Here is a 72,089-nt window from a genome sequence, read left to right on the forward strand (position 1 = left end):
AGATTCATTCACTCTTAGATTTAGATTGCGTTATTGTAGAACATTTTGGAGACACAGAGGGGCAGTCTGAACACAAAGAAGTATTCATCATCTCAACACACAGAAATGAAACCTGCTGAAATTCCACTGGAAATCCTTCTGAAGCTCAGCTCATGCACACAAACACAGCTCCTAGAAACCACAGGGTTAGCATATGTTCCTCTCCCTTCTCCCCCTTCACCTCTTCCAATTCCTTCTCCTTTGTCTTCTATCTTTCCTACCCCCCCTCCCCACAAAAGGAAAACTTCTATTTTGATGACAACTAGCAAATTCTATCTGAAAACATCAGAAGCTCAAAATAATATAGGAATCTTTGCAAAATACACCACCATTAAGCTAATCTATGGTTTTAATGAGAAGCTAGTAGAATACTATAGAGTTTAGTAAGAAGTACTGTGGTTTTAATTTAAAAAAAATCATGGGCTGGAGAGATGGCTTAGCAGTTAAAAGCACTGGCTGCTCTTCCAGAGGTTCTGAATTCAATTTCCAGTGATCACATGGTGGCTCACAACCATCTGTAGTGGGGTCTGATGCCTCTTCTGGCTTAAAGTTGTACATGCAGATAGAGCACTCAAAAAATTAATATTTATTTGAGAAAGCAACTGAATTACAGGGGTTTAGTAATGGGCCATAGCCTAAAATCATCACTGAAAGGATAAGAAAAGAAAGGTGAAGTGGATACCTTTTGGCGGACCCTGCCAAGGTATGCCACTAAGAAAACACCCCACTGCAACAGAGTTAGTACAAGAGACAGACAGACAGACAGACAGGGAAGAAACAAGAGGAAGAAGAGAGGCAAGATAGAAGCAAGAGGGAAGACAGGAAAGAAGAGGTAAGAGAGCAAGCTGTGCCTGGAAGGCACTTTTAAGGGATGCAGATGTCATAGGTGATGGTGGAGAGGCACCTGGTGACAGGTGATGATGGGACTACTTTGGCAGCAGAACAGGCTGCTGCTGTGGCAGAAACTAAGGGTCACTGTATCCAGTATCTCTACTTGGTCAAGTCAACCTTCAGCTTCATCTTATGACATAGGCTACCTTTACTCTAGTCAATATTTGGTACTTGGGCTAAGTCTAGAGGGTCCAGTGAATTGAAAGCAGTGTACCCATTAGACATACAGAAACATCATCTCTATTAAAAAGCCAGTGTCATGATCAAGTAAACTTCATTCCATAAATACAGGAATGGTTCAACATATTTAAATCGAGAATTCTAATCCATCACAAAAGCAGTCTCAAAGGTAGTAATCACATAATAATCTCATTAGATGCAGGAAATTCCTTAGACGAAATCCAACATCTTTCATGATAAGAGTCATGGAGAACCTAGGATTCAGGGACCACATCTCCACATAATTATGGTAATACATAATAACCCTACAGCCAGCATAATGATAAATGGCAAAAACTAGAAGTTTATTTGATCACGATGAACAGTATTTCTGATGTATTTTTAAATTCAGTTTGCAAATAGTTAGTTGATAATTTTTGTTTCTATGTATATCAGAGATATTTTTTTCTGTTTTTTTGTAGTTGGATCTTTGTGTGGTTTAGGTATTAAAGTAATATTGGCTTCATAAGATGAATTGGAAGTGTTACTTTTTTAAACTATAAAGAATAATTTGATTAGAAAAAAAAGCCAGTGTTGGAGGAATTAACATTACATCTTGAAAGGTCAACCAAAAAGTGAAGGAAGCATCAGATACACAGCCGTGGGCAGAGTACACAGCCTGAGTCCTACTGATTGTGAAGAATGGGTTAGGGTGCTCCTTCCTCATGCTCAACTAGAACAAGACCCATGTCTGCCCAACAGTCTGGACAAATAAGGACAGTTGGGGAAAGATGCTGATGAAACTCCGAAGCAGGCCACTCTGCTGTCCTATGACATGACTGTGGGGAGCAGCTGAAGCTCTGAATGTATAAGGATCAGATGATGTCCTGAGTGGATGTGGATCCTAACATGAGCACAGCCCTGTCAAGGACCCCAATGCTTCAGAGCTATGGAAACGGCAAAGCCTTGCTCTGGCACAAGTGTGAGTATTTCCAAATGATTGACCAGTGTATGCAAAACCTGGTGGCCACAGCTTCTTCCTTCCAGATGTTTCTAGCCTAAGACTGCTCTCCTACAGAACACTCCTCCCCCACCCCACTGAGACTAGCTATCTCCTCCTCCTAGTGCTGTGCATAGTAAATGCACTGAGTTTCTGGGTTGCTTAGTAGGTGCTCTAATTCAGAACAAACACAACACACCCAATCCCAGCTTTTCTGTATGTGTGCCTATCTTGTCTGTCATTTCTTTGTTCCTGAGTTGCCCTACTTGGGTTTCTAGAACCAAGCCTTGTAGAACACAACACTTGACTCATTTTCCTCTGAGGACATGATGAAGCTTTGACAGCAGGGGGTGTTCTCCGGGTTTCTCATGTCATCTATTTCCCATATGCTTGTTATATGCTTCCACACAAGAGTGGCCCTGCTCCATATCCAGTGGGAAATCCTCCACCGTTTTCTTCAATGTGTATTGCTCACAAGGTTCAGATGTTAGTTTGAATTCCAATTGACTCTCACTTGCAAGCTGTGACTTTTCAGGTTCAGAGATACTGGTTCAGTTTGAGACTTTGCCATCTGACCTCAAGCTCTGAGCTCATTTAATTTTTCTCCAACATGTATAGAGTATTTTTGAAATGCTTTGTTTTTTCTTCTTAAAAACTTTAAAAAGTAATGAACGTTTTTCCAAAGCAGACTTAGGCTAGTGGGGAGGGGAGAGTGGGTCATTTTTATGTATCCCTTCACTCTCATTCTTCTGGTAGCATCTTGAGTTGTTGATTCAGGAGAATATTAGCTAGGGAAGACAAGATTGGTGCATCATTGCTAACCAAACCTCCCAGTCTGTACTGGGGTTTACTCTGTGTATTGCATCAACTTGTATGTTTTGCCAGGCACATTATGCCATGCATCTGCCCTTGTAGTACCATATAGAGTACCACCCTAAGAACCATCTGCCGTCTACCCGCCCATTAGCCCATCCAAAGTCCCCTGGAAACACCCATCTACTACATCTCCACAGCTTTGCCCTTTCCAGATGGCTTGTGCATGGACTCAGGTGGTTGGTAGCTTTTTCAGACAAGTTTCTTTCAACTATAAATGTTAGTTTAAGGTCCCCCACCCCCTATCATCCTCCTGCTGAATGTATGTAGCACGGTTTTACTCATTCATCCCTGAAGGCTACCTTGACTGTTTCCATGTTTTCTCCATTATGAACAAATCTCTTTACAAATCTGTGGTAGGTTTTTACATACATTTAGATGTCATTCATAGAAACACAAGAAGTTCAGCACAGCTCCTTGGTAATGTGGTTAAAACTGTTCTGAGCGTTGTAGAAACCTCCTAAGTACATTCAAAGGGCTTGTTCTTTGTTGCTGGGGTCTCTCTCCCCATGAGCATTGGGAGTTCCTGTAGGTCCTGGGCCTCACAGTGCCTTGTGTTGTTAGTAGGTCGCCATGGAGTGTCTGCCTGTTCTACTTTACAGTTGAGTGGATTTGTGTTATGTTCTTTTCTCATTGCTGTGTCGAAGTACTTGACAAAAACACCTGTAGGAAGTGGTGCGAGGGCCCTGTTTGGGGGAGATTATGGAACCTGTAGGAACGGAGCCTGGCTTGAGGACCCACTGGGGTTCACTTCCTGTTCTCTCTCCACTTCCTGTGTGTTGGTGAAATGTGATCACTCTGATTCCTGACTGCCAGGTAGGCTGCATGTTCCTGCTGCACTGCCTCCCTCATCTTGATGGACTCTGTCCCCTCTGGAATGATAAGACCCGATAAACCCTTTCTCCACAAAAGCAGAGTGCTTTTGGCCAGGGAATTCTTTCACGGCAACAGAAAAGTAACTAACACAGGAGGAGAGGGTTTAGGCTGGCTCACAGTTTGAGGGTGCAGACCATCAGCTTCGTGTAGCTGGTTGTGCTGCATCAACTGTCAAGAAGCAGAGAGAGACGGATACTCACATTCAACCTTTCTCCTTTTTAAAGTTCAGTCAGGGCCCATGAGACAATGTCGATCACGTTTAACATGGTCCTTCCCACTTCTCTTTAAGCCAGTCTAGAAAACCACTCACAGATACAGAGGTTTGTTTCCATGGCGATTCTAGATCCCATCAAATTGACAGTCAGGGTTAACCACTATATTTCTTGTATGTTCATTTCCGACCTGACTGACTTTGGGAAAGAGTCTGCTAAGTCTCTTGTCTTGTCACTGTGAGGAGATGTGGAGTGATGTGTTCTGGATGCCACACAAGTGTGCTGTATGAATACTTTCTCTAAGTCTGTCAACATGTTATTACTCACTGAACAGTGTCTTTTACAGAACAGATGTTTTAATTTAATAAAGTCGAGGGTCAATTTTCTTGCTGTGAATTACACTGTAGTTAACACTCACTATTAAGTAGAAGCCTACATTTTTTCCCATGTTATATTTTAGATGATTCTGCATTTTACATTTAGGTCTATAATAGATTTTGAGTCAGTTTGGAAAGCTGTAGGATCCATATCCAGACTCCTTCCCCTTTCTGGGGTGTGATTGCCCTATTGCCCCTGCTTTATTTGTTGAGGATGCTACACTTTTTCACAGATGTGCAGCTGCTCTGATGAAGGATCTTCAGACTATGTGTGTGGGAATATTTCTATGTTCTTTAGTCTGCCTTTTAGGGCCATGGTTTGTCTATGACTCTCAATAAATATGAGACCTCAGACTCTGTGCTGGGTTTGCTACCTGTTTTTCTCTGGGTATCCTTGGGTTATGCACAGGGTTGAGGTGTTAGTAGTATGACCTGCAGAAGGTTAGGCTACAGACCAATGCTCACTGATCCTGGCTCGTTGTGACATTGTCCACACACTAGGTTGCTTAAAATCAGAGATGAATTTCTTAGAGTTATGGAGGGTGAAAGTCCAAGATATAGCTATGGGTAGGTCTGTTTTCTCATCAGATCTCTGTCCCATTTTTGTCTTGTATAGTCTGTGTTCTTTATGGTCAGATTCATTTTTATTCTTCTTATTAAGGCACCAGGCTTATCAGCACCTGCTTGAGTAAGACTTTTCCTCAGGAGACACTATGAACACACACACACACACACACACACACACACACACACACACACACACACGTTCACCTCAAGTAAAGAACCCATAACAGACTAATGTAGCTATTATACCAAAGGCCAACCAATAGGCTTATTGGGATTGCTTACAGGAGTATGGGTGAGGGGTGATTGACAGAAGCAGGAATGAATATCAATAGCAGCTGAGCTATGAAAAAGCCAGCAGAGGTGACACAAGGGCCAGGAAGTGGAAAAAAACAAAACCCAATGTATGTGAGTTACGACACTGGAACAAGGTGAGAAGACACTCCCAAGAATATATGTCTAGCTTTTCCAGAGACCGATGACATTGTTTGTCAATCAATCAGTCTAGGAGTTGCCTGAGTGTCCAGGTGAGGTAGAATGTCTGTAACCCAGGGTAGAAGTGGCTTACCCAGTAGACCGTTCACATGCAGGACCTGCACCTGCTCTCCACTGCTCAGTTAGCAACCAATGTGTCAAGCAACTACTGAGCGTGATGGTAAGACAAGAACTGGGTTCAGGACACAGTGAAGAAGCCTTGCCTTCAAGGATCCAGGCTCTAGAGGAAGTGAGAAATCTAGGGTAGAGATCTCAGTGAACTCCAGATGGTATCAGGTCCAAATTTACTTGTTATTATTATGTATTTATTTACATTATATATTTGTTATTATCATTATCAAGTTTTGTTATGATATTAAAAAAATAAATGAAATAAATTCTTGCGCTCTCTAAGTTAAAATTGTAAGTTAGTATACAGAGTAATGGGGCTCATGGTGACATTTTCACACCTATGTGCCATCACACCCTGCTCTTTTTCACCTCCCTCTTCCCCTGTCCATCCCCCACCTCCTCCCTGTCTGTCTGCTTCCCTTCCTTCTTTCACATAGTGCTCCCTTCTGCATCCTTATGAAGATTCCATCACCGTCTCTTCCCCAAGATCTCTTTATTTTTACTCTTAATCTTTTCTACTGTCTTTGAATTTCTCTCCTCTGTACGTAACTTCCCACATCAATGGTGTTGCAGTCTATGTTTCTCTCTCCTCTGTGTTTTGTTTCTCTTAGAATTACTTTTCCAAAAACAAAAAATAGAACAACAACAACAACAAAAGAATGTCTTTTCCCTTTGCAGGGTAAGTCTCCTCACAGAGCTGTGCCTGCCATGCAAACTGGTGTAGCTACAGTATGGAAACTTCAAAAGTTTAAAAATTAAATTGCTATGTGCTCCAGCCACCCTGCTTTTGGATATATAGCCAACCATATCTGAAAGCTGGGTCTCAAAGAAATATTTGCACATCATGCTCAGAGTGGGGTTGTTCACATAAAACCAGTGTTTATAAATGAATGAATGTGGGAACAAACATTACTGACCATCCATTGGAAACACTGCTAATTAATCCTTAAAGGATACCCTGGCATGTTCTGCTGCTATGCTGCCCCTTCAGGGCATATTGCTAAGGGAAACATTCCAGTCTCAACAAGACAAACAATAAGTTTTGTCACTTGCATGACGTCTCTGGAGTGGTCAGATTCATAGACACAGAAATAGTGGTACCAAAGCACCAGGAGAGGGAAATGGGGAGACTTTGATGGAGGATTACAAAGGTTCCATTTTGCAAGACCCAAAATGGGAAGACATTGAATTTTGATGGACTGTATATGCTACCTTTATAAAACCACATTAAATACCCAAACAAAACCATGGGAGGTAGCCGCAGGAGAGGCCTCCCTGACAACCTCTGGCACACTGTGGGCTGGTGGGTGGAAGATAATATGCAAGCAGGAAGGCTGTCTCTTGCTATGACACCCTGTCATCCACCATCCCTCTTGTCTGGGTTCCATTACCAAACCAGGATGATAATCCCTGCCTGCAAGTCCCATAATGCCGTATAAAGATCAAAGAGGACTGTAATGACATAGATAAAAGTCCTAAGTCCTTCACAAATATAGCCATTGTAGCATGTGTTCTTTCCTTGGAACTAGTTTCCGGCCACAGCAATAGATCTTGCAAGCGTCTGGGCTTACTTCATGGCCGCTTTGAGGTCCTTATCTCAGAGAATTGGTTGTAATCTCATAATTTCTTTTTACAATTGAAGTAATGAACTCCTGACTCCTTTTGTGTCTTGTTTTCCCCGTGTGGTGCTTGCCGCAGATACCTATTCAATATTTTAATTACCGGGGCTTCGGCTTGTCTCACACAGGCGCCGCAAAGATTAATGTCTATTTGGCAATTTCAGTTTGTGATATGATTTGAGTCCCTCTGAGGAAAAGTTTTATATAAACATCTTATAATGATGAGAATGATAAGAAAGAGACCAAGAGGTAATAAAGAAATATTAAAATGAGACAAGGAAAGCTATTCTTTCTCGGAAACTCATGTAGAATAAACAAACGAGGCAGTCCTCAGTCAACGCGGAGTTTTCTGTCTGGTTCTTTAAAATGCTGTGAGGATCCCCAGGACTCCTCCAGGTGTAAGGGATGTCTGTTGAATCTTTGTTGAAGGATTAAAAGGACAGCTTCTAAAGGATGCAGGCAGTCTGTTCCTGCTTTGAATGTCATGTGGGACAAGGGTTTATTGTGACCTGATTGACAACTCAGAAAGATTAAAAAGTTTTGATTCCAAGCACTCTGGGCTCCACCGAGGCTGTTTGGTACCTAAACTTTAGCCACACTCAGGATCCTGTGTCTCTCACTGACCTCTGGAGGTTGACACCAGGTACTCCCTTGGGCACAATCAGGAAGTCCTACCCTCAGATTTAGCAAGGTACCAGGCCATTGATTCCTTTCTGGGTAGTTTTCATGGAGACCTGGCTTGCTCAGCCATTGCTACCCAAGAATGGACACCAGTCAGAGAAAAGATTCCATGTTTTTCAACACAAACTAGAGGCTCAGAAGGAGCATTAGCAACACAAACCAGGTGGTGAGGATGGTTGAGATTACACAAGACACAAAATGGTACCTGGTGCCACACAAAGTGAGTGAGAGTCAATGATAGCATTGCTGTCTTTTCATATCTGTGTCCAACACCTGACAGTCATGGTCTATCCTTTTTCTCTTCTTGTTCTATCAAGCAACCCAGCCACTGGGATGATGCTGACCACATTTAGGGTCTATTCTATGAGGTAATGCCATCTGGAAGCTCTCTCCCAGCCACACTAGAAAGTATACTGTAGTAGTTAATGTCCTGGGTTATTCTCCACCCAATCAAGTTGACAATTAATATTAAATATCACACCAGCATTGTAAAAATTAGACCAAGGAGAGGATACAGATAGGGACTTCTGCAACATTTGCACCAACTATCTACAGCTACATACGAAACTCCTTGGGTTGTAGGGAGTCCTGGGATCGTGAGGTTCTGGTCTGAGAAAAGTAGAAAAATCTACAGCCTGGTTGGGAGCACCCTAGATACAGAAACAGGTTCCAGGGTTCATAATGACTATTAGCTCCAAGTAGGACCCAAATTCTAACCTGTCTCAAGTGTCTACAATTCAGTCACAGATGACCAGATTTGGAAATAAGCTGTATCTAATTTGGTATTGTGGTGACCCAGTTCTTCTACATTTTTCAGTTTTTCATTTCATTGCAGGAAGTATTCACTTCTAAATGTGCTCATGTTCTCCTATGTTGCTGACATGCTGACCTAAATGTTACTGTAAATAATCTGACAGCATTTTTTATAAGTAATCAGATTTTAATGTATACATACATGCATACACACATATATGCACATATATACGCATATATGCATATACACAATACACATACACACATACATGAATACATATATACACATACATATATAATATATTCATTGGAGTTTCACAAGATCTTAGGACATATTTCTTTAAGGATTTAAAAAAGTTTGTATGGATGTGTGATTGCCTCTATGTAGGTTCACCACATGTGTGCCTGATGCCTGCAGAGGCCACCAGAGGGCATAAAATCCCCTGAAACTGGAGTTACAGGTGGTCATGAGAGGCCTGAGGTAGGCACTGGGAACCTAACACAGGACCTCTGTAAGAGTGGTGCTCTTAACCACACAGACATTTTCTAGTCCGAGATTTCTTAATGTCACAGTCCTTTATTAAACATGTAGCTACTGTAAGCATCTCTGATACTGTCACCTTGATACTGTCACCACCTGGACTAATGCCAGAAAGGTCCATGGTCCTGGTCATCAAAGAAGAAGCTCAGGATGGGGACACAGGGCAGGCACCTACACATTTACCAAGATTTAGGAATTCATTCAGTACTTGTGCTCTTTATATCATTTGATTGCATAGTTTATGTCCCCTCAATTTATTCACAGTAATGCACTGAAGTTATTGTTTCTAATATTATGGTAAATTCAAGAGATACCAGGAGAAGGCTATGCCTGAGATGAGGGAGTCAGGAAGGAGCAACTTGTTCATAGTAGTGGGTGATGCTGAGCTGGATGAACATTGATGGCTTAGTATTGAAACAGCAAGGTGCTGGGACGTTCTCCTGAGAGAAGAAGAGTCTTCTGGAAAAGTGGCATAAGTCTTCCATTGCAGAAATGGTCACACTTCAGGCTTATACCCTTCTTGGTAGGGCCAAAGGTGTCTTTAGCAGCTCTTCTGGAAGGGATCTCCTCAAACCTTTGGTGCAGAAGGAACTGGTATCTGTGAGGTCTTCTGGAGGGATGATGGACAATGACAATAACAGAAGTAGTCAGATACACGTGACAACTGGAAGCGCTTTGTGATCCCAACTCAACAGGAACAGCTTTTGTTACAGCAGCTGAGGTTGGAAGTTAACCTCTACCCCAACAGCTGGGTCACCACATCTTAAGATGACTTCATGGAAATGTTAATGCATTTGGCTCTGACCTATATGCAGCAAGGAGACTTCTTTCTGTAGACACCTGGCAGGGTTGGGGAGGACAACTCTAGTCACCCCTATGGGGGTGCTACTGGGATGCTACACCCACCCAGGCAGCAGGAGGAAGACGATGGATGCAGAAGAGAGTCATCCCTCACTCCTGATGCAACTCAGAGTCCCACCCCATAGTCACCAGTGAAAAAGAGCACAATGGGATTTGCCTGACATTTACTGAGCTGACTTTGATGTGGTGACCTTGAGACTAATTAGATGTACAAACAGTAAGCAAGGGGAGGCGGCCCTCACTGTCTCCTTGAGCTCTGGCTCTCTGCTCATGTGTGTGTGATATCATGGTACCCATACCTGCTTCATCTCAGTCTCTGCTTTGGAAAGCTGCTCATTAGAGATTGTCTTCTCATTTTTACCAAACATTGCTGAAATCACTGAGGCGTAAGAATCAATATTTAAACCCCAGAGATGAGATACAACAAGAATTATTTTTAGTACTTAGCAATTTCAAGTTTTTATGAAAAAAGTGATGTCTAGGGCTGTGCTAGGTGCAAGGAAGTAAACAGAGGCAATTGACTACAACAGCCTCTCCCTTCCCCTCCTCTCCCCTCCCCTCCATTCCTCTCTTCTCCTCTCTCTCCTGTCCTCTCCTTTCTGTCCCTCCCCTCTCCTCCCCTCCCTTCCTCACCTCTCCCCGCTCTCCTCTTCTTTCCCTCTTTTTTCTTCCCATCCTCTCTCTTCAGTCATCTCTCCTCTCTTTTGTATAACAATAATACAGCGGCATCTTCATGTAGCTTCTCAAGTCAGTATCTCAGATTTTTCTCTCCTTCCTCAAATAGAAGTTCAGCAGGGAACTTGTGGGCTGAGCTATTTTATATGTTGGTTGACCAACAAGCTCTGGGGAGTTACCTGTCTCCACCTCCAATGCTGGGATTGCAAACATGCATGCCACGCCTGACTTTTTATGTGAGTGTTGAGGATTCCAAGGCAAGCTGCAGAGTGAGCACAGTGACTCACAGGCAGTTTCCTCAGCCCCGCACTGAGATACCTGCTGTGCCTTCACACATATGAGGAGATTGTCCAAGTTAAGTTAAAATGAGCAGTCACAATAAATGACAGAAGTCACTAGAGCAATATTCAAATATCAGACATGAAGCCATCTTTAGAGTTCTCACTTTCACCCTAAGTTGGCAACCAGACCTTGTATAATGAGGCCTGGGCTCAGCTGTCATGGTCCTTCCTTGTCTCAATGGTGTGTCACTGTTTGGGCTGGGATATTTTTGGAACCATGACTCCATCAAAGGCAGGATACATGACCTATTTGTGAAGTGGATGAAGATAGGCCCAAGAAGCCAAATTAATTCTAGTTAAATTGTAACGATACAAAATTATTTTATTAAAGAAACGCCATACACTCTAGAGAGTAAGTGTACTCTAGTTTTAATCTTTATGTCCCACAGCATTCTATTTTGGCCCCCAGCTCTCCATGTGATAGCAGTTGGAAGTGAAGCCTTCGGGAAGGTGTGGATTCATGTGAGGTTAGAACCACGGAGCTCTGTTATTTCTAGGCCCTTCCTCCAAGTGAGAGGACACTGAGAAGATGCAGTAGTCCATGAACCAGGCAGCACTCTACACCTGGCCCTGGATTTGTCAGCACCAATACCTTGAACATCTAAGGCCCCAAACTATGAGCAGTCAGTGGCAGTGGTGTCTTAGTCCCTGCTTAGTCCTAACTTACAGCTTCTGGGGTGCACAGAGCCAGAAGGGGAGGGCTACACAGAAGATTGGGCAGGGAATACTTGGGAGTGGATGGTGTCTCCAGTAATGTTGTTGGCTGAGACTGAAGGACTGTGAGTTAACGTCCATGGTTGACCAAGAGTGCACCCAACTCCATAGTGGGGAATCACCTGGAGAGAACACAGACAGGGGAGCTACCTCTGAGTTACTTAGGTGCCTGGGTTGCTTTTGTCTTTTCTGTGACTAAAAGACCTGACCAGAAGAAACTTAAGGAAGGAAGGGTTTTTTCTGGCCAATAACCTCAAGGTACAGTCCATCCTGGGAGCAGGAAAAGTCAAGTCAGAAGAGCAATGCATGCTTATGCTCAGGTCACCTCATACACTGTAAGATTTTAGCCCCGAGAATAGTGCTGCCCACAGAAAGTGAACTTTCAAATCCTAGTTAACCTAATGAAGGCAATCTCTCACAGGTGTGCTCAGAGGATCATTTCCCCACCCACAGGTGAGTCTATATGTCATCAAGTTGACAGTTTAGGTGAACCGTCACAAGACACATTTCCTGAACAACAAAAGCAGCCAGCAGATATACACCTCAGAGCCACCGTAGGTACAGCCAAGGGGGAGTCCACAGCAAAAAGGAAGCATACAGTGGCAAACATACACAAAGGAGCCCCGTATGCTCTTGGAGAGAGTATAATTTTGTGTAGTCCTTGTGGAAAACAGCATGGAATTTCTAAATAAATTGAAAGTGGGATCACCATGTGACTTAGCATTTCTGAAGGAAATGAAATCACTAGCCTCTAAGGATATTTTAGTCTTATGTTTAATGTGCTACTATTTATAACAGGAAAGATGGGGAGCTGAGCAACTTAAACGACCATGAGTAAATGAATGAATGAATGAAGATGAACACGATACATAACTACAATGGAACATCAGTCAGCCTTCAAAACAAAATCTTCTATCGTTTATCACAAGATGGTCCAACCTAGAGAACATTTTGCTGCTTGAGACAAGACAGGAACAGGAAGTCACATCATAAACGACTATCTTGCCTCAGTGTAGAATTGGAAATAAGTAAAATAAAGTCAGATACACAGAGGTACAGAAAGAAGCAGTGATTTCCAGGGGCCTCTGGGAAGAGGAATTGAGGAAGTACAGCCCAGAAGGTGAGAAGTGGCATTTATGTAGGATGAATGAGATAGACAGGTAATGCACAACATGAGGGCTATAGTTAGTAAAATGCTGCCATAGTTGATATTGGTAATAAGTTGGTAGAGTTTAACTGTGCTTGCCACAAAATAAAAAAAAATACATAAAGTGAAATGAAGGATAGGTTAACTTGCTTCACTACATTAAGTATTTTTATTATTCTTGTGCATTGTGTATTATGCTATGTACCTTGAATATACATCATAAAATGTATTTTTAAGGGACCCACAAGGAATGCAGATCTATAAAAGTCCCAGTTTCAAGGCCTGGCCACAATCATAGGTACCGGGATTTGGAAAATGTTATGTGTTGGGGTGGCTGCTATTCAGTTGCTAAAATGTGTTATTTATTTTTTCTTGTATCTAATATGTCACTCAGTCATTGAAGGAATTATCAAGTTACATGGCTTGATCATGTTTTCACTCAACTGCTGTATCTCAATAATATATCTATTATTTGTGCCCCAATGATTTAAAGGTGACTTGAAGAGATTTACTTTTTTTTTTTTTTAAGAAGCACAATATTTCCGACAGCTAAGATCAGAGTCTGCAGGATCACATGGGGAAGGCGAAGACATAAGGCATTAAAATTCATGTCTCAAAACCCTTCCTGCTGCTCAAGTCTGAACTCAGAAGCAGAGACAAAAGCAGGAATCTCAACAAAATAAATACAAATGTGCTATTGTTATAAGAAATAAGCATTATTAATGGTGATGAAATCTGAAATATAACTGGTGCATGGATGCTCATATATATTTCTCAAAGAAAGAAATTGTTCACAAATGCGAAAGTGTTGGTTCAGGGACAGGTTCTTAAAACACAGGGGTGACTCCCTCCCAGTGAAATGATGTCCATGGGGACCCTAGACTTACCCTGTTCGATACTGTAGATATTTATGCCCCCACCATCTATGATGCCAATCCTACCAACTCCTGAAAGAATGGGAAATCTTAAGGCATAGATTGTTTTAAAGAATAAAAATAAAGGAAAAGAAAAAATATAAATCTTGCAAGAAAGCAGAAGAAACCCTTCCATGGTACTGGTGGATCTGCATGAACTTAGGAGAAAGTTACAAGCCAGTCTCAGCCTACACCATGTAAGTGTACAGGAAGAATCAGCTGATGGGGGTGTGAGCTCTGCTGGCCAGGCTGAGCATAAAGGTAGCACATGGAAGTGACTTACCTGTAGCTTTGCCTGGAATGGACTTCCTGTTTTGAAATTAGTTTTCAACCCACTGGGCTTCTCCTAAGATATTCTCTTCATTTATACTTTTAGATCCTAGGCTTTGTCCTGAAGGACAGCTGTCTTTAGAAAGGGCCTCTGTTGTCTGGGTGTCCATAGAAGTTATGAATGTTGCACGGCATTTATCAGACTGGGATGGATGGCATGCTCATCTCCATATTTATCTTTCCAGCTAGACCAGGTGATGTCTAAGGATGCATCTATGAATTATTATTTTTTCACTGTGCTCCTAGAGACTTGTACAAATATTGGTACAACGTGCCTAATACATAACTTTTTAATGAGTGTGTTGCTGCTATATATGACTCAACCTACTTGCTGTGTTTTATATTTCTAGGCCAAATGCATGCTATGCATGGTTCTGAATCACTTCTTCAACTTGATCTTACTTTTCAAATACATTTGGTTTTAGCATGGGTGACATCATTGATAGCATTGGTGGGCAGATATATCTATGACCATAGGCATGACTATACATTTTTGTTATTGTTTTTGTGTTTTATCTGATAGTACTAGAGATAGAACCCAGGATGTTGAGTGTGCTAGACAAGTGCTCTACCATAGAGCTATGTCCATTTTTTCTTTAAAAATATTCTTTTAAAAATAGTCTCATTTAGTTGCCTAGAATGACTTTACATCCTCTCTGTGTCTTCAACAGAACCTGGATTAAGATCTCCCTCCCCCAACCTTTCATAGCTGCGTTTACAGTCTGCACCCTGAAGCCCAGCTGACCACATACTCTAGAGTCAAGGGTACCCTGGCTTGAATATTTGCTGTCAGGGAATGCTTTGATTTGTGTGACTCTGATGGTATCAGGACTCCTTAGGGTGCACTTGGGTCATCAGAGCTGAGGCTCAGTATTTCCATTAAGAAGTTTCAAACTGGGCTTGGAAAGATGACTTAGCGACTAGGTGCATGAGCTTCTCCACAGGACCCAGGTTCAATTCCCAGCACCCACATGGCAGCTTACAACTGTCTATAATCCAGCTCCATGTGATTTGATACCCTTGTACAGACATAAATGTAGACAAAATACCAATGTCCATAAAATAAAAATTAATAAATCATTAAAAAAGAAGTTACAAACCTGCCTTGGGACGAAATAGTCTGCATCCACTGAGAAATAATACGCCCTGCCTGGGGAGAAATAGCCTATATCTAAATTTAAAAATTTACTCTTTTTGTTCATAAATCCAAATCCTTTTCATATTTGTTCTAAATGAGGTTATCTCTTCTAACATCTGCTTTATGTAACCATCTGCTTTAATATGCTTTATTTTTGCAAATTAAATATTTTATATTATTTTATTGCCAACCTTTCTCTTGGAAGAAACATCCAGATATTGTTTTTTTTTTCAGCTAGATGAAAATTTCAGTCTATTTATACATGCACAGTGTTAAAACCAGGTAAAACTAGTATAGGTAGCAGTGAGACTGTCATCTACCAGAGTGATTTACTTTATTTAAGTTCACTCATGTTCATTATGTACTGTTATCTCGCCTTTTTAAAATCCGACATGTGTGGGGATTTTTATTTTCTCTGTGAACTTAGTGTGTAGAGTAGGCACACTGTACCTTGCTTGGTATTTGTTTGTAACACTGATGGAATTACACAGGCTGTTCCAGTCCTCCAGGCTTTTAGTGTTGATCTTGTTTTCTGTCCCTTTTTCATATCTGTGTCTCTTGTTATTTTTATTGTTTGTGTGGCATTATTAGTGTAAATTTGTTTAAGATGAAGGTGTTCTCATCCTTTAAGTGTCCTTGAGTTTGTCCTCCTTCTGATTGGCTTTGGCAGAACTTTCCATCTGCTTTCTAACCAGTCCAGCTTCAAAAAGTGAGATATACCAGTGGTGAACATCATTACCTGTAAATGTGAATTCTTTCCCTGTCCACATGATTTCCAGAAGGGCAGTGACGCTGTATCTAATCTCAGGAGAGTAGAGCTTACCTCTGTTTTGGCCTGGATCACAGAATCCCTGGACCCCGATGCATTGGTGTCAGCCTTTGCATTTCCTATTTGGGAACTAGTTCAGAGTCCAGTGAAAAGCAGGTACAATGCTGATCTCACAATGTCTTGCTCCAACCTTCCCAAGGCTCTTCATCTACCTCAAGGCTCTCCATCATCCCCAAGGCTCTCCATTCTTCCCAAGGCTCTCCATCCTCCTCAAGGCTCTCTATCCTTCCCAAGGCTCTCCATCCTCCCCAAGGCTCTCCATCCTCCTCAATGCTCCCATCTACTTCAGCAATCTTTATAGTCCCCAAGGCTCTCCATCCTCCCCAAGGCTCCCTACCCTCCACACTATTCACCTTCTCTAAGGTTTTCCACCTCCCACCCCAAGCCTCTCCATCCTCCCAAAGATTCTGAGTTTCTACCCCTTCCTTGGGCTGTCAGTTCTGATAAGTTTTATGTTTGCAAGAACAGCTTAGATAGTTCTTCTCATTTTTCTCTTCAGGGCAAAGGTGTGAACAAACACTCTCACAATTAGTAGACCTGAAAATCCTCAACCTTGCAAAAGAGCCATAATTTCCTCTCATGAGTCCATCATAAGAGTCCATCTTGCATGTCTTTGCATCCAGAGTAGAGTTTTGCACAAGAAAACTTCACTGTATATTTATTAAGGTGAATAAAATCTTTCAAAATATAAAAGAACTGAAGAGAAATATGTAAATCAGTGAATTACAGCTTTCACCTTAATCTCACTTCATGACTTTTAAATTAAACCATGTTAAATCCAGATAGTCATAAAATAGGCCAAAGACATAAAAACTGATTTTTGAAACATCCATAAAATATTCTCTGGTGAACAATAACAATAATAAGATAAAATACTTTATTATGTTCTGAAAAAGCTTAATGTCAAATTGTAAATAAGAAAATTAATATGATAGAAAAAACCCAAGGATTAAAACCCAACCTTACTTTGTGATCTAGCTCAAGTGGCTCGCTTAATGGCTCTATATACTGTTTCTTCTAGTATTGGAGACATTTTCTGCAGTCGGATAAGGCTTCCTTTACATTTATTGCCTTGCATGTGTATTCACCAACAACCTTGGTGGGTGAGAGGGACTACTGTGACACAGTAGCATTGTTTAACAGAAAGCAAAGATTCAGACAGCCAAATTGAAGCTGCAAATGTGTTAGCATATATGTAATAACATTGGCACCACATGTCAGTCGAGCATTTATGGATCAAACATTTGCTGTTGACAAAGAATGCAAGGCAAAATTTCACAGATGCTGCCTCTCTCTGGCTCCTGTACAACTTCATGGCTGCTTCCTTCACTTTGGAACATGGAAGGATATTATGACATCTTGGACTGAGGGTACATGTCATATCCCTAAAATTGGTCCCCAAGCACTCTTACACTTTGACCATTGGAAGGTGAAATGCTCAGTGGCAAACCAGATTGGCAGGAGGAAATTCTCAAAAGACCATCAGATGAATGGAAAAAACATTAAAAAATATATACTGCTTCTCCCTAGTGTCTTCATTCTCCCTCAAGCTGTGAGATTGGTGGGATAATGGCAAAGCAATCCTGTCAGATTCTTTCTGGGACAGTGTGCACTAATATTATGTTCCTATTAAGCAGGTAGTATCTGTAAAGTCATAACAAGGGGTTTTTGGCCCCTTCTGGGTGGCCTGTATATATTTGTAACATAAATGAATGCAATACTCTCACTTGACCTTACCCAAAGGGCCAAAATTTGATTAAGTAAAGTTCTCAAATGTTTACAATTTGAATGATACTGGCATAGATATTTAAACATGAAACTGTGGTTCGGACTCCAATAGATCTAAATAAATGGTCAAGGACACTGTATTAGTTACTTTTCTGTTACTGTAAGAAAACACCATGACTAAGGCAACTTATTAAAGAAAGAGTTTATTTAGACTTACAGTTCCATCATGGTGGGAAGCGCAGCAGTCATTGGCAGGCATGGCGACAGGCGCAGAAAGCTGAGGGCTTACATCTTTGACAGAAAGCACAAAGCAAGCGAGAGTGAGCAAGAAGTGAGGTGAAACTATGAACACTCAACACCCACACTAGCGATATACTTTCTCGAGCTAGTCCACACCTCTTGAACCTCTCCAAACAGCACCACTAATGGAGAATCAAGTGTTCAAGTATGTGAGCCTAGGGGGGGACATTTCATTCAAACTACAAAAAAAATAGATTATTATTGCATAGGGATAACATGAACTCGTATATATATGCATGTATATATATGCACACACACACACATATACATTTGAAGTGGAGGAGATATATATCAGTAGTGAAAATACAGTTTCACCTCAAAATGAACTGAAGTTGTGAGTAGCTTCAGAAAAGGTGAAACCAAAGTCAAGACCAGGAATGACTGCTCCTGGCCTCCTCAGGTCTCCAGTTCTCACCAAAGTGCACAAGGTGGCACATTTGGATGCCATGGCAAAGAGGGATGCAATCTTAATTGTGCTAAGGTTCATGGTTTGATGGAATCATGTTTTCAGGACTTTGACTCAAACCCTGCATCCTATCACATAGCACTGAAGAAGGTGAGCCACCATGGTTCTACCAAGTGCCTGCTCCACAGTTGGAACAGCAATGCCCCTCCTTCTTAGAGTTCTTTATAGATTTGAGAAAAGAAAAATCTTTGAATTATGGTGGGAGGGGATGATAAATATAACTCTTTTAAGAATCTCACCAGCCTATATATGTTTTGACACACCAATAATTTATCATACTGCATAAAATGTATCATCCATGACTCATGGAGAACTATATCTCAATGACCAATGGATGGTCTAGAAAAAGTCCTTGGGTTGTGGGACAGGAGGAGTCCAGAAGAGGAAGCAGTATTGGGGCAGAGGGAAGAACAGTCAGTATGTTCTAAATTGTGTGAACAATGGAGAATTCTAAGCAATGTTCTCTTTTATTTCCACTGGGAGATAAAATAGTTTGAAATATGGGTCCTGATATCCACAGAAACTAACATAAAACTTTAAATGCATGAATTATTCAGACCATGGGGTGAGAAGGATATTTCAAATCATCTGTTGATTTTACATATTGTTGTAAATATGGAATATTGTGGAACAAATCCCACTTTACGCCTCTAGATTTATTACTTTTGTGTTTCTGTATTTGGTTTCCCAGGAAGTCTATAGAGGGGGCCTACTTGACATTCACAGCAAAATAGATTTATTATTATTGAAATCCTACCTACAGATTATTGAATTGCTCCCAACTCATTTTCTCTGCCATTGCATAATGACCTTCACTCAGTGAATTCGGCAACAAAATTCCATGGAGCTGATCCATGCAGAATCACGGTGTTCTCCCTCAACTCTCTCACTCTCCCACTAATGTAGACTCCTCCTCACTTCCCTGTGCCCTGTGCTTTAGTCGTCAAAAAAGTGAACAGTCAATAGTACATGGTGACTTGCCTACCTTGAGTGAAAGTGAGTTTTCCTTCACGTTGAAGTGTATAAACTAAGCATCGAAAAGCATGGCCTGAAGTTTGCTTTCAACCATTTAGTATATGGTGTGGGACAGTGACAGGGACCAGGAGGAACATTAAGGTATTGTGGGAAAGAAATCTTTGTTTAAAAACTTTTAACAAACAGCAGCATGTGAAAACATGATTTTGGTTGAACACAAAGCCTGGCAGTATGACTTGGCCGGCAAAGCCTCACAAGCATAAGGACCTGTGTTTGCTTCATGACTCCCACATAAAAAAGCTGAGTGTGGTGTTTTGTGTTTGTAATCCCAGTGCTCAGGAGGTGGACAGGCAAGAGCCCTAAGATTTGTAGACCAGCTAATCTAGACTACTCAGCTAACTCTGGGCCAGTGAGAGGCCCTGCTAACATCATGGGAAGTAGAGCATGCCTGAGGGAGGATGCCTGATGTTAACATATGGCCTCTTCATGCAGACATACACATGTGCAACTGCACATACACCTTGGCCCCCACACGTGAACACACACAAAGAAGAACTGAAATGTTCAATGGGGTAGATGAAAATTTAGTTTTTAATTAATTTGTATCTCATAATATGTAATACAGACACAATAGGAGAGGTCATGAAGGCAGAATGATCAGACTGTATTTTGCAATAAATTATGACTTGAGGTTACATTTGCATTCTTTAAGGAGCATTTTCATAACCTATGTTCTTTACATAGATAATCTCTGTGCTGTTTAGATAGTAGCATGCTCAGAGTTTCTATGCCTCAGGTCCTGGTTGGTCTGGTCAGCACTCCATCATAAGGATGCCTGTTTTTATAATAACATCAGGTGACATCTGTCTTGTGCACAGCATTGACTGCAGTGACACAGGGTCAAGCTGCTACCTTAGACACCAAGGTGACAGGGCTGAACCTCATTGGCTCCCCATGTTCTTCACACCACAGATTCATCCTCCAAACAAATACAGCAAACTGTGCATGCAACTTTAAAACACCTCATCTGAGGCCTCCTTTTAACGTTCTGCGGGGAGATGAGAAACACTCAGAGGGTTTCACAACTGATTTGTAGCAAGATGTAGTGCCATCATGGAGAAAAGCTCTGTGAGAACACAGGGATTAACAAACCAGGCCAGTGACTTGGCTGTGGAAAATGAGTTTCACTCACAAGGATGAAAGAGAGATTTCTGTTGTTCAGATAGAATGTTGGAGTGTTTTCTCAATGGAGTGTTTCAATGGAGAGAGTTTCTGCTCTTAATCAGAAGGAATTCATCTTTTTGTTTAAATGACTTGAGGAGACTTACAGAGATTCATAGTTTATGGAAAGGATTCATAGTTTATGAGCTGTGTGCCATGAGGCTTGCACACTGTATTTAACAAGCCATTCCATTTAGGCAAATTAGTTCAAACCTATGGACAGAAACAAATGGTCTCAGCTCGTTGGTATCAGCTCTCCACACCTGTTCATTTGTCTGCTTTGATCATGGGTTACTACATTTACATATTCATGTCAGCTAATGAAACGATTAGCCAGTTGAAAGAGTATATTCCTAGATAGGAAATAGGAAAACATATTTAACGGAAGTCTTTCAAAATGCAATTCTAAATGTGGGCTGGATGAGAAGGGCAGTGGTGGGTAAGAGTGTACAATGCCAGGCTCCTTTGCCCTGCCCAGAAGTAAAAATCTGTATGTCCCACACGCTGAGTCCCTTCTTTATCCACGTGTTCTTACAAAACCAAACTCAGAGAGTGGCTCCTTGTGGTGGGGTTTTTCAGAATTTCTATGACCAAGGAAAAACATTTTTTCTTACAGAAATGATAATATTTAAGAGTTAAAATGTAGAAATAATTACTCTTTCATATACAGATGCACATTTATGTTGAATAAAAGTGATAGCATCTCCCATAAAATGTAGGTCAGATATAAAACTTACATGTTACATAAACACACACTCTGTACACAGTCTTCAGGCCCCTCCTCTGTCCTCAAACCTGCTCTCAAAGTGTCATCCATGCTGTCTTATTAATTAAACAAATAAAAATCCAATTGATATCTCCATTAGTGTTTAAAATAATAGCTTAGAATAGAGGTCTGTTAAATTCCATTTACTCATTTTTTTATGAAATGAAAATGGACCATTGAAGTTATCATTAATCTGTCTTCATCATTTAAGAAGGAGTCTTGATTTTTCTCACTGTTATGAAATAAGACTTGATTTTAAGATGAAAGGAATCCAGAAGAGAATTCTGCCTGTTATACCATCTGATAATTGCATCAGTCCAAGACACAGCTCTGCTCTGTGATTAGGGAGACGAATAAATCTATTCTCGTCAAGCAATAAACAGTAAAGGGGGGTTGAGATGCCATCTGAAGTAATTTTTAAGAATGTCACTTGGTGAACATTTGAAAATGAAGCCATAATTACTGTGACATTGTCAAGGAGAAGCCTCAGAGCTTTGGGGGTAAGGCAGGGGGAGTTGCTTTTTGGCTGATAACACCTTGGCCATGCTATGTCCCAGCATTACCTCACATGTTCCATAGTAAGATGAGGTATGTCACAGATTGAGGGCAGGAGTGGATACATGGCCCTAGCATGGGCCTGGGGGCAGTATCTTCTCCAAGGGGAGTCTATGAGCTTCATTGGTGACATTTCACATTAACTGTATTTGGTGTCATTAGTCAGTAATTTCTATACCGCTGAACTATGAGAGCTGTCGTCAAGGGGCCTGGGAGCTCTAAGTGAACCCAGGGAAGTAAATACAAACAATATGATTTTTTAAAACTTTTAATTAAAGTATAACATCACATCCCCGTTCCCTGTCCTTTCTCCAGTCACTCCCATGTTCCTTCCCTCTAAACTCTCCCATACTCTCTCCATTCCTTCTCAAATTGATGGCCTCTTTTTCTTTGGTTATCATTGTTACATATATAAGTATAAATATATAAATGCTGGTCTACAAAGCGAGTTCCAGGAAAGGTGCAAAGCTACACAGAGAAACCCTGTCTCGAAAAACTAACATATATATATATATATATGCAATCTATTAAGTCTGCTTCGTGTTGGGTGTGTGTCTATGATTTCAGAGCTGATCATTTTATATTGGATAACCAATTAGAGGGCTCATTCCTGGGAGAAAAGTAATTCTCCCTCTCTCAGCAGTCATTACTTGCCTACCATTGTCTGTCTAGAGAAGGGTCCCTCATGAGAGTTCCTTTTTCTGTATTAGTATATCTCTTGGTGTTGTCCTTGCTCAGGTCTTGTTTAGGCAGTCATATTGTTGAGGTATCATAATGTAGCATCCCTGTTGTTTCTAGGAGACACAATATCACAGGACTTCCTAGTCCTCTGGCTTTCACAGTCTTTCTGTGCCCTCTCGTGGGTGTTCTGAGCTTTAGGTACAGGGATTATCGTGTGGATACCCTACGACCAGTGGATCTCTGCATTACAACTAGTTGTGATTTTCTGTAATGGTCTCTGCTGCAAAAATAAGCTTCTTTGATGTGGGATGAGAGCTAAGCATATCTTGTGGGTACAAGGATACATTTTAGAATGCAGCTAAGAATTAGGGTGAAATAGTAAGGTGACAGTAGTAGGTTCTTTTCTAAGATCAGGACTTCCCTAGCCCCTGGTAATTGGCTAGGTTTCCAGACATGCACTCTCTCCTGTTGAGTGTTAAATCCAACTAGACAGCTGTTGGTTACCACCAAGATATGAGTAAGTGCCACTATTATACCTTTAGAGATAGCTCGACATACTTGCCATTGTTGTGTTTTGTAGGGATCATCGCTTGGGAGGACTGTCAATTGCTTTCCTCCCTTGGCAGCTTGCATAGACCTTCCTGGTACTGCAGGAAAGGCTTCCCGGTTAGATGGAACAGGAATCTTCTGAGTCCCCTGTCTGAAATATGTGATGTCTTCAGCAATGGGGGCTTGCTTTCAACCTCTAAGAAGGAACTAAGGAATAACAAGACCTATATTATTCTGGGAGTCACTTGGACTACCTTGACCACTGACTGGAAAGGAGATTTCTCATGTTGATACTGGGGGCTTTGTTAGCCATTCTGTGCTCCTGTGGGAAGCATTGCCAGCCCAAGGGGCATAACTATATTTAATCTGTATATGTATGTACATACATATATAATTATATGCATTATATATAACTTAGGTAACTCTAAGATATTATGATGCTTTGAGGCTTTATCGAGTATCCCTACTGTTATTTGCTTCCTCTCTACCTCTCCTCTGTACTGACCACCCTCTTCCCTGTCCAATTAAAGCCTCCACCCAGTTTTTCATTCCCCCCTTCATATCACCTGTGTCTTGCTATCTCATTCTTCAGCCACCCCACATGGTCCCTTTTTACTTTCCTGGTTTCTGCAGCTACTCCAGGTCATATGCTCATCCCTGAAGATGTGGAGTTAGAAGCCTCAGATGAGAGAGAGCACAGTGTTTATCTTTCCGGGTCTGAGTTACATTACTCAGGATTCTGGATCCACACATATTTTCAGGCCACGCTTCTCCCTAAAATATGGTGACAAATTCCATCTTTGGTTTTTTTCCTTGAAGCTTACTCTGTGTGGTCATTAGGCTAGGTGTAGGCACATATGAATTCCCATCTTTATGAATGCCCTCACTCACAGAGATGCAATGGTCAAGACCCAAGCTGATATCAGTGAAGAAGACCCTATAATCAGGTACTCATTGCGTTCAGAGTGGAGAAGATGGAGCAAGGGCTTCATGAAGGGGGAGAGTGTGAGTGCTGGTGAGCTGCTTGTGGCTGCATGCTGTAATTAGACCATAGATGTAGCTGGAGTTTTCCTGCCTGGCCCACAGTCAGGGCAAATCTCTTTCACCTGCCAGTCCCACAGCCTCTCAGACCCGACCAAGTAAACACAGAGACTTATGTTGCTTTCAAACTGTATGGCCATGGCAGGCTTCTTGCTAACTGTTCTTATAGCTTAAATTAATCCATTTCCATTAATCTATACCTTGCCACATGGCTCGTGGCTTACCGGTATCTTCCCATGCTGTTTGTCATCGTGGCGGCTGGCAGTGTCTCTCTGACTCAGCCTTCCACTTCCCAGCTTTATTCTCCTCCTTGCTCCGCCTATACTTCCTGCCTAGCCAACGGCCAATCAGTGTTTTATTGATTAATTAGCAACACATTTGCCATACATCCCATAGCACATAGAGCTTTCAACTGCCGAAACAACTGAGGATTAAACAATCATCTCTAATAACTGAATGTGGCAATTTAACTCACTTTTGATTGGTCAAGATGATTATTTTCATGAAATAGCTTTTGAAATCTACTACTTAGTATGTTGGCCCATGCCTGTAATCAACTTGAGACTGAAACAGGAGGATTTACAGGAGATCAAGGCCAGACTGGGCTTCATAGTAAGTTTTAGGTCAGCTTGGGCTACAGAGTGAGACCCTGTCTCAAGCCTGCCAGCTGGCTGTCTATCCACTCATCTATCTAATCTATCATATAATTTTATATGTAAATTGTGTATATAGCACACAGTGAATGAAAGATGGAGTAACTTAGCATGGTATTCACATTCTTCTGTGAATTCTTCTAAGAAACAATCATTCTAAGTAGGATTTGTTTTCAGTTTTGGATGCAGGGCATATGAATTTTGACTATGACATGGACTGTGCACATGTTCTTATAGCTTGGTTTCTTAGGGATGAATTGCAATTACCTTCATGGTTACTGTTTCTACCATAAAGTGTAAATGGACCATTAGTTCTCTGATTGACTTAATCAATCAGACACTTAAGTGTGTGGGTTTTTTATTTGTGCCTTCAAACATTATTCAACACTGTTTCTCGTTTCCAACTGGTGTTGATGTGCTGGTTCAATGGGGAATAAGTTATTCTTGGTTCCACACTACATGGCCGTTGTAGAGCGGCTCATATTATTCTGTGTGGCTGATCTGACTGGAGTGCTCTAGACCAGGGGAAAGATGCCTGGGCTCTGGGAACAAAGGCCTGTATACAGGGGCATTACAGTTGACAAACGTTTTTCTCCAGTTCCACAAAGACAGACCTCTTCTTTGCTGAACCTTTAACTCTAATGAACGTGGTGGTCAAGGACCAAAGCTTAGTATGTGCATCTCTTTTTAATCTGTCTTGGCAAGCTGTTGCCATAAAGATGTCAGTGCATTAGTAAACTGGTCATCAAAATGAAAAACATGCACATGGTTTAAAAATAGAGAAAGGAAAAAGATAATGTTTTTATTGGAGTAGAGAGGGGGAGGAAGATGGCTCCTGTGTGAATCTCAGGTTTCCTCATCTGATGTAGACAGGAGTCTATAAGTGGATGGAGGAAGACAGGTTAAGAGAGTGGGTCAAGATACATCAAGATTGACATAACTAAAATGTCATTATTCACTTCCTTTCCTATTGTCTTGCCAACTGGGTATTCTATCTTCTGTATCTATGTTGTCATGTCTTATCTTGGAATGTTACTATTCCTTTTTAAACATCCCATATACATGTACTGAAGGCAATCTTATTATGTCAGAGGCCTGTGTTAGCCTATGAAATCATTGTGTTTCTGCCTTCCAGCATCAGACTTCCTGTGACATCCACAAAGTCCTCTTTATCATGTTTATGACAAAGCTGTTACCTTGCAAAGAGCAATCAGCTGCCTGTAGAATGGTGGGGAAGAGACGGCACCAATACATAACTTCTGCTTTTTTTTTTTTTTCCTGAGAAGTAGGGTGGGTGCAGAATGGGAAGGCTGCTGGCTGTAACTGTAGTGCTGTTGGCATCCAGACGCAGCCCTGCTGGATGCCTTCTCTCAGACTGTCCCTTCATCAGCAAAGTGAGGTTAATGGTTCTTCAGAGACCGAGAGAGCCAAGGAGAGGATTAAATTAGATTGTGCTTGGATTTAGAAAGCAACCCTTATGTATTAACTTCTTTTCTCACTTCTCTGACCTAAATTATCTTCAAAGTCATGTAATAAGATACTTTTTTCTCTGATAAATTTTTTCATAATTCAAAGGAAAAATACCAAAGTGGATTTGAAATCCCTGATTTTTTTTTTCTTTTCCAGTTAATGTAGGCTAGATCTGATGAATACCCTATATATATTCCAACATGGGAACATTCCACACTGTCTTCTGAGACCCACGACTGTAATGCATATTTTAACTGAGAAGGATTAACTCTGTTATGGGAATAAAATCTTGACGTTTTAAAAAATGAATTATACATATAAAAATATGTAGGGATTTGTTTGAGAAGAAGCAAGACTGCACTTTAGTGAAATTAGAAAAAATACAAATAATTAAATAACCATGGATGAAGGAAACTTTTCCCTGAAACATTGAACAGGGTCATATGCCCTGGTGAAGTCAGCCCATCGGCAGTGTTCATGCCTACGTGTGTGCTCACAGTCAGGACCAGAACACCTGAGGCTGGTGAGATACCAATCTCAAGATGTATGAATCACTTCTGTTTATGATTTTGAGGGTCGTCACCCAGGCTCGTCTTCAGACTCACTTTGAAACTGATCCTCTGTGTTGGGATCACAAGTGTGCACCTCGATGCCTGGTTATGGTGTTGCTGCATGCCAGGCAAGTGCTCTATCGACTGAGCCACATACCATGACCTAGTAGCTTAACCTTTGTATCGTAATCTTGGTATATTTAAATACTAGGGCCAAGTCTGAACTTGAGCCCTGGGTCAAACAATGAAAGTCATACATGAGAGTGTCAGGAGGAAGGTGTATTCTGAACTTGATTAGAAACTTGACAGCCAAGAGTTTATAAATATTTTAGCATTCTTTCAGAGCAGGAGCAATCTGTGAAAGCTAAAAATGGGAGCTGAGTCCCAAGGAATCTACCATTATTCTGTAACGGTTCCTCTCTAGTGAGGTGGGTTCATGGAGTCTAGGGAACCCAAGCAAGACACTGTAGAGGAGAGATTCAGTGGTACTCTAGGGTCTGACCTCTAATCAGGCGTCTCTGGCAAGATAAGGCTGGTGATACAGATGTATACAGAGACAGGGGAAGACATGGAGATAGGATAGAGACACACATCTCAAGACAGATATCTAAACACACAGATGTGGATGCTTCTTTCCAAAACTGTCTCTCTAGCTTCCTCTGCTCACACTGAGGGAAGAGAAGATGAACAGGAGTCAGTCTCTGCCTTATTTTCTTAAATCACCTGTGGACATGTGAGAACGTGGCCAGATGCTCACTACAGGGATGGTTTGCGGTCTCTGTGCCTCTCTTAGCAAAGCAGGCTAAGCTGCTCATCACCTGGACAGATTCAGCATGGGAAGGGTCCTTTGGTGCAGGGCCAGAACCCCACACCATTGGGTCCTGGACACCAGAAGCCTGAAAGTAAAGCTGGTATCTTCAGCCTGAGAATGTGGCTGTGGGTCAGATCAGGAGACTGTGGAGTACCAGCTGCTGTCTCCAGAGGGGTCAGAGCCTTGGATTCCTCAGCTAAAGCTGGAGCTGTAAGCATGACCCTGTGACTTCCTCAGAACTTGTGGGTTCCCTACTCTTAGCTCCTGTTACATTTTCTGCCCTGGGATGATCAGGAGAATGTTTACTATAGAAGCAGACAGTGGGTGTTAACCATGTCACTCATGTGAGCTCAAGGAACAAGGGTGATGGACTGGCAAAGGCAAGGAGATAAAGAATCCAAAAGCTGAGGTAGGCTGGATACAAGCTCTGAGGACAGGGGATATATGCTCAAGAGGCAGACATGGAGGAAAGCTCTGCACTGCAATTCCAAGATGACCTAGGGCCATGCCACTTGGCAGGGCCTGGCAGGACAGCAGAGTAGAGGGAACTTTATAAACACTCAGAAAACTTTAAGAAGGATTCTAAAACAGGAGGAAAGGAATGGAGTGGAGTGGGGTTGCATTTTTGCTGTCAGGGAAGCTTTGCAGGCATTTCTGAAATCCATCCTGTCTTTTCTGCAATGGTAAATTTTGACATCACAATGGGGACACATCCATCTCTTACAAAGAGTCCCTGTATGGTCTACAGTCAACGAGTGGGTTGGAAATCATTCCCTTGTAGGGCAATCCTTGACTATCTCATTTTCTTGATCCACTCTTTAATGGAATCAGCCCCTAGTTGCCTACAATCCACCCACACAGTTAAAATTATTTCCCAAAAGCACAGTAAAAGGTAAAAAGCACACACATATTTTTTTTCAAACCCTTATCGAGGAATTTATAGTGCTTTTAGCTTTTCCAAAGTAATCAAATCAGTTCTTCAGGATTCCCTTTTTACTTTTTTTCTGCACATTTTTACGGAATAAATTGTTTTTTTTTTACATATTTCACAATCTTAAAAGCATATTGAAACTATACAAATGCAGCCGTGCCTACAATTAAAAGCATAAATACATGTGATAGTTGAGATAGTGACAATATTATAAAATATATCCTCACGTTAAAGCATGTCTTTGATTGCTCTGTCCTGCTGCAAGTTTTAAGATTTCAGTGTGATCTAGTGAAGAAGGGTTATTAACATATGTGTCTTAAAAGGAAAATACTCTGAGAAAATGATCACGTGGCCCAGTGCTGTCTGCCTTTGCTCTCACTATGTGATGAGTGTGTGCTGATGTAATCAGTATCACATGCACCAGGCCTGGGAGGGCTTCTTCCATCTCGGGTTGTGTGGGTTTGTGATGCTCTCTTCTCTCAGTTTGCCCTCATGGGGTGTCATTCTCCCTCAGGCTCCTTGTCTCTACCTGCTAGGGCTCATGATTAGTAGAAAGAGAGTTCAAGGAGATCAAATCATGGCTGATGTTTCCAAGGAGCAGCAGCTCCGAGGAGAGTAACTGACTTAGGAAAGTATCCTCTGGTCTCAGGAGAAGCTGACCGCAAGCCTGGCTTCCCAGAGCTTTTCTGGAAGGAGGCAAGAATGCAGCTCATCATAACCCAGAAAACAGATTTTCTGAAATGTATGTATAATGTTCTCTCTCTCTCTCTCTCTCTCTCTCTCTCTCTCTCTCTCTCTCTCTCTCTCTCTCTCTGTGGTGTACTGTTTAAGTAATGCTCAGTGGTTGAAAAGCACACACTGCTCCTTTAGAGGACCCAAGTTTGGTTCCAAGCACTCATATTAGCTGGCTTGTAACTTCCCATACCTACAGTTCCATGAGATCTTGCGCCATCTTCTGATTCTTTTAGGTTTTTTTTTTTTTTTTGAGACAGGGTTTCTCTATGTAGCTTTGCGCCTTTCCTGGAACTCACTTGGTAGCCCAGGCTGGCCTCGAACTCACAGAGATCCACCTGGCTCTGCCTCCCAAGTGCTGGGATTAAAGGCGTGCGCCACCACCGCCCGGCCTCTTTTAGGTATTTATACTCATGTACACATACCCACATAGACATACATAATTAATTTAAAAAATCTTTTCAAAAGATGAAACGAGAGTAGAGTTGCCCCAAAGGCAGAGAGCCACCCAGTATATACATTTTTATTTAATCATTTATTTATTTCGTTATTGTTTGTTTGATACAGGGTTTCTCTGTGTCTGTGTAGCCCTGGCTGTCCTGGAACTTGATCTGTAGACCAAATTAGCCTTGAACTCACAGAGATCTGCCTGTCTCTGCCTCCTGAGTGCTAGGATAAAAGGTGTGCATCATCACTGCCAGACAACATATTTTAAAGAATTTTTATGAATATTCGTGAAATAGATGGTATTTGCATGGAATTAGGTATCATGATAGCCCTGATCTCCCTTTTAGAGTATTTATTCTCAGTTTCTAGGAAAACTCACAAAAGAATGGGTGTGTCAAACAATGACAGGAACCTTATATTGATGTTAATTAAACAAACATTATTTTGTGAGGATGCAGACCCTTCCTTGCTGCGCATTCGTGGAAAAATGTCCTGGTGCCCTCAGTTTCTGGTGTATCAGTAACAACCCAACTGTATCTTTAAGGATGTTTAACCACAATGAGCCGTTTAATAATCAGAAAACACAGCTGCCAAGATGTCCCTGTGGCTTTCCTTGGTTCCTACATGTCTAATTCCTCAAACACCTAATATTAGAATTTGGTGTGGTAGTGTTGTGGTAATAACGGGTGAAAGAAGGTCAACTATTTAGAAATGATGGCTTGAGTATGTCAGGTAAGTTGAGGGGTTGGTGGATACAAGGGGCCTTGAAATATCCCAGAGACCCTGCACTTTAGGGTCATGTTTCTCTGTCCAGCTGAACCTCCAGCAAGTTTGAAGGCCAGCTAAATGTCCAAAATGGCATTACACTGGCCTCTTAGCATAATGAGAAAATTTGAGAAAATGGCCACATGATCCAGTGCAGTCTGCCTTTGCTGTTACTATGTGACAAGTGTGTGTTGATGTAATCAGTATCACAGGCACCAGGCTCAGACATTGAACAGAACATCTCATAGCTTACCTTCTAAGAAGAAGTTCTCCAAAACAGGGCACAGGTGGTGGTGAGGAACTGCTGTGACAATTGCCACCGTTAATGGCTGTCTTAGCACATGAATCAGTATGCAGTGAGCTACCTAGAGCACAGGATGAACTTATTAAAACTTATCCCCAATGTCTCGGCTGGAGTAGGATAGTCCCGCCATCCAGGCAGGAGTCCAGTAATGAGAAAAAGCAGCTGGTCATGCTGCCCTTCTGTTGTGGTGGAATAACAATACTAATTAGGAACTTTTAACTATTTTCTGACCACACGTTTGTGAAGACATACTAACTAATAAAAAGTAATTTATTTCTTACCCCCAATTAAGTCTGATGTGTCTTCATTTGTTTTAGCTGGTCCCAGGCTGGGGTGAGTTCATGTTCAGCATGCCACCAAACACATTGTACTATAGCAAGAGAATACTGTGGGCAGGTGTCTTAATAAGTTATCAGTACTGACAGTGATTAGCACCAATTCTCACAGCTGCTTGGATCTTGTTCTCCTCTGCTGCAAATCAGCACTTTACCTGCCCCATGCCTACACAGGAGTGAATGAGGTATACCCCATAATCAGCCATGAGGCTCAACATAGACTTGGTTGGTGATCTGTAGCTAGAGTTTTCCTGCCTGGCCCACAGTCAGGACAAATCTCTGTCACCCGCCAGTCCCACAGCCGCTCAGACCCAACCAAGTAAACACAGAGACTTATATTGCTTACAAACTGTATGGCCGAGGCAGGCTTCTTGCTAACTGTTCTTATAGCTTAAATTAATCCATTTCTATAAATCTATACCTTGCCACGTGGCTTGTGGCTTACTGGCATCTTCACATGCTGCTTGTCATGGCGGTGGCTGGCAGTGTCTCTCACACTCAGCCTTCCACTTCCCAGAATTCTCTTCTCTCCTTGTCCCACCTACCTGGCCACTGACCAATCAGTGTTTTATTTATTGACCAATCAGAACAATTTGACATGCAGACCATCCCACAGCAGTGATCATCACGCCTGGTAAATATTTAAGTAATTTATTTTATGTCCGATTCCTATAGTTGGATTTCAGCTCTAATGGGATAGGGTTTGGGTCATAGTATACAATTTATAATACAGATTGTATGTACATGTTGAGCAGCATTTGAGATATAGATAAATACCAGCTGAATCCCGGCTCCTCTGAGCACCTTGCTGAGGGTTTGGTGGTTCATGTTACTGTCCTGACCTTGCTTAATGGAGAATGAAGTCCTTATCATCGCTGGGCATGCCTGAGGAAGCTGCATTTCTTGTTTCCTATCTCCGTGACATGACCTTAGCAGACATCCTTCTCTGTGGGTGACCTGGGAAGTGTGTGGCCAGGTTTCTCTCTCCACAGTCTCTCTGGTCCTCCTGCCCACAGAAGCTGGTTTGATTCAGCCAAATCTGTGGGTTGTGTACATTCTCACTTTGTAGAGGAGGAGGGGGGCTACCTGTGTGTCCTGCTAGATCAGTGTGACAGGGCAAAGGCCCCTGGGCTGGGATCATTTTGTTAGAGTCAGTCACTCTGTTTTGCATTGCATAGCCTCTAATGTCCTCTGTCCATGTTTATGGTAAAAGGGAAGGAACAGTCTTAAGTTCTGGGTAGCACTGGTCACTTCAGGGGTCCCTCTACGCTTTCATGTCATTTGATAAGTATGTAATTGACTGTATGGTAAACCATTCCTGAATACAAAAGGTTTCTGTATGTTTAAGATAGCCCCACTGACTCTGGGACACTGTTTAGGGGACAGGGACCTGAGCAGGACACTGCTGGCCATTCCCATGGAGCGGCCTTCTGGCTGTGTGCATATGTAGAGTCTGAATTTAGATCAAGATCTCAATCTGACAGGGATGAAAGATTAAAGATGGTTGAACCAAAATCCCTCAGAAGCAAGAAATCCTCTTGAGAAATTTAAAAATTAAATCCTCTTTGCCTTGATTTGAAGTTAGTTCTTTTTAATGTGTACTATCTGAAGTATCTATTTTTGGTAACTTTTTCATAGATATTAACAATTTAATTATTTTGGTTGAATGGAAATTTTTGAACATTTTTTCCCTTTAGATTTGGGTAATTAATTATAGGATATATAGACTTAAATATACATATGTATTTATAAAACATAAGTATTATATTCTAATATACACATGTTTTATTAATATTTTATCAGGTTTTATGAAAACTACAATCACCTTTTCAAAAGTGAGTACATTTTAAATGTTTTTATTTATTCTTTGAGAATTTCATACAATATACTTTGATCGTGTCCTTTCCCTTCCAAATGCATAAGATACGACTTGTGCAGAATACACACTACTGTTTAAGCATTGTATCTAAGTTACTTTTCTATTGTGGGATACAACACCATCCAAATCAGCTTATAGAAGAAAGAGTTTATTTTGGCCTATGACCCCAGAGACATAAGAGTCCATCGTGTTGGGGGGGTGTGGCAGCAGGCTGCAGTAGCAGGATGCTGAGAGATCACGTCTTCAACAAAACCCACAAAGAACTGGAAGTAGGGCCCAGTCACGAAATCTCAAAACACACACCCCTCCTTGTGATGTACTTCTTCCAGCAAGGCTGTATTTTTCTTGATTTCTTCAAGACAAGTGTTCAAATATGTGAGCTTGTGGGGACATTTCTCATCCAAACCACACAAACATATTCTTTCATAGTTCAGCTACAGACACAGAGTTAGTACAGCGCTTTGCTTGAGTTGTATCATGAAGCTTCCAGAACACTAAGAAAAAAATATGCTAAAAAATACCCTTCTGTTTAGTATTTAATTGTTCTATACAACTTCTGGCTACTCATAATTGTGAAAAAATAAAAAATGACCAGGTCATGTGGGAAAAGTACATTGCAATTGAACCACTATGGATAGCCATAAAACTCAGGGTTTCCAGTTTTAAAGCAGTCATGCCGACATTAATCCCTGTTTGAGTCTAGAGTTATGGTGAAATGGAAATTTTAAAGACAACTTCTGAAACTGAAGAAAAAAAGGTATCATTCACTTTTAAAAATCTCCTCCAAGGCATGAAAAATATTTAAATAAAAATAATGTCTATTTCAATCACTAAGACGCTTTTTCATATTTATGGCTTTTCAGTATCTGGTGGGATTATTGAATAAGGGTTGGATGGGGACAGAGTTACAGGGTTTCCTAATTTAAAGTCATTTTAAAACCTGTTTTCTGGGAGATCAGTAGCCTCTTGGGCTCAGAAGACCTTGTAGGGTGGAAGTGCTCGTGCCCAGTACATGGGCTGTTCCAGGTATTGCTCGCTGGCACTGAAAACATGCTGACCTCACTTCCTGCCTTGGCATTCATCTGCTGCCATCAAAGGCAGCACCATCCGCAGGTGCCTTCCACGCCAAAGATGCAAAGCAAATCACTGTTTTTGACGAGATTTTGATGCACAATTTCTCAGAGCCCAAATAAAACCTAGTCTAACCCTGGGTGGCATTCATCTCTGAAGGCATTTTTTAAAGAGTATGATAATTTTTGCGAAGTAAGTGAAACATTTAGCACTCTGTCATTATGATAAAATATAAAATATGTGCATAAAATGAAGCAGGTTTAATCCCATGAACACTCAGGGAATTGGAAACTGAACTAGGGGATTAGCATCTAGGATGAGTGATTATAAACAGAGGTATATTTTGACAGCAAGGGTTATTAGCCCTCTCTTTCTCTTTCTCTCTTTTTCTTCCTCTTCCCCTCTCTTTTTCAAAGATGTGGTTTGCTTTTGTCTTTTTCTTTGTCTTGGATCTTTTGAATATTTATTCATTTGGGGCTCAGCATGTGGAATGAAAGTACTCATTATTTATTGAATTTACTGATGAATGTGTTAGAATAGCTAAGTCTTTTAAAAGTTGCTGAACTTTATTATATGTTAACATCTGAAAAACTGAAACTGAAAGAAAACATGAGCAATTACTAGTCTTTATTTCTGTGTCTGGCAGTGGAGATCGTGTGTGTGTGTGTGTGTGTGTGTGTGTGTGTGTGTGTGTGTGTGTACACTCATATATATTATCTATATAACCCATCATATCTCTCTCATATATATAAAATCTATCACCTATTATATTTATATAGATTGATGTATCTCTGTGTATTTCTATCTATTTTCATCTCTCATCTGTTTATTCTCAACCTATCATCATCTATCTTTGATCAATCTTTCTGTAGAGCTTATGTATTCTAATCCATGTGTTATATATTTACCATTTATTCATGATCTAACCTATCATATCTATCATTTATCTTTCAGTCATATAATTCCTTTAAGTTCATATGCATGTAATATACTAAGACACTTAGGCAGCTTTACAAGTGGCAATATATTTAGTGATTTTGTGAACTAACAGGCATAAGATTTATAGCTACAAAAATTGGTTAACCTACAGCCATAGACTCTTTAAGAAACCCATGTGAGATTTGTTACATAAAGATAACAGACTTCTCCCAAAGGGCCCATGCCTCATTGTATCTTTTTCAGCCATTTTATAACAGTTCAAAGCTATTCAGGCTTTGGCAAGAAGCTTCTCTTCCCTGTCTCTCTTTCTCCAGCTCCTTACTGTTAGTTTTCCTGAGAGCCCTCATAGAGGACCAAGGGAAGAAGGTCCCCAAGACCTCTGTAGTTCAGGTTTGGCTGCATTATGATATCAGAACTAACAGAGATGCCCTGGTGGACGGAGATGCCATTGCTGTTGTGAGTATCTGGCCAGGTTGACTGTCAGATATACCTAGCAGTGGTATACAATTGCTTTGTCCAGAGGACCTGAATTCAGTTACAAGCACCCATATCAAGCAGCTTATAACCATGTGCAATTCTAGCTCCAGAGGACCCACCACACATTCTTTTGGAAGCCATGGGTACCTATAGCCATGTACACACACACACACACACACACACACACACACACACACACACATAAATCTTTTTGATAAGTCCTGCACACACTAGTTAACCTGTGATACTAACACTCACATACCCCACCTCAAATCAGAGCAGTGTAAGAAACTTGCAGAAGACACCATGCCTGAGATCACAGAAGTCTGATCCTAGGCTTTAGGTGAAGGACCTGAGTATCATCCTGCTCAGTCAGAGTTGCAAATGACAGAGCCTAACACTACAACCCATCCTCTTATGAGGCTAGTTGATGTATTCTGCCCACGTCAAAAGGGTGCACTTGACTGAAAGATGTATAAATTGCCATGTTGTAGACTCACCAGATACCCTGAATTTGCTGAGATGGACAGTCACTCTGATCCCTCCCAGTAGCATCTCTTGGCCCTATTCTGCCGAGTACGGGCATGTCACAATTTTTACCAAGGCTACAATCTGAAGCAGAGAGTTACATTCTGAGTGGGATGTATGGATGTGCGATTTTTAACAATGAAATCAGTTGTGGTTGAGGTTAAAATGGCTGAACATTAAATATTTAAACCAGTCTCTCAGAAGGACTTTTGCATTGAAAGGAATATCTGAAGGGTATTTTAATTTTAGTATCAGCCTCTGGGAAGAATTTCCTACCATTTTATGATGAATTTCCAGGCTATCATTTCTACTAACATACTCATATTCATAAATATAAGCAAAGGCATGTGCTGCCAACATCTGCATGATTGAATGCATTCAACATCCTCACACTTGAATAATGATTTTATAATATGTATTTGAATGCTATCTATCTATCTATCTATCTATCTATCTATCTATCTATCTATCTATCTATCTATCTAAATCTATCTATCTATCTATCTATCTATCTATCTATCTATCTATCTATCTAAAATCTCTCTCTTTCTATCTCTCTATCTGTCATCTATCTATCTATCTATCCATCTATCTATCTATCTATCTATCTATCTATCTATCTATCTATCTATCCACCTATCATCACTCCTTTGAGAACAACTGAAGTATAAATCTCTAGGGTCAAGTAAATTTTATTGTCCCCTAGAAAACGTTATAGAAAATTTGGCTTCATTCTCAGAATTGCACAGCACCCCAAAAACTACTTAAAATGTATCAGAGCAGCACTGAAGGCCCATCAAGGTGAAGCTGTTTACTCCTAACACAAAGAATGGAATATACCTCTCTGTAGAGACATGCCATTGTCTTTAAGAGTTAATCCAGTTGGGCAGATCACCAGATACTCTAGCTAAGAGACTACCCTTTAGGGAAGCAGATCCACCTTAAACTATGCTAAAGAGAGGAGGAATAATTGTTCCTTTAGTGAGATAATGTGCTTTTCCTTCTCAGAATTCTCACCCCCCTTAGTGCACTTCTTCAAACTGCTGTGAGGTTCTGTTGGGTCTGCCTGCTTTACCGAGTCCTGACTCAGATAGGCATAAATTTTCCTTTATTTTGTCTTTGCTTTGTCTGCTTGCCTGAGCCGAAATACGCTTTTCCTGGAACTTTAGGACTCTGCTCTTTCTCTGAAGATCCCTTCCCTGCCATGCACCTTCTTGTTTGCCACACGGATGACCTGCATATCTAACTCAAATAGTATACGGCATGCTTCTGGATTTCTCCATCTTCCTCTCCCAGACCGCTACCAAGATTTACAGCCTGTCAGCCCTGGGGCTTTTCTTTTGACATTCTAGTAAAATTGTAGATTTTCCATTTGAGTCCAATCTCAAATGGTTTTATTAACGAGTCTGATAACCCCAAAATGGGTTCCAGATTCCCTTGGTGTCAAATGCAGGTCCTCACATGATTTTCAAATGGTTGCTCTGCAGTGTGAGAACCTTCTACCACAGACATATTTTGCCACTTTCCTCATTGTTCACTAAGAGCAATATTTATGAAGCATTTCTTTGTTCAGACTGCTTACTACACTCTCACCAAGTTTCCTTTGTCTTTCTTAAAATGTGCCATCCTTTAGTCATGGCTGAGATCCCTAGTAGGATCTGCAGCTCCTTCCTGGCTCCCTGTTATATAGGTGGCAGGGAGCACTGCCTGTAGATTTTGGCTTTGTGGTGATTTGCAATAGGTTTTCTGCCCCCCCCCCCATCCACCAATGCAGTAAGCCAGATCAAGCAGAATTGAAAAAGTATAACAACAGATTTATTTAAGCAAAGCAACTCCCAGGTGGGTTCTCTGGTCTGAGAGATTGAGGCCGGAGAAGCTGCACCCACAGATGAAAACAGGCAGACTTTAGGTTGTAGACAAGGGTGATGACGTGCCTGCCACTTGGATTTATGCCCAAGTAAGGTCAAAAGCTGAGTGCTTTAGGCGCAGTCTTGGGTGGCTGGTGACTTGAAGGGAGGAAGCTATAGCAGTCACCAAAAGTGTGGAGCTGGCTTTTTGGTGCCTTCCCTTTGTTTGGAGACTCTGGATTGGGCAAGGTTAGGAGAGAGAGAGGTAGAGATAGAGATAGAGATAGATAGATAGAGAGAGAGAGAGAGAGAGAGAGAGAGAGAGAGAGAGAGAGAGAGAGGGAGGGAGGGAGGAATGGGGCTTCCCTGATCATGTAAGGGTGAGCTGGAGGTTCCAATGGAACAGTTTGAATAAGAGTGGCCCTCATAGACTCATATATTTCAATGCTTAGTCATCAGGGAGTGGCACTCTTTGATAGGATTAGAAGGATTAGGAGGTGTGGCTTTGTTGGAGGAAATGTGTCACTGGGGGTGGGCTTTCAGGTTTCAAAAGCCCACACAAGGCTCCATCTTCCTCTTTCTGCCTGCCTGCAGATCAGGAAATAGTTCTCAGCTACTGCTTTAGTGCCATGCATGCAGCCATGCTCCCAACCCCCACCCCACCTGCTCCCATGATAACGGACTGAACCTCTGATACTGTAAGCAAGTCCCAATTGAATTCTTTTTTTTATGAGTTACCTTGGTCATGGTGTCTCTTCATAGCAATAGAACAGTTAGTATGTCAGGCATCTCTGTGTGCACTCACCTTGCTCTCCTGCCACTTTCTGTTAGCACTTTTATAATTTCAGGTCCTTGGGTTAGACATTAAGACTGGATGTCATACTGATGCTGAAACCTGTGTAGGCCCCCCAGAGATCCTGTAGTCCTGGGAACCATTTCTCTGTGTTAAGACCTGTGTAAATTTTCTACTTTCCTGCTCTTCCTAGATCTTTTGTATTTTAAATGAGTCAGTCTCTCTGGAAACCATGCTCTCTGCCTTCTGAAGGAGGTTCTATGCTGCCTGCAGGTCAGGCATGGGGACCACAGGGTAAGGGAGGGTGGCGGTATGATGACAAAGCCTTGGGGCTCCAGCTGCTCACTGGGCCTTATGTCCTGAGGATTCTAAGAACACAGTTACCATCTCTCCACATTGCCCCCTTGATGGTTGAGGGCGCATCTCCCAGAGATGTGCCAGTCATTAGTAGGAGAATTACCTGCTGACAATTATTTTGTTTTTCTGGCAGTGAAGTGCCTCGTAATTGAGGGTCCTTTGCATTGGTGACGTCCACTGGGCCCTGGGGAGCAGCCATCTGGACAGCAATAGCCTCTCTCCCCTGTACGCTCTTCAAGGCCAGTCAGCAACTTGGCTGTGTGAAGCGCTAACTGGATTTCTCTCCATCATGAAATGGGCCAAGAACTCATTTCCTGTCCCGAGGCAGCTGGTGACTAATCTGCATCCCCTTATTGCAAGGATGGTTCTTGCTCCTGGGGTGACCTAAATGTTTAGAGTCGATTCGCCTGCTAATTCTCCAAGTTAGCAGTGCTCCCCTGAGCAAGCAGCAGCTAATCCTTTTAAACTGGCCTCCCTCTTCCTCACCTTCTTATCCTGTGGGACTTTTAGCTCATAGTGCAGATTAAGGGAGAGTGAATGGCAAGGAAGTTACCAGCATGGTTAGAGTTGTCAGGATAACATCAAGAGAACATATTAAAATTTAAAATATGGCTAATAGGTCAGAGATTCAACTCAAATATAGTGTAATAGGAGTTTCTGTCTTCTCCATCCTATATGACTTTATGTTGTGACATTGACCCTATTGACTGGAACTGGTCTCTGTAGGCTGATGACTCCCTTAGCAAGAGGCTTGCAGAGGGTCCTAGGAGGAGAAGAAGGGGGAGACATTTCCTCTTAGCTGTGTTCACTAGAGGACTCTGTGGGCTACAGAACTCCTTATTATAGCCTTGCTCCAGCATCCTAGCTCTTCTTAACCAACTGTAAATGTGGCAGAAACAAAATTCTCACCTGCAGGAAGTAGGCGAGACCCCTGCAGAGTTCTAAATGGATTTGCAGCAGGATGGAGTGTGCTCACATGGGGAGCCCCTGCAGTACAGCACAGGCAGTACAACACACAGGCACTCCGATGGAAACACATGGCCCTATTGCTCTTTCCTCGGAAGCCAGAAGACCTCAGAACAGCATGGGGACAGCCAAGCTGGGAGCAGAAGGTAGGCTCGGGACACCTGTGGGACAACTCCTGTGGCCACTGTCCCCTGCATCCTCACTTTGCTTTCTCAGTGCTCTGTTATTTTAGGAGCCCATGCTCTGCTCTCTCTGGTCCTTTGTGTTATTCACTAAGTGGCACTGTTTACTGTTCGAGAAAAAAGCCACAAGGTACAACAAAACCCACTATAAGAATTTGTTAAGGGAAGGGAACAGAACGGATGTGCATAGGCCTATGGGGAATACTGAGCAGGAAGAAGAGGGAAGAAAAAGTGGAACCCACTTTTATAGGTTCCCCCCGGCCCCCCCCACCCCCCGCACATGCGCATATGGGCTTATGTAGCTATGCCTTGCATGAGTAGCTATGCCACGCACGAACATAGATTACATGTTCACGCTGTGCACAAATTACATGATCACGCAGCGCATGGATTAGGTAGTACGTAAGGCCCTGAGATGACTAAGCATCTTGCCAGCGCACACACAGTCATGTAGCTGGGCGAGTGGCTAGGAATTCTAACACTTTGCCCCTACAATTCTCAAGTTGATGACTGAGAAACATCCCCTGAAATAGCCATACACATCACCACAGTGTCAAAGGAAGATGGCTCCTTTGATTGACTCCTGCCTCGGTCGGAATTCCATGCTCTCTAGCTGTTTTAGACTAGTTTCTGAGAAATAACCAAATTGTTATTTGCTAAATCACCATGCTTCACCAGGATATAATTTCTGATGTCTGTGGAGCTTGATTCTAATAAAACAGGATCATCTCCCACTGGGCTCATGATCAGAGGGTCTCTGCTCTCCTTAGACAGGAGTGTTTGGCATATTTATGAGCCATAAGACACTAGGAGGAACAAAGTGTGGACACTTCTGTACTGATCTCACCTTAAAAACCCCTGAGGGGTGGGCTGGCAAGATGGCCTAGGGGTTAAAGGCACTTGCTGCTAATCCTGATAACTTGGGTTTGATCTTTAGGATCCACATATGGTAGAAGGAGAGAACCAATTCCAGTGTCCTCTAATCACCACACAACCCATGGCCCCCAAAAATAAATAAATGTATATAATAAAAAAATCCCTGCAGAAAGCTTCGGTTACTAAACTTGCTTCTATGGATAAAATTCACAGAGGATGGCAAGTAAACTTGACCTCTGTTACTTCACATACATATACAAACATGTATAAGTTCATACACATAAACATTTATAAACACATACATACATATATGCATATACATTCAGATAATATATAAATACATACCTCCATACATATCATATATACATACCCATACATGTTCATACATATACATATAGATATACATATGTCCATTTATACACACACATATACATACATTCATATAAATGCATATATGAGCCAACAATATACAAATGCATACAAATATAAATGCATACACATATTCATACACTTTTATGTACACATTCACATATATAAACACAAATATGTACATATATATTTCAATAATGTATGTGCACATTGAGACCTTAATTTTGTTCTGATTGCATTCATTCTTTGTACACATTTAGTCAAGTGCCACACTCTTTAATATTTAAGTGCTTGCTAATTCACATGCTACTGCTTGGGTTTGAATAAATTTTTAAGAATTTAAAAATTCACAAATTTAATTAATTGGCTTCCTTTACTGTTATTTTATTTCCATGGTAATGTTTTGCTAAGAGCAAATTTAGCTATGCAAATATATGCACACTTTGTGTCTGGAAATTCCATTTAATTTTAATAAGTCAGTTAGTAGACAAAAAGCAGATATTGTTGAATTAAAAAGATTATGAATAAAGGGTGAAACAGTCACTATCTCACCAGAGGAGTTTTTATTATTCAATTATTCAGTGATGAATTAAAATGAGAAGTGTAGTGAAAAAATTGAGTCAATCCATTCAAACCATAGAGGCTAGAGCCAGAGCCATACAATTTGGTCTCCTGAAAGACAAAAGAAAGCAATGTGAGAAGCCATGCTCTGAACTCAGGAGAAAATGGTCCAAATGAAGGAACACTAGACAATTGTGGCATAGAGTTAGTTGTTAATTCTAATTCTATAACATTTCCATAATACAGTTTTGAAAATTCAAGGTTCTTTCAAAAGACCTCTATTTGGTATCTTAAAAAGAAGAAAAGAGAGAAAGAGAGAAAAAGAAAAGAAATACTTAAGAGTCCATAAACCAACCATGTGCCCTAAAGCTTCTAAAACCATGTATTCTAATGCTTTGCACAACATTTGCTGAGTTTAAAAATAAAAAATAAAAAGCTGCCAAACAATTCAAGGCCACAGCAGGCCGATCCTGTAGCTGTGATTTCCTATAGCAGAATCACTGAAGCTGTCTGTCTGTAGGAGGCATTGTTGAGGCAAAGGGCACAGTTGCCTCTGGGTTTGGGCAAAGCCCCGCCATGCCTTGCCATGTCCTACCAGCAGGTTAACTGCTTCCATTTTGTTCAGTCTCCATGTACTCCAATTCCAGGCCAGCACTCCAAATTGCTAGCTGCCCACACATCTCATTCTCCTTTTTCTACATGTGGAAGAGATTCTGGACCCTAGATCCTACTGGAGTTCTATGAGCTTCAAAGATCTGACTGTGGAGTCAGAAGTTTTTCCTGTGTCCTGCCTAGTCAGCAACCACTCAGACCCAAGTAAACACACAGAGGCTTATATTAACTAAAACTGCTTGGCTATTAGCTCAGGCTAACTACTCACTAGCTCTTACACTTAAACTCAGCCCATTTCTGTTAATCTATATTTCACCACATATTCCATGGCTTTACCTGTGTGCTGTTACATGCTGCTCCCTGGACAGCAGCCTGGTGTTTCCTGACTCAGCCTTCCAACCTTTCCACAATTCTCCGTGCTTGCTTATCCCACCTATACTTCCTGCCTGGCTACTGGCCAATCAGCATTTTATTTATCAACCAATCAGAGCAACATATTCACAGCATACAGAGTGATATCCACAGCATGACTGGCATCTGAACTTGGTTTCTCTAAGTAAACACAAGCATGGTAAATTTTTATTTTCATATTAGTAGAAGTTATATTGTTTTTTGCTTTCTCTACTGTGGGCTTTCTTATGTGGTACAATATATGTGGTGTTTTAAAAAGTGCTTTCTTTTTTCAAGTGTGAAGACAGGGTTTCTTTATAGTTTTTCAGCAAGGTTCTTCCAAGCCAGCATTCAGGCTTGCCTTAGCACAATTCTAAGGCATGGCATGTCATTAGGCCATCACCCACAGCAATGATGGCTGCATTAGTCCCACATCTCAAGGAAGAGCTAAGAAACAGTGCTTCCTACACAGACTTTCTGTAACCATCTGCAGATTACTTTTCAATATGTGCGGTATGTGGTGATATCCAATCCACCTTTGTCACTTTTAAGTCCACCTCCCAGCACTTGGCTTGCTACAGTTTGTCCACACTGTCCAGAGGTATGAGCAAGCACAACATACTTCCCAGCAGTCCCAAGCCTCACTTAGCTCCAACAGCGTTTGCCTGGGAACTGCAGCTACAGCAAGGATTTCCTGTTCATCCCAGCTGTCCCTGAGGACAGAGTCACCCAAACCCTGAGGGCTCCATGAAACCCAGGTCTCCAGTGGGTGGTTGGTCCTAACCTTCCCTTTCTCCATGAAGTTTTCAATTCTCAACTCTTCTGAGCCCCTGCTGGCCTCTTCCAGCTGGCTCTTCGTAGGTTGCTTCTCCTTATTGCTCTCTCCCTATCCCTCACTGCCCCTTTGAAACAAGTCCCTTTTGTATCGGATTACCCAAGTATAATTCATTGGAGTCTGGACTGTCCCCTATCATTATAGCTACTAATGATGTCAGTCAGTCCTGACTACTACCTACTATCCTGTGTGAAGTGACAGGAGGAGCAGGATTGCCCCAAGTAGGTGCTGGTCACACTCACAGGTGACTCACAGGCAGAGAGGGGAAGGAGTGTCATGCAGGCTTCCAGGAAGCTCACTCTCAATTCAACCTCAAGCAGTACAAGCTACCCCAGAAGATGCAGGTGACACATACCCATTTTGTACCTCTTCAAGGGCACATCCTCATGGGAGTCATGGGAGCATTTCCCCCCTCCAGCATTAGTAGGAGGAGGGCTCTAGCTGCCCCCACCCCCACTCCAAGAGCTGCCCTGCCTGAAGCTGGAACCCATGATTTTCTCAGTTGGTGAGTCTTTGCTCTGCTATCTGTGGGATCTGTTCTTCCTCCACCTCTTATAGCTGGAGAGCTTCTCTCCAGGTCCTGCCAAGCCCCACCAGTCCCAGAGCCCAGTTATAAAATAAACACACTGACTCTTCTATTATTTAAACTGCTCAGCCATTAGCTCAGGTCTACCATTGTCTAGCTCCTTACTCTTATACTAAGCCCATTTTTGTTAATCTATATGTTGCCACGTGTTCCATGGCTTTACCTGTTGCCTCTACATGATGCTTCCTGGACGGCAGCCAGTGTCTCCCCTCACTGCCTTCCTGTCCTTTCCTTTTTCCTCTCTGCTAGTCCCGCCTATACTTCCTGCCTGGCTACTGGCCAATCAGTGTTTTATTTATCAAAAAATCATCCACAATAACCTCTTTCCTTCTCCATCTGTCTTCCACTCTTTTCATAGGACCAAGTTGAACCTCTTTCACAGAAACCCTCTGTAAGGACCCTTCAGGAAGTGTAAACAGTCCACTTCTAGTTCCTGAGGCCCTAATCATGAGATTATTGTGTCTTCTGTGAGCGTGTCCAATGACTCACTGTCTCTTGACATATTATGTTCACACTGGAGCCTAGTGTCAGTCCTGCGACTGTGCTCAGATGCCCCCCAAATGCCTCCTAAGTCCACGTTTCTGAAAGCAATCTGTTGCTGAGGTCACATGTGATTCGAATGATTAACTTTTATCCAACTATTACCAAAAACCCCATTATTAGCAACAATTAATATGCTACTTAATTATATACCATCCAAATATTAGCAAAAATTAACCATCTATAAAAATAACTTATCAGGTAATCACATATTATCCAACTATTACCAAATATCATCATTAAAATCAAGTGTTATAGGGATTTTAAGAGTAATAATGTTATATACAATGTGATACAACTTAGAATATAGGCTAGCATAAAGTATGACATTGTATATATAATATATTAAAGACATGTATACATTTACTACAGTACAGAAATGAATTATTATATAGTTAATTATTTACTATATGTAATACATAAAGGATAAGTGTTATAAAATAGTGATTGCATATACTATTATAAATACTTCATATATTTTATATTTTAATTGTGGAAATATTTTTATTTTATTACTTATACCATTTATTTACTGCTATAAAATATACAAATCACTTTCTGGTAAATACACTAAGTATTGAGTAAATAATATATGAATTTCCTTGTCTATTACAGTGTGCATCAGAGCTCCAGTTTGCACCTATAGTATAGACTTATATTACCTATGTGATAATGGTACACTCAACTTTTTACTGTGTAGACAGGACTTTTATTAACTATGAAAATATATGAAAATAAGAGCAACATTTCCAGCAAAAGCAACCAGAACTTGCAACCCAGAGTAAAGATGGATGCCAGGAGGACTCAGCATCCTCAGGACAGCACAGTTACAAGGCCACCATCCAGGGAAGGGGTGGCTGCTGACCTGTTCCTGTGGGCCACTGGCTCGTGTCTAAAATGATCACTATAGGAATTTTCAGGTACTCCTAAATGGAAATGCATTGGACAGCCTCTTGTCCTTTTGATATAACCTTGGTTGCAGTCTTCACCCCTCTCTTCCTGTGCCGCCATTCTTTCTTTCTCTTAGGTTTATCTCACAGACATATTATACATCAAAGCCTAGAGATACTACCAATACCTTGGCAATGCCTTTGAAAAACACAATTCCAGATAAGAACCTTCACAAGTTTCTACGTGCTTATCCTTCAATATTACTCACAGTTATACATTGAGTCAGTGTTAACTTTTTCTATTGAAAAATATCTTGTTATAATGGTTTCTTGGGGAAAAGATTCAGCCCATATCCATCCATTTTCAATTGCTAGAGTTCCTGAAGTCTTTTTTATAAGAGCACGTTTCTCTCTCTGTGGTCTTTTTATATTCTATTTATTTTATCGGAAGTAAAACAAAGCAGAGATTTACCCTCTATCGCCTTTACCTTGTTATCTGGCAGCTCAAATCACCTTTGCCTCATGTAAGGTCTTGCTCTTACTCCATTAGTTTTGTGTGAACCAGCTAAATGCTGAGGTCTGATGGAACTTAGGTCCTGTGTGTTTCAGGGGTGTCTGGGGTGTCAGCATGGACCTGGCTGAACATCTGGTCTGTTAGGCAACACAGCCCACGATTGTTCCAGACCTTCTACTTTCATCGACATATAGGAGCACTGTGTGTCTTTTCCAAAGACTAGTACATTAGTCACTCTTCTTCTTAATGGGGACAGCTAAGAAGGAAGCATTAATTTGAGGTCTTGGTTTCAGAGGAGACATTCATTCCTGATGTGGAAGGCAGGACTGCAGAAGCTGTTTAGTGTATGGGGTCAGAGCTCATTTCAAAGTGGCCAGAAATGTACTAGCCCAAGCTGCTGTATGGAAACATGGGTAAGACATGGGAGGGGCTTACATTTAGGGCAATTGATTAAAGTCAACTGGTCTACCAGGTCTCTTTTGTAAAAAGGACATGCACCCTGCTATGGTCTGCTGATGGTTGACCAGATAGTTTCCAGACAACCTCTCTTCCCATGATTAACTGGGAGCTGCATGACCTCTGCTTCACCACAGGCTTTGTTCCTGGTAGAAATGGCCACACTGGGAGTCAGACTACAGCAGCTCCTGGAGCCACAGGCTGCAGTCCTATACCCAGAGTTCTGGGTCCCACTCCTGTTCCTCCCTCCTTTCCATCATCTCATATACATTACTACCTATATACATATATTCATGTACTACATACTACATGTACACACACTCACATGCCACACACTAGACATGACACATATATGTATTATACACAGGTGTGTTTCACTATGATGTCCTGGCATCTACAGCCCATTCTGAGGACAGGGGAAGGGATATGGCCATTAGGAGACACTTGTGTGCCACCTCTTGTTTCAATCTCATAACATTTTTCAGTGAGCAACTATTATTTTAACAGATGATACAAGTGTGGATGGATCTAGATGGTGAGGGAGATAGCCCTCATGGAAACAAGGAGGTGTGAGGTGTGGAATGGATGCACTTCAACCAACATCCCAGTGTTCAATCAAGGAGGACCAAGGTGACAGTGTTTGCACTGGTTTAGGAAGCTGTAGCTCAGCAATTAGATTCAGTCTGTGTAATAGAGAATGAAGATACCGTCCCTGAATCTATAATGGTTCAAGAAAAAAACATTTCAAAATTTCAAAGATGCTAATTGCATCTTTGTCAAAAAACCCCAATGACATCTTTGAAAGTTTTTGACCAATGTCTTTAATTTCATGTTCTCTCCACACGTTATCTTATTAGTATTGATAGTCCCTGATTTTTCATGTAAAATTTCCTGTGGATAGATTTACTCCTGTGCTGGATTTAGAGTCTGTCTGCTGGTATGTGTGCTGCTTGTTGATTACAGCCAATCTTTACAGTCTTCCTCCCTAGGACATAATTGAAATCGGTAGTTCCCCCTCAATGTCATGTGTGAGTCTGCAGTCAAACCTCCAGTGTCTTTCCCCCTTTGGTTTTGCTTTCTTCTGTCTGTGGTGCCTCCTTCCCAGGTTCATCTTAACCATGAAAACATTCAAAATGAAGCAAACAGAAGGCTACCATGACATTCAATTACCCATTTTTGCCCCAGTCTCTGACCTGTGCCCTGCCAGACCTTGGGCTATGATTTGTTTTTCCAGTTGAGTAGAATTAAAGTTTAACCCAATGAAAGGACCTTAGGTGCTCACATTTCTGAAAACTGACTTAAAGTAACCCCATGGTCCAAAGGAGGGAAGCATTGCCTCCTGCAGACAGATCTCTGGTGTCCCTTCAATGCTGACCACACACTTGCTCGAGGCAACCTCTCTCCAACGTCACTTATTGCAGAGGACATTATAGGCATTGGACTTTCTCTCAACAGGATTCCCCGGTGTTCCTTATACTATAAGTTTGTTCTTCCCATTGCAGTCAGTTCCGATGAATGTCCCACAGTGTGCCTTTAATCTCCCAATAAAGCAGACTGCTTTCTGTCTGGGTTTTCTCAATAAAGCTGCAGTGAATTTTCCTGGGCAAGTATTTTCTGGATGTGCTTGGTCACTTTTTCTTATTTAATAAACAAAGGAACAATGTTGCTTATTCCAAAGGTATGTGCTCATTTTAGGTTGATACTACTTTCTTCCTTTCCCCTTCTACTATTGTCTTTATCAAATCTTGGAACTTGTTTTATGGGAAGGAGTTATTAAATTTGGGCCTGGAGTGATGGCTCAGCAGTCAAGGGCACTGGCTACTCTTGCAGAGGACTTGTGTTTGGTTCACAACCATCTTCAGCTTCAGGGAATCCAACGCCATCTTCTGGCCTTGGTTGGCGTTGTACACACATAGTGTACATACAAGAAAGCAAAACATTCATACACATAAATTTTAAATAAACATCTTAAAAAGATTTGTGTTAATTAGTGTTTGATTAGGCTACATCTCTGTGAATTTTATATTGCTTTTTGAAGGGCGTCGAAGTTTCCCACTGTAACATTTTTTTTTCTTTCTTTCTTTTTTTAAGCTTTTCTACTTTACTTTAAATATCTGTGGCTCCCTTGCATTGCTGTTTAAAATAGCTATGACTTCTGGGTAGATTTTTTTCTCTCTCACTATAATTAATTTTTTGTATCCTTTGCATATAGAGCCAAACTAATTCTGCAGCCTGATTGATGCTAATGCAGCCACTCCTGCTTTTTTGAGTTAATATTTACATACCTGATTCTTATTTGCAAATACCTATGTAATTGCATTTGAGCTTATTTTCTTACAGTGTACTGTTAAATAAGGTTTTCTAATCCAGTTTGCCAACACTTGCCGTTCTTTCTTTTTTTATAGTTGAGGTTTTTATTGTAGATATGAGAGAGCAGCCAAAAGCATTTGAAAGTGTCCAGAGCAGAGAGAGAAAGGAGTAGACTGAACACGGCCAACAGACTGGACATAGCCAGCGCTGTCTTCAAGAGAGCAAAGAATAGTGCGTAGTAAGAAAGCAAAAAGAGCAAGATGATAGAAAGAGATAGATAGGGATAGATGTTAGATAGATGAGAGATAGAATGATTGATAGAAGATAGATAGATAGGTAGATAGACAGATGATAGATGATTGGTAGATACAGGATAGTGAGAATAGCTGAATTATAAGAAAGATAAGTAGCTGGGGGAAGGGAAGGAGCTTGAAGGAGTTTAGGGTAGAGGAGGAGGTGAGAAGGGCTAGGATGCTAGCATGGGCTATGAAATGTATAACAGGTACTTATGATATACTGAGGGCTTCTGGGGGCCAGCGGGAGCATTGATATGCTAATAGATGCCACAGGTAGCCATCTATTGGGATGAATGCTGAAAGATCAGAGAGACAGAACAGGCCACAACTAACCTCACCTCACCAACTTCTCAGCCGATCCTGTTTCCTCAAACTGAAAGCCTCTGAGTCCTTATCCGGAAGGAATCTCAGCTGAACTGCTGCTAAACACCTAAAAGCTTAACCAGGCTCTAGTTCCTGGTCCTCATGCCTTATATACCTTTCTGCTTCCTGCCATCACTTCCTGGGATTAAAGGTGTGTGTCACCATCCCTGGCTGTTTCCAGTGTGGCTTTGAACTCACAGAGATCCAGATGGATCCCTGCCTCTGAATGCTAGGATTAAAGGTGTGTGTGCCACCATTTTCTGGCCTCTGTATCTGGTGGCTGGCTGCTCTGTTCTCTGACCCTAGATAAGTTTATTAGGGTGCACAATATATTGGGGAACACAATATCACCACATCTTGGAGTTTGTTTGACCTGTGACAGATCCAAGATGTGACTCCTTGAAACTTACGTGAATTTTTTTAAAGAAAGAGGTAAAAGTTTTAGATATAGTAGCACAATCATTATCTGTAATCTGTACTGAAACCCTCATTGTAGTAAAATCAGTGTCTGTAAGTAGCTGGAATAGGCTCATGTCTTTGAGCCATAGCAAACACTGAAAAGTTATCAGTGTACTAGAAGCATGTCTGGATATATATGGATTGGACAGAGGTGTTTTCAGCGTGATAATACTAACCAGTGCTTTACTAAGGTTAGATCAATGGTTTACCAGAACTCCACTGGTTAGTGTTAAACTTAGAACTTTGAAGTTTTAACATCCGATGTATCATTTTTAAGTCTCATTTTTTTTTAACATACCTTAAATCACTTTCTAAGACCTTCACAAGGTCTTCCTAATGTGTTCTGTATGACCAGAGTGGCCTTGATATCAAAACAAGATGGTGGCATCACAGAAAAGATAAACATAGACCAATGTGCTTTACCACATAGACAATATTGATTAGACTCCCATTAAGTACAGAGAGAATTATAATGTGGCCGAGGTAAGGTGTAATGAGAATGGAGGGTTGATTTTACACCTGAAAGACCATTGATATAGTGTATTAACATTATAGTAATAGAATGGGAATATAATCAAACGCTTATAGGATGAAGGACAGAATCAGGTGTTCTACCCAATGGATGTAAAGGAAATAGAGCATACGTCCACTACTCTTTGATAATAAAAATACTAAAAGAACTAATAACACAACATGTTTTCTTTTGCATGATAAAGACCATCCATGAAAATCCCACTGCTGACACCCCTCTCTTCCCCAAATGTGGAAAACTAGGAATTTCCATATAAGATCAGAAGAAAGACAAAGTCTTGCCACTCGTCATATTTATTTAGCATTGTGCTAAATATTCTAGCTGGGACAAATGGAGAGGAAGAAGACGTAAGAGATACCCAGACCATAAAGGAATAAGTAAGTGCTGACTCATGCAAGTTGTCCTCTGATGCACACACACACACATACACACACACACATGCACATGCACCCTGACATGCATATACACATACACATAGATAAATAAGTATAAGGAAGATAATTTTTTAAAGAAAAGGAGAAAAGTTATTTCTGCATGAGAACATAGTTGAGTTTGAAGGAAATCCTAAGAAGTCCACTAAAATGTATAAATAGGTGGGAGGCCTGGCAATGCACTCAAAAAAAATAGTCTCTTTATGCCAGAAACTGATAATGAATTCAAGGGCAGCTTTATTCATACTATCACAAAAAAAAAATGCTTGGTAATAAATTTAAAGAAGCAGAAAGTTTGCTCACTGAAAACTGCAGTACACTGTTGGAAGAAATTTAATGAGTTATGAATAAATTGAAATACAACTCATATACTAGGATGAGAACATGTAATGTTGTCAAGATAGTGAAACATCCCAAATTGAGCTAAAGACCCCATTTAATTTCAAGAGGTCATAAACAGACTCTTAGGCTCAAGTCAGTTCATTTTTTTAAATGGATACAAATTTAGTGTGGGTGGGGAAAGTCACAATGACTGTTGCTTGAGCAACTATGTGGAAGGTTGAATGTGAACTCACACCATGTGTAAAACTCACCCAACTGGACAACTGGCATAAGTCACAGTTGTAAAACTCTAGAATCTAGAGAAAATGTAGGCATACCTTTTTGACATTTTTATATCTGGAAACGTGCATAAAATAAGACAGAAATAACCAATACTAGAGAAAGCATGGAAGTCAGGGCAAGAGCATGTGCTCAGTAACCAGTCAGTATATGCTTAAAATGCTTAATGCAAAGTTACCATAAGGCCCCTCAGTCTCCTTCTAGGTATAGGACCTGGAGAAGGGCAGACACATACAGACTAAAGCTTATGTTCCAGTGTTTACTGTCATCCTTCACAGTTCAAAGAGGAAAACAACTTTAATTGTGATCAGGCATAACAAACGATAGATAGACACGGTAAGTTGATCAATGGTTGAAGCATGACTTGGCAACCAAAAAATAATGAGGTACCAATCCATGCCACACCACCAGTAAACATGGAAAGCAATGTGCTGGGTCAAAGGAACCATCACAGAGCAGAATATGTTAATTATCATATGTGGAGTCTAATTTAAAGATGGTGAGTATAATTAGTCTGAGGGCTGGCAAAAACAAGTGGATGAGAAAGAGGCAACATTGGCTAATGCAGAAAGTCCCCTTAAGACACTAAGTGGTGCTAAGATTGAGTTGTGATGAGGGTCACCTTGCTGGGAACATTAGACATTCACAGTGAGTAAATACACCAAACTGGGCTTTGTATAAAAATGCATAGCTTAAGGAACAGTGAGAAAACCATCTAAAAATAAGACACAAACTGAAAAGAGAATAAAACGAAAATAATCAGCCCAAGGAAAAGATGAGAGGTAACTGTCAATGACTTGGGGTCATTGGTGTCTCTGAAACAAAGGGGAAAAGAGAGAACAGAAAAGCAATGTGAAGGAACAGTGTGCAAATATTCTCATGTTTGATGAAACTTTATAGAGTCTATAAACCTCAGACAACTAAGGTGTTTAGACATATCACATTCAACCATGGTATGTGTAAAACTTTCTATACACATTTGAGTTGTATATAAACCACCTAGTAGATGAATAGACCCAATAGTCTGTGCAAACCTTGCACATCTAAGCTATACATAAACAACCTATATTGCATAAAGTAGCTAAACCTTATGTGGTTCAGGTGTGTATAAACCATCTTCATTCATCTATTATGTGACAGACTTCCCCTGGGGTGCAGCTCACATGTCTACTTGCTACAGAAAATGATCTCAGGGCAGACCAAAATATGGGTATCACCAAAGTCCAACTTGGTTAACCAATGCATTTTATTTGGGTTACTTACAGGAATATTACAGAAAAGTTACTTATAAAGGTGCAGAAATGACTCATAGACAGCTGCAGCACCAAAGCCCACCCAGCATGGTCCCATGAAAACTGGCAATCTGGAGCACACTGCACAGCCTGCAGACAGTTCAATGGGTTAGAAAGTATCTTTCCAGGTGGCTTGGTTGGCCAAAGCCCCTTCCATGCAGCTCAGGTGGTTTCTGCTTCTTCCAAGTGGCTAAAAACTTTTCATCTGAAAGTGACTCTCAGCAGTCATTACTGTTTACTTGGAAGGAGGAGCCTAGTGAATCTATTCAGTTTCAGGAACTTCCTGAAGCTATTTTGAGTTGTTTATTTTCTGTCTTAAGGTGCTACCTTGGGAGACGAAATGTTTCATTAGGAAGAAACTGTTATATAACACTATGTTTAAACCTCACATATCTAAGGTATATGTAAATAACCTGCATCCACATTATGTATAGACTACCTATACCCAAGGTGTATATGAACTATTTACATCCCAGTGATTAGCTCCTCACTCAGGAGTATATAAAAAGTACCCACTATCATGCTATGTACGCCTTATCCATGTCTGTGTATGTATCCACAGTGTAGATGAATAGACCCAAGCAAACACAGGAATACAAAAACAACACAGCCAGAAATGTCCCAAGCTGACATGAAAACCCAGGATAGAGAAGACGCTACCCACAGTCACAGGAAAAGATGATATGTGGAGTAATGACAAGATGAACAGTGACAGATTTCTTATCAGAAGAAAGTGTGAGGTGGTTGGGGACACTGCAAGACTCTCTGCTTTTGGGGTATCTCTTCCCCTGTGTTCCACCGTGACACCCAGGGTGACCACTGTGGAACAGTCAGTGACGGTGGTGCTGACCTAATGAGGAGCCTGAGCTTCCAGGAAACTAATAATAGAGTAGAAAATGGACTCCCTAACACATAAGCCATGCATAAAGCAAAAGCTGAACCATGCTTGCAAATATAGGTGCTGAATGTTTTAGGAAAGTTAGGTAGGATTAAAATGAGAGGTAGTCCTAAAATATTCCACTGTTAAGTTTCTGTACTTTTCAATTTTTAGTCACATGAATACTGAAAGACCTATGTAATCATTCTAATTAACTTTCATGTATATTCACATTTCACGTATAAGATGATTTTGATCAGTTCAAAACTCCACAGCTGAGGGAGAATAGCTCAGTGAAGCACTTGTCTAACATAAGCAAACTCTGGTTTCCATTCTCAGCATCCACAGTAACCAAAACAAACAACCTATGCCGTCAAATTGTGTATCATTGAATGCATGCCTGAAGTAATTCAAATAGATGACTAGGAACAGAAACTTGAAAATATGCAAACTGAAACAAGCAGATAATAAGTGATCAGGATTAATTATGACGTGGGAGTTGTTGGTGTTGGTGCTGATATAAGTCATGTGACCAACAGCTTCCAAACAACAGAGTGTTCTGGGAACAGGGAAAAGAAGCTGCCCTTTCGTGAGATATCATGTGCAAAAGGCCCAAACAACAGCTGCATATTATTGCAGTATAATTTAATTCTATAAAACATATGCTTCCAAAGAGAAACCTGTCATAAACTAGTGATGATAGAAAAACAGAAAAAAATGAAAGAAATTGAAGAAAGACTTCTCATCTACCATCTGTCTATACAATTCATCCTTCAGTCTGCCTCTCCCAACTTCTGGAATGATCTGGAAAAGCCCCCACATGATCCCATACGTTTCTCTTGGCTAATTCAAACTTAATTTCTAGGAACATTTGGTATTGATTGATTGATTTTGTATGTGTGTGTGTGTGTGTGTGTGTGTGTGTGTGTGTGTGTGTGTTTATGCATAAAAAACTGAAGGTAGATTCTCAAACTTGGAACAAAGAACCTCTGAGTTCCTGCCAGCTGCCTGAGAAATCCTCTTGCAGAATGTTTACTTCATCGGTCTGAGCACTGGTTTTTATTTTTTATTTAATGTTTTTATACTTACAGCACACCTGACATATCAGTAAAATTTTTCTTTTTGTTTATTTCCAACACATTCTGCAGAGGCCATCCTAAATTATCCAGTACAGCCATGAAATGCAGAAGCCCTGGAAACAGTCAACACCTTGATGAAGAGCTGCTTGGTATTCATAAACCTTCATGCCTGTCAGGGAATTTTGCTGACACGTCTCAAAAGTCTGAGGAGTGAAACTGTTGTTTTGTTTGCTTCTCGAATTCCGTGGTCAAATATGCACAGAAAGGGTTTAAATCCAACTGGAGCTTCCGACGATGTCTGCAGCGAGCTTCCCGTGCAGTCTGCTTTCTGCTCTAATTTGTTCACATTGGTTTTGATGATCTAATTTAAGATCTCATGAATTTTTACAGCACTGGGAAGCTGGAAGAGCAGGACACAAACTAAGTTAACATGCAACTTCACTAAGAGAGTGGGTGAAGGGTTCCGTGGAAACCGCTCTGACATGGAGTCCCCTCTGTCCATGCAGCTGTGTCACTGGCTCAGCCTAGAGGTTCCTAACAGGATCTGGGGATTCATGGAAAACACTTGCAGGGTTCTGGGGGAGGGTCGGGAAGCAGGGGAGACTTTTGGTCAGGCAGGGGTGACTGCTTTCAGAACCTCAGTAAGGATGCATGCAAGGGATGACCTCCCACATAGGCAGCTCAGATCTGTGTAGGAACCACCAGAAAATGGCATTCATGAGTTGGTTAGATACCCTTTCTTATTTAGCTTCCGATATATATATATTACCAGTGACACTTGTCCCTCACTTCCCTTTTTGGTCTCCATCATAGAAAGAAAATTCTGGAGGATCTAGCTGCGCTAATGGAAGTTTTGCAAGAACACAGCACTGTCCTCAACTTGTCAAATAAAAATGCCCAACATGTTCAACGTCAGGGCACTAAGGGAAGTGACATTAATGACCATGCTTGTGGAGGACCATTGTCTGTCACAGCAGGTCTTCTGTGTTCTTGTCCACAGACACTGACTTCCCTTGCCACCCTCAGGTGATTTCAGCAGCTCTTCTGATGCCCACCTGAGTAGAGTCTGCCTCTCTCTGGACAGTATACTTGCCATGAAGTCATGCCTCATGGACTTCCCAAGGAGTGTGGTTGCCGTCAATAACCGCATCCTGCACCCACTTGTGAACAGTACACAAACCTGTCCTGAATCCACTGCCTGAGCAGGGTTCCTTGAATGGGAACTTGGAATACTGTATTCCCCAGCTGTGAGTTGCTGTGCAGATGGAAACTACCAGCATTGAAAAAGATATCATTTCATTTCCTCCAGATATATTCCCAGGAGTGGATTGCTGGACTCTACAGCAGGTTTTTAAGGAACTCCTATACTGTTTTTTTTTTTTTTTTCATTTGCTGTACCAATTTACATTTCCACTGACAGTATACAAGGCTCTTGCATCTCCACACCTGCACCACCATTTAAAAAAAGGATTGGGTCTTTGGATCCCAACTGTTCCACACAGAATTCCCTTATCTCAGCAGGAGGCCAGGCAGTCCTCTGCCAGTACGTGGCAGGCACCATCAGAGACAACAGAACCTTTGGTCCCCGTAACGGCACCTTAAACATATTGGCTTAAATGGGATGATTTCTCATCTGCAGATACGAGGAGCACATGGAGTTACAAGTGGAAACATGGTGGTTGATTAAAAAAACGGTAGAAATTCAATAATAAAATTGATTAGAGAGTGTCAGTAATATAGCCTATTGACATGGGAGTTCATCACACTGAAATGAAAACTGATTCCATGTCATCTGTGAGTAGTTACTGGGAATTGGTACACATCCCACAGCGCCCCCCTCCTACCCCCAGTTATCATTTTAACTAGTGGCCTAACAGATGAGGAAGGCGAGATGGAGATGGGTGTGAGGAACAGAGCAAGGCAGTTAGGACTGATGACACCGTGTGCTAGGAGCTTGTGTTGAATCCCAAGCCTCTTTTCCAGTCCAAAGCCATTCTGAGAATGAGCAGGTGATAACCTCCTTTGTTAGCTTAATGCGAAGAAGTATGGATTGCTGCCGTAGCCACGGATTTGAAATGGAACTCTGGAGAGCAATTTCCCCACCAGCATCATTTCTGTTTCAATCCTGGTATTCCTTCGTTAATAGTTACTTCATAAATGAATAAATAGTCATTCCTCTCATATTTAATTCTAAATACTTGTGCTATATTTTAGGAACTGAAGAAAGTGGTATATTTGGCATGTGCATTTTAAACTTAAGTGATACAGTCGTTTAACTGGAAACCACATGTCCAAAAACAAAATTGGCAACAGATTGAAAGTTCAGTATTGATTCAATGATAATTTTTTTTTTAACATTTTCTGAGTGCCTTGAGTATCAAGAAAGATTTAGCTATGTGCAACTGCACTCAAGTGTACTGTGGAGTGGTCAGTATATGAATGATTGGCCATATTTACAGAAGCAAGACTGGACTGATTTTTCATTAAAATTGTCTCTAGACATGCAAGGAAACTTCAACTTCCTTTACTTATTTCTTCAAGTATTGTGAAATGTGGTGATATTGTGTTCCCCAAAATATTGTGCATCCTAATAAACTTATCTGGGGTCAGAGAACAGAACAGCCACTAGATATAGAAGCCAGAAAATGGTGGCACACACACCTTTAATCCTATCACTTGGGAGGCAGAGATCTATCCGGATCTCTGTGAGTTCAAAGCCACACTGGAAACAGCCAGGCATGGTGACTCACACCTTTAATCCCAGGAAGTGATGGCAGAAAGCAGAAAGGTATATAAGGCGTGAGGACCAGGAACTGAAGCTGGTTAAGCTTTTAGGCTTTTGAGCAGCAGTTCATCTGAGATCCATTTGGATGAGGACTCTGAAGCTTCCAGTCTGAGGAAACAGGATCAGCTGAGGAACTGGCGAGGTAAGGTGGCTGTGGCTTGTTCTGCTTCTCTGATCTTCCAGCATTCACCCCAATACCCAGCTTCAGGTTTGTTTTTATTAATAAGACCTTTTAAGATTCCTGCTACAGTGAAATATAATAATAATAATAATAATAATAATAATAATAGTAATAATAAAATACGATAACTTTTGTTGGTCCAGGAAAGAAAGTTGACACATCATTCCTGTCAGAAGATTCAGTTTATTAGGAGGAAGGACCTTGAAATTGTAATCAGGTCTTATGGTGGGAGGAGAATATTAGGCAGAAAATGGTATAATATGTGGGAGAGACTGAACATGATGGGGCTTGTCTTAGGTAGGATTTCTATTGCTAGAATAAAATATTATGACCAAAAGAAAAGCAACTTGGGAATGAAAGGGTTCATTTTAGCTTGTAATCCTTGGGTCACACTCTAACACCGGGAGAGCTCAGGGTAGATTCTTGGGGCAGGAACCTGGAGGCAGAAACTAAAGTAGAGACCGTGGAGGAGCACTGCTTACTGACTTGTTCCTCATGGCTTGCTCAGTTTTTTCTCATACACCCCAGGACCACCTGCCCAGGCATGGAAACTTCCACAATTGAATGGAACTGTCTGTATCAATCATTAACCAAAAAAAAAAAAAAAATTGCCCCACAGGCTTGGTGGAGGCATTTTAACTGGGATAGGGTCTTAAAGCAGTGGTCCTCAACCTTCCTAATGCTGTGACCCCTTAATACAGTTCCTTGTATTGTGGTGACCCCCAACCAAAAAACTATTTTCCTTGCTACGTCATAACTGTAATTTTGCTTCTGTCATGAATTATAATGTAAATTTTTTAGAGATAGAGGTTTGCTAAAGGGATTGTGACCCACAGGTTGAGGACCACTGTCTTAGGGGGAAGGAGGCGCTTCACTTTAAATCACAGAGAGGTGCATTATTAAGCATGAAAACAGGAGAGATGGAGAGAGGAAGAGGTGTCCTGAGAGGACTAATGGGGGTGGGGGGGACACCAGATGACTCCTGAGAGAATTCCTAGAGAATATAGGTTTGGGGGTCTAGTGAGACATTTCGCATCACATGATTTAATTCAATATAGCATCCCTGAAAGAAGGCATGGAGGAGCCACTTATCCTAAATTAAGGACTATCAAGTTACAGCATAGACTGCTTCTTAACTTTCTGACCCATGCATGGAGCTACCTGTAGGGATAGAGGTGGCCTGATCTCTCCAGGCTGTGGGTTCTAGCCTTTTAAGAGTGTCCACTGTTTTTAAAAGGGGCAGGGCCATATTCTGACAAACATCACATCACATTTCTTTAAGAAACGTATGCCTTCTCTAGCAATTTTAGTCTAACCACAACAAAACATAGAGTTAAATTATTTAAAGGAGTAGTTAATGTTTATGTAATCTGCTCAATAATTTTGAATTGATCCATGGGAAAGAAACTCCCTAGTCCTGAATTAGAGATCTGGGCTCATTCCCAAAAGCAATACTTTGGGTAATTGTTAGAGTTGTGGAAAGCTCTAAGAGTTGTTGGGGTCAAACAATTGAGGTACTTGCCTTTACTGGATTTAAATGTATATGTAAGTCAATGCTAGTGAAAAGCCCAAGGAGCTAGACTTCCTGCAGCCCTTATGATACATTAGTGTGTCTACTCCCCATTTTAAGTCAGGCCTCTACATAATGGAAATTTACAAATAGCAGCTGGTTCTGACTTGAGTGTGACCTTTCAGTAGGCTTGTACAGTGTGGGCCTGTGGGAAAACGCAGATTGAATCTGTGTATGAAGATCATGTTGTTCTTATCTTCCCAATTTCAGTTTCTACAAACAGCAACAGGAACAACAAACACATCTAGGGTTGGTGAGAATGTGAAGAGCCTAGGAATATGAAAAATTGTATGCCTATAGCCTGATAATGGCCTTAAAACAATCTGCCTGACCCTTTGCCCTACATTTTCCCAGATAGGGAAAGCTGAATAGACCTAGGCTATGTAAACATCTTGAACTAACACCCTGTAATCAGAGGTTGTAAATCACAACACCAAGCTGCACTCCATAAGAGTTGTAAACCCTAACCCTAAGAATGCTTTCCCAAGAGGCTGTAAATCCTGATATGTACTCTCTGCCTTGTGTATAACCTTTGGCTATAAAAAGATGTTTATAGCCCCTCATTGGGGTCACAGAGCCAAATATCTCTCCGTGGCCCCAGCTAGTTAGAAGTTTTTTCTGTTTCCTGTGGTGTTTTAAATAAAGTTGCTTCTGGTTTATAGACGTTGGTAGTCTGCTGCCTGTTATTTGTGCAATTCCAGGGCCCAACAAATGCAGAAGTGAACTGTAGCCAGAGATTTTATACACAGTATAAACTGTTTAGAGGTTTATTTCATCTGAATCTGTTTTATTGTGAATATATTGTTTTAAACTGTAGATGACTAGGATTGAAATGACAACTTTGGCTGTTGGCTCCCCTTACCTCACCTTTCCAACATGGCGGAACTATGTTTACCATTTACCGTCAGCTCTGGAGGAACAATGTTCTCCACTGACTCTGGGAGGCAGTGGGTCTATGCTTCTATCCAGTAGCATGTAGCCCCAAAACCTTTTTTTTTTTTTTTTTTTTTTTTTTTTTTACTAGCAAAAACTAAATCCACCACACAGTGTGCTGCATGGCTCACAGATGCCACTGTGTACAGTGGCAGGAACCTGTCATACTGTAGCTCAAGCCCGCATACCACAGCGTCTCTGTATCACAGCTTTCCTGAGAGACACAACTAGGAAGCTGCTTTTGGCTCCATTTAGAACCCTTTTTTAAAGCTTTCTCAGGTTTTGGTGGAAATTTTTGCCCCACGTTGGGCACCATTTGTAGCCAGAGTTTTCCTGTGTCCCACCTGGCTCGCAGTCAGGACAAATCTCTCTCACCCACAAGTCCCACAGCCGCTGGACCCAAGTAAACACACAGAGGTTTATATTATTTATGAACTGTATGGCCATTAGCTCAAGCTTTTTACTGACTAGTTCTTTCACTTAAACTCAGCCCATTTCTGTTAATCTATATGTTGCTACATTTTCCATGGCTTTACCTGTGTGTCATTACATGCTGCTCCCTGGATAGCAGGCTAGCATCTCCTGACTCAGCCTTCTCTTCCCAGAATTCTCCTTGCCTGCTTATCCTGCCTATACTTCCTGCCTGGCTACTGGCCAATCAACATTTTATTTATCAACCAATCAGAGCAACACATTCACAGCATACAGAACATCCCACAGCAGTGAACACACCTCCATCTTGTAGGTTAAATACTTCCAGTAATGATACAGGCAATAGGGAGTTCTGAGCCACTAAGGAAGGGCTGGACACCAGAGAATGACAAGCCAGGGTTTGTGACAACCTATACAACTGTGCAATAGTACTAGGGTATTGGAGTGGCCATGCACAGCTATGCAGCAGTCAGTCCTGAGGCATTTGAATGACTGACCACACACACCTGTGAATTCTCCGTCATCCTCCATTTAATCAACCTAGTTACTTCAAAATGGGCCTGAATTTGAGATCCATCACCCTCATGAAGTAAGCATAGCTGTTGATTATGGTTATGACTAAATTAATGGAATCTATAGCTGAAGACATCATTTATCGTAATAGTTAACTTTATAAAGCATAGGTAATGATACAAGGTTCTGATCAATTCTCTGAAGTATGGAAGAGAGAAAGCAAGAGAGAGCTAGCTGGAGGGGACAGAATAGCAATCCACACCTGCCCCCTTTTCCTCCAGGGCTCATTCTGTTGTTTTTTGCCTGCTTAGTGTGTGGCCTATGCCATGATCCTGGTTATAAACATGGGAGAAAACAGATGACAATTTACAATACTTGTTTGGAGAGTGTCTGGGCTTTATGTTCTCATGAGTGTTGTTCATGGGCAGACTGTTAATAGGAAGAATAGAGAAGTGTACATAGAAAGAAAACTATATCTAGCACGGTGTCTTGCCTTAGAGTTTCACAGAGTTTAGGTTTGTTGGCGGGGAGATGACAGTCTGGGGACAACTGCTATGGTATGCCCTTACTAAAGGAGGACAGAAGAACCCCTGTGTGCCTTTGGTGACTTTCAGACTTGATAGGAGTACATGAAATGTCGACTCCAATCTTCTTGGAAACAAATCTGGGTTGACCCAGGCTTTGGGGTGCTGGAACTGGCATGTTTCCTCATGCCACCCACTCCCCAGGAGCAGCAGGACTTGGCAGCCTCCTTGTCAAGGATATTGGGAGTAAAGAAGAATAAAGAACAGCCTTGGAATTCCATTCAGACAATATTCAGACAAATATTGACTGAATGTTTTTGTGGATCAGGCACTCTTCTGGAGTTCGGGACATGTGAGTAAACATGCCACTGAGAAATGTAAACATGAGTGATTAAGACAAACTGTCTCTGTGATAATATGTGTGTTATTCAGCAAATAATATGAATGAGCTAGAAAGCAAGAGATAGAATTAAAATCAAGTCAAGGGGTGTCGGGGTGCAGATGAAGCAGGGGCCTTTGTGAGGTACTGTGGTGGGATGAGGTGCTCCAAAGCTAAGCAAAGATGACAGCGACTGTTCCATCCCAGGCAACAGAACCAAAGTTCCTTGGAGAGACAGTCACCAAGGCACAGCATCTGAGTGCTGGCACCTCATAAAAAAAAGCCAGTGCCACTAAGCAAGGAGGAAGAGCAGCCTCCAGAACCAAGATTACCTCTGAGTGCCCAGGTAACTACTTGGGCAGTCCCTTCACTATGTTAAGCCCTCCAGACTGTGTGACTTGGGAGACTGTGGAGGGTTGGAGTGGAGAAGTTGCTGAGCAAGCTGCACTGCTGAGAATGGAAAGTGAGAGCATACAGGGTGAAGGTGGAGAATGGGTGCCAGGAGAGCCAGCCCAGGCAGAGAGGATGTGGAGGAAGTGGTCTGGGGACGTAAGGAAGGGGCTACATTCAGGCTAGAAAACTCTGATGTGGTCCTTACATGATGGTGAAGAACAGAGGTCCTGGTGAGGGTACCCCAGTCAGTGTTCAGATGAAAATGGTTGCTGATCATTAGATGCCTGGGGAGTGGTCTGGGGCCTGGACAGGCACTTTCCCTCTTCTACTGAGGTCAACCCTGTAGGAATCTAGGCCTGGGCAAGTCACACACAGACTTTTAAGAGCTGCTGTAGTAGTGTTGGGAATGGACTGCTCACGATAGCAGAGAGAGTAGCATTTATTAATTCTACACTGTCATTCAATCTGCAGGAAGGAAGGAACAGAGATGGAGGGAGGGAGGGAAAGAAGGGATGGAGGAGAGAAGAAAGGAAAAAGGAGAGGGGGAAGACAGGAAAGGGGAGAGGGAGGAAGAAAGGGAAGGAAAAGGAGTGAAAGGGAAGGAAGGAGGAAAAGAGGAAGAGAGGGAGAGGAGGAAAAAAGAATGGAGGGAGAAAGGTAGGAAAGGGAGAAGTAATGGACAGAGGAAGGAAAGATGGAAGAGGGGAGGGAAAGGAGGGTAGATAGGGAAAAGGGAAAGTGTTGAGGGATCTGGAACATTAGGACATGGCTGTGAGGCAACTGAGCAGAATCCCCCAGAATTTTGTATTTTCCTTTATTTACATTTTCATTCTTTCTTCCATAACTTGTAGTAAAACCCACTGATCAGAAAGATCATGAAGAACATGCAGAGTAATTCTATTCTCTTTTAGAGGTTTAGTTCTGGGACTATCACATGATCCTTACTTATTTGGTCAAAGGTTCTGATTTGTTTTCTTCTTAAAACAGGGCGACACACTCACCTTTGCAGCCACATTACTTACAATAGCCAAGTTACAGAAATGGCCTAACTGTCTATCAGCAGAAGATTGGAGAAGAAATGGAAGAATACAGATGCAGTAGAAAATGTTCATCCGTGAAAAGAGAGAGATCTCTGGCCCATGATACAACATGGGTGAACCTTGAAGGCATTTGTTGAACATTATGAAGGTAATAGTGGCTAACGTCGCACAGCAATGTGAACACGCTCAGCAACACCCAACTGCATATGTAGAAATGCTTCACCTGGTGGAGCTCAGGTGTTTTTAACCACAATTTAAAAATGAAAATAGTTCTTTTGCATCAATTTGATTAAGCAGAAAGGTGATTGATCTGAGTGGGGGCCCCCATCACAAATGGAGCAGACCTAAGACAGGAACATAAGTTTTAGATGCCTCAGATGCTTCACAACTTGAAGCAAAATCAGGGTAGAAAATATGTAACAGATTTCTTAAGCCAAATGAATGTGAAATACTTTCTTGACTACTGAAAGGAAGCAAAAATCTGTTAGTATTATTAATGCCGCTTATTGACTTTATCATCCATTTTATCGGGGACTACTGGGGTCCAGCCCCTTGATAGTCACCTCCCATGGTCTGGGAAGAATCTACAACCAGCTGATAATTAATCTTGGGTGAAAAGAATTTAATCTATGTACACGAAACTCCTTACTCCACACACTTTATTATTCTGTCAGTTCTCTCTCTACAAGCTTCTATTCTGTTCTCATGCCTAGCTCCTTTCTTGACTGATTTCTTTCTATATTTATCTGCCGTCCCCTCCAGGTTCTATCTTAATTCCTTCACCTTAGTTCTGCCCCTTCTAGGTTCTCATCCATCTAGTTCTTTCCCATGTCAGCTCCTCTCCCATCTCCTTCTCTCTCATCTTGTTCTTCCTCATCTTATTCTTCCCCATCTGGCTCTTCCTCATCTTCCATCTCATTCCTCTAGTACTCTCTTCCAGCCCTTCAGTCTAGTTCTTTCCTGTCTCAGTCTGTTCCTCTCAAGTTCTTACCCATCTAGTTCTTCCATTCTCTTTTCTCTGTCTCCTTATTCTCTCCTTTCTCCCTCAGTCTCTCTGGAATCCAGTTATAAACACAAGCAATAGCAATCCTCTGGCTGAGCAAGGTCACCAGGCTTAAATTCTATGGGGTCATAAAGGTAGGTAAGTATTTTCCTCAGGTAGTGACTGTCAGGCCTTCTTTTACAACCCAAAATGGGAGTGGTAAAGGAGGAGGTCAACTGAGTGCTAATGACCAGTTAGTATATGAAAAAGGGGATCTATGTGTTCAGTCTACATTCCTAGAAGTGGTTAGGTAAGAAGTTAGGGGTCTGTTAGTAAGGTTATATAGGAAAGGAGGGTCTCACCCTAAATTGCACAAGAAATAAAGCTATCCGCCTGACCTAGGAGACAGGTGTTGTTTCTTATGGCCTTGGATGCTTGATAGACATTTTAGATAAATACAGTGTTAGGAGTTCTTGGAAGGGTGCAAGAAAGTCATTTTAGGAACCAGCTAATATATATACAAAAGCTAAAATATCACCAAGACTTCTTAAGCCATGGCTTGACCTTTGGAGAAGTCCTTGACTTTTCCAAGTAGTAGCTTTTGTGATAGTAGCTGAATTGCATTACGTTTTCCTGTGACTTGCAGCACCATTTAACAACATAACCTGTGTGACCTGGAATTTCAACATTTGTTTATGGCTTTTGTCCCTCTTAAGAAAATACATCTGAGTTCTGAAGTGGTGCACAAATACATATCAGAACCCACTCAGACTTGGGATTGTGTGAATCATGATCCTCTTAGCTTCTTTTAAAATAGTTACGTGTTTACATAAATCCAAATTCGCAGCTGTTGAAAGTAGGCTCTTGAAATTTTGTGTGATATGAATAGTCATATACCTTATGAATAACTCTATCATCAAGTATTCTACTTTGGATTAGCCTAAATGTTATTGCTATTGGTGTATATTTAAATATATACAATATATAAATATATATAAATAATATATATTTAAATATATTTCACATATTAAGCACCTTTAATTTATATAGGGTAATTAATTTCACAGATATAGAGAATTGGTTTAATTTTTATAGGGGGAGAGACTAATGATAGTTTTATCTTGTGTCTTAGAGTTTTACTTCAGTGCTTCAACTTTTAGCTCATGTGTAAACCTGGATAGGCTTCTGCTTAGGGTCTCTACATTTTCTTGGTCATTCAATTGACATTCTTTCATTTTCCTGGGAGAGTTATACTCCATTTCTTCTGATGCTGAAATGACACTCTGGATTTTTGACTTGTGTTTATAGGCTACCCTTTCCTCTCCCAGTCTACTTGAACCTACATGAATATGCAGTTAAATTTTAGTTCATGTTTCTGTCTTCCAATCCCTCTTTGTAATAAATCAGTAAATTAGCTCTTTATCACTTAATGTAACTATGGTCATGATGATATCACTAGGATACAACCTGCCACTTGGCTGTTTCCAAGTTACTTAACACGTTATGCTTCTTTTTCTTCCTTCATCCTCTTATAATTTAGTGTGTTTTATTTATTCATATGTTCTGCTTACTTATTTATATACTCACCCCATTAATGTTTGATTAAGTGTGCATTCATATAAAATTATGTTTATACATTTTCATGACAAATATCCCAAGCTCCTTCAGTCCTCTCATAAAATACATTTCCTTTCACATTGAGAAACTAAAAACAGATATGCCAGGTCCAAGGAATTATGCTCAAAGTTTGGCCCTTAGTGGACAGAATCATAAAATTGTATCCTTTTGCACGGTAATATAATTTTATGAGCAAAAATTAACTTAAGCATTTTACTCTGCTTAAGAGTAGATTCTGTTGGGGGATATTCAAATCACACTGTGAACCCCGAGTTTGCATTTGTGTTAATTAAATAAAATTAGCCTTGGGTCAGCAGGTTATGTTAGCAACTAGTTGACAGAAAGTGATCATAGAGCACCAGAAGGCCTCCGGGAGAGATAGAGAGACACAGGGAGCAGTAGGGTAGGGTTTGGAGTAGCACAGCTTTTTGTGGTTTGGCCAAGTGGAAGTACAGGTCTTCCATGGACCCTAGCAAGGAGAGAGGGTTAGCTAGTTATTACTGAGTCTCTCTAAGCTTTCAGGTTTTCACCCCAGCCTTTGAATCTCAAGTCTTATTCATAATTAGAATGACAGAGATTTAATTAAAGTTACCTCTAGTGGTAACAGCAGGGCTGGCGCCTTCAGGAGCAGAATTCTCACCAGGCTGTGGTCTGAATGGCCAGGCTGTTGCTAGATAAGCAGGCCAGTTACTGTGAGAGTTGCAATTGCTGGCTAAGATAGCAGTAGATTAAGGCACAGCCACTGTGCCAAAGTTAAAACCAGATTCCTTTTTCTTTTTCTCTGTGACTGTACTAACTTATATGGAAATTCTGTCTTCTTTGAAGTTGACGATGAAACTCACATCAGCTTCTCCGCTTCTACCCCCATTTGATCTCAGTGGGAATGAGAGATCTGTCTTGCCACGAAGATAGAACAATGGCTGGCAGAGTGTGAATACCCACGTGTGCACACTTGACTCTCCCTTTTTGCCTTGGTAACCACACAGCAGTTCTTTTCACCTCTGCCCTCAAGTGCCATAGAGAAGAGAAGTTCATTCTTGTGAAGAAATATGGATGATGCCATTTGATATTCACATCTAAAAAAAGATTCTCCAATATAACGAATGTGTAATAAAACAGAAAGTGAAGTAAGAGGACTGTGAGTGCTCACCTCAGAGTCCATCAGGGATGCAGGGTGATAGAAGGATGCAGGGTGATGGGAAGACATGGGGTGATGGGAGAATGCGGGGTGATGGGAGGATGTGGGGTGATGGGAGGATGTGGGGTGATGGGAGGATGCAGAGTCAGAGTGTTCTGCGATTTCCTATGTACACGCTTTCCTGGCTCTGCTTGGTATTTGTATTTGTTGAGCTCTGATGATAATGACAATATAAGGAAAATGGGTTATTATAGAAAACACTTGCCTGGGGCTGCTTGGATCTCTGGAGGAATGTCCTTGTCTACATTTCATTTTATGTACAGAGACCATGACAAAGCTGGGAAAGACTAGTGTGACCTCAGAGAACACAGATCAGTGAGTTGCTGTGAATTAATATGGCTACCCGAGAACTTTGAACCTTTGTAATGAAGTTTGCTTCTACATGAACCATATGAAACATGACCCTTGTTACTCCCTTCTCCCCTTGTGGAAGAGAGCTCCCTCCCTCTGTCCCTGAAGAAACATAAATCTTTTGAGACATGGATGAATTCAGATGACTCTTTTCATCTAAGATGACAGTCATTTTCTCTGTAAGAGGCATTGCCCTCATGTAAGGTGAATACCTTGGGACACAATATTGTCCTAAATATCCCATTTTACTATAATTGGATTGCTACATGATGGAAGTATAGGGTGTTAAAAGACATGCTCAAAGCAAATAAGACTCAATGCTGTGCCTGCTTAGAGGCATCTCCCATAGTAATGAGTCAGTTTTTCTATGTTTGGAATAAATTTGATATTTTCTAACTTCAGGCATACCTAGATATGTAAGGACTTTTTATTTAGATTTTTCAGATTTTATTTTTATTTTAATTATTCATGTGTGTCTGTGTGGGGAAATGTTTATGTAAGTGCAGGTACCTGTGGAGGCCAGAGGAGTCATATGGCTCTGGAGCTGGAAGCTCACCATGGGTTAAAAATAACTAACACAATGTTAGTGCCACAATTCCTCCCCAACCCAGAAACCCCAACTCCTTTTCAACCCAATCCTGAGACCATAGTTCCTCCCCAGCTACAGCTCCTCCCCAACCCAATCCCGAGACCATAGCTCCTTCTCATTGCAACCCTGAGACCATGGACATAAGGGACAGACGATCAGAAATCCTAAACGGTGTCATGTCACCTGGACCTTACTTGGGAAGTAAAGTGACAGAAAAATATTTTTTTTCACTAATTTACTTTTCTGAAGTTATTTATATTTTTAATTTGGCTCTTGGAGACAGGGTCTCACTCTGTAGCCCTCACTGTGCTGGAACTCGTACCAATTCTCCTTCCTCTGTATCATGAGTGCTGAGACCATAGGGACAGATGCTGCTGTTTGACAGGCCTGGCCATATGCTGTGTATGCATTTATCTACACTGTTTACCACCATTCTGGTGGACCTTGTGAAAGCCTGTTCTTAAAACTTGGTGCTGTGGGATAATGCTTTTGTACAGTGGTTTAATAAAATGCTGATTAGCCAGTAGCAAGGCAGGAAGTATAGGCAGGATAAGCAGACAAGGAGAATGCTGGGAAGAGGAAGGCTGAATCGGGAGATGGCAGCCTGCCATCCAGCCAGGAAGCAGCATATAATGGCACACAGGTAAAGCCATGGAACATGTGGCAACATATAGATTCTCAGAAATGGGCTGAGTTTTAAGGTAAGAGCTAGTCAGTAGTTAGCCTGAGCTAATGGCCAAGCAGTTTTAATTAATATAAGCTTCTGAGTGATTATTTTATAAGCAGCTGCAGGGTCCATGGGGTTGGGCAGGACCAGAGAAAACTTTCAGCTACAACTTGGAATGAACGGATAAGAAAAACATGTCCTGCAGATATCATCATTCCCTGTGTGTAAACATCTCATATTTCTTTCGGATATCCTTGGGTGTCATAATAATTTATAAGTAGACACAGAAACTGTGCACCAGACACACTAATGTGAAAATATTTATTTTTTACCCATGTGCTAGATTGTTTTCTGTTAATAAAATATTTAGCCTTCCATTCATGAAATTTTAAATATTAACTAAGCATTTTCCTGTCAACAAATCTGTGTCATAGTGTTTTGAGACTGTGGGAGCTGACCTTACAGTGTCAGCGAACTTCTCCTTTAACTGAACCATCCACATGAAGCTAGTGTGATCATGGTGTGAAGTGCATGGATTCACAGTCAAGCTGAGGTACCGTGTCTCCCATGCTGAAAGCGACACCTCCATTACTCCTCATTATCCAGTTAGTGCCTTTCATGTCATTGAAGCACGCTGCTGCTCTGACCACTTCAGAGGATGCGGTATAAATTCTTGCTCAGTGTTTATGGACTGAAGCACTGCCATACACGGCTTGTTTTAGAAGCATTTGTTATTCATTCTGTAACTTGGAGTCCAAATCTGTTCTCAGTTTCATTCTCACCAAAGCAGTCCACACACACCACATCTTCCTTCAAGTGTTTTTCCTTCTCTATTCTTTATAGAGTCCTACTACTGCTAAATCTCTCTCTCCTTCCCCTTTCCTACCACATTCTAGATTTCTCTTCTTCCTCTCTCTAACAACGAACTTCTGCACAGAGCCCCATGACATGGCTGCATTTGCTCTGCACTTAACTGTCTAGTCCTGTGTTGTTTCCTTGTAACATAACTGCTAAGCAGAACCTGCCCTGCATGACCTTGGACCAAGAGCTCGGGAATTTCAGGAGGAGAGTAGACTGTGTGCACAGAGGACCTTGGTATCTGTCAATGTCTTTCTAAATCAAAGGAAGAAATTACTATTATTATCTTTTCCCTCTACCCCAAAATGTAAAATATCACTCCCGTTATCACAAACAGAGGTTTGCTGGCAGAAATCAAGTCTGTAATGTAATCAAACCACGTACCAAGCCTCACACCAAAAACATTCTTGATTATAGATAATCCACATATCGGGCAGATTCTTTGTTTGTCTTAGTACTGTATGTGTTGTTTTTTCCAGGCTAGAATATAAACTCCTTCATCCTATTTTTTTTTTTTTTGAGACAGTGTTTCTCTGTGTAATTTTGGTGCCTGTCCTGGATCTCGCTCTCTAGACCAGGCTAGACTTGAACTTACAGAGATCTGCCTGGCTCTGCCTCCTGAGTGCTGGAATTCAAGGCATGTGCCACTGCCACCCGGCCCTTCATCCTATTTCATTCTCCTTCATCTTTGCATCTGTGAAAGATGAGGTACCTGAGGAGTTATTTTGCACTAAGCCAAGGCATAACTTCACAGTGCTATGTGATGTAGACCCTATCAACTGTGTGAAACTATTTTCACCTGCCCCTCAGCATTTTCTTCCAGCTGGGCGTGTCCTCCCCATTGTCCATCTGTTCTTGAGTGTTTGGTCAACTCTCAGATGAATTTTTTTTTTTCGTGTTCTATTAAATTTTTCAGAGAAAGTAGTGAGCTTGTAAGGACTTTTGCTCTGTCTTTACTTTTTTCCCTTTCATTGAGAAGCAGATTTAAGTCTGAGGAAGCCAGTGACAGTTGTGAATATTAAAGAAAGCTTTTTTTTTTTTAACCCAGCACACCTCAGAATTGATGGCCCTTAAATTGTTGCTCTTTGATGATGAGATGGATTTGTTTTGTTTTGATGCTGACTAGCTTTCCAAATTACCTTTTATCAAAGCTCATATTTACATTAATGGCTCATTCTCCAGGCACATATTAACTGATCCCTGCTGGAGTTCCGTGAATCCAATCATCAGTTTAAAAGACACCAGAAAAGCATGCAAACACTAAATGCTCCTACATGTGGTTGACTTACAATGCTAGTTTTCATGTTCTTAATACACATGTCAATACTTTTGCTTTAAAGAGACTAAGTAGAAATACTTAGTGAATACTTACTCTTGCCTCAAAGTTAAACTAAAAGGTAGAGACATTACACAAGAAGTGAAATCTGAAAGGAAGAGAAAAATCCAAGCCAGGGGCCTCAGAACCAAGGACAGTATGGTACTGAGCCTGGGATTTCTTACTCCAACAGTGAAAGCAATTCAAGACCCCAGCAATGGATGATCTCTGTAGCCTCGGGCAATGAAGGAAGCCTAACAGGACAGACTCCAGCCAAAGACAGCACTGCAGAGCAACAGTCCTGCTCACTAACACCAACAAGGGCAAAGCCAGGGACCCAAATATCTACTGTCTCAAGGTTTACTAAGGTACCTTGAGGTCTGGAATTCAATGGAAACCATTGTAATCCTGAA

The sequence above is a fragment of the Peromyscus eremicus genome, chromosome 17 (genome assembly GCF_949786415.1).
Source record: "Peromyscus eremicus chromosome 17, PerEre_H2_v1, whole genome shotgun sequence".
Taxonomy (NCBI): Eukaryota; Metazoa; Chordata; class Mammalia; order Rodentia; family Cricetidae; genus Peromyscus; species Peromyscus eremicus.